This window comes from Micropterus salmoides, unplaced genomic scaffold, assembly GCF_014851395.1.
Source record: "Micropterus salmoides isolate LMB-PRFRI ecotype aquatic unplaced genomic scaffold, ASM1485139v1 Ms_hic_scaffold_17, whole genome shotgun sequence".
Lineage (NCBI taxonomy): Eukaryota > Metazoa > Chordata > Actinopteri > Centrarchiformes > Centrarchidae > Micropterus > Micropterus salmoides.
This window is the reverse complement of record NW_024040817.1, coordinates 9,957,896-10,022,905: the sequence shown is the minus strand read 5'-3', so window position 1 is coordinate 10,022,905 and position 65,010 is coordinate 9,957,896. Positions and strand designations below refer to the sequence as shown.

General features: G+C 38.9%; 3 protein-coding genes across 4 annotated transcripts in view; all 3 read left to right on the top strand.

The window, feature by feature from the left end:
• The first annotated feature begins 4,770 nt into the window (after positions 1–4,770).
• Positions 4,771–19,215, top strand: lypla2 (lysophospholipase 2). The gene is made up of 10 exons (XM_038724909.1): positions 4,771–4,804; positions 10,455–10,547; positions 12,280–12,311; positions 13,381–13,446; positions 13,762–13,809; positions 13,961–14,031; positions 15,941–16,014; positions 16,137–16,238; positions 16,396–16,566; positions 16,737–19,215. Exons 2-10 carry the CDS (start codon positions 10,470–10,472, stop codon positions 16,785–16,787), a joined length of 693 nt encoding a protein of 230 aa, XP_038580837.1. The 5' UTR covers positions 4,771–4,804; positions 10,455–10,469; the 3' UTR covers positions 16,788–19,215.
• Positions 19,216–22,125: 2,910 nt separating this feature from the next.
• Positions 22,126–41,934, top strand: sfpq (splicing factor proline/glutamine-rich). 2 transcript variants are annotated; one of them, XM_038724767.1, is made up of 12 exons: positions 22,126–22,930; positions 23,626–23,814; positions 23,905–24,206; positions 24,336–24,431; positions 25,002–25,198; positions 25,318–25,402; positions 25,594–25,705; positions 25,815–25,863; positions 26,579–26,685; positions 41,152–41,200; positions 41,521–41,599; positions 41,808–41,934. In XM_038724767.1, the coding sequence occupies exons 1-10, from the start codon at positions 22,232–22,234 to the stop codon at positions 41,176–41,178; spliced, it is 1,863 nt and encodes a 620-aa protein (XP_038580695.1). In that variant the 5' UTR covers positions 22,126–22,231; the 3' UTR covers positions 41,179–41,200; positions 41,521–41,599; positions 41,808–41,934. The 2 variants fall into 2 exon arrangements, with proteins under 2 accessions (XP_038580695.1, XP_038580694.1); XM_038724766.1 differs by having other exon boundaries at positions 22,127–22,930; positions 28,952–41,200; positions 41,808–41,933.
• A 14,093-nt stretch (positions 41,935–56,027) lies between these two features.
• zmym4.1 (zinc finger MYM-type containing 4, tandem duplicate 1) overlaps positions 56,028–65,010 on the top strand; it is an 18,446-nt gene continuing 9,463 nt past the window's right edge. Inside the window, 12 exon segments of the mRNA XM_038725437.1 lie at positions 56,028–56,328; positions 57,553–57,702; positions 58,148–58,212; positions 58,821–58,973; positions 59,710–59,845; positions 59,848–59,941; positions 60,669–60,777; positions 60,780–60,829; positions 61,355–61,556; positions 62,377–62,527; positions 62,627–62,742; positions 64,221–64,400. Coding sequence (XP_038581365.1) covers positions 56,115–56,328; positions 57,553–57,702; positions 58,148–58,212; positions 58,821–58,973; positions 59,710–59,845; positions 59,848–59,941; positions 60,669–60,777; positions 60,780–60,829; positions 61,355–61,556; positions 62,377–62,527; positions 62,627–62,742; positions 64,221–64,400 — 1,620 coding nt within the window. The 5' untranslated portion in view covers positions 56,028–56,114.

Genomic DNA, 65,010 nt, shown 5'->3' with positions numbered 1-65,010 from the left:
AAACTATTTTTACAATCTGTTAATAGTGTAAATTATTAAGCAAAATGCCAAATATTTTGTGGTCAATTGTGAGGATCTGCTTTTGTTTTTCTTCTTCTATGATAGTAAACTCCATATCTTTGTGTTTTGGACTGCTAGTCAGACAAAATAACCAATAGAAATAATAGCTCTATTTGTATAGAACTTTTCAATACAGGTAACAAGTGATTTACAGTAGTCAATGTAAAACAGACAAGTTGAATAAAAATCTGTAACAGCCACAGTGGTGTGCAACGAACAAAACATAAAACACTTCAATGTAACATTAAAAAAATAAAATTGCGCATCACATAGGGGTTTGTATTCAAACAATAAAACGTAAACAAGATTATATACATAAAAAAGTTAATATACAAATATTGGAGAACAGAAAGTTTTTTTTGTATAAATAGGATTCTGAGCCTGATCTGCTCTGGTAGACTTGTTCCAAGTGTAGGGGCCCTGACAACAAAGGTCCTGTCTCCTTTAGTTTTTAGCCTAGACCTCGGGATAGTTGGCAACGCCATCCCAGAGGAGATTTAAATTAATTCATGTGACACAATTTCAAAGACACAAAATGAAAATAAAATTCCATGGTCTTTTAGAAGTGTGTGTGAATTTAATAGCTTTAACCTGAAACACTGTATTTTTAAATGTGTTTTTCTTCTCTCTGTGGGCTTGTTTAGGCTCACAGACACGAAGTGACGATCTGTAACTACGAGGCAGCAGCAAACCCTGCAGATCACAAAGTGGAGAGCATCATCCCGCAAACTAACTTCATCTCCTGAACGCTTCAGAGAGGGAGAGAGAGGAGAAGGAGGAGGAGGAGAAGAGGTTTCAGTGGCATCTGCTTGACAGTGGTCAAAAAGTCGATGTTGAAGATGAGTTCAACGCTGCATACCGGCAGGTTGGTTGAGCTCAACCGGGACTGAGCACAGAAACCTGAAGAGCAGAGAGCTTCAGATGTGTCTGGAAGTGCCGAGTTGTTGCTCTGATTTCTATGGCAATAAAGAGTGAATGCTTAATGTGGGCAAAAAGCTTAATAATAAACGCATGAAACATTTGACACTCAGATAACTTCTGTTGTTAACCAGTTTAACTCCTATACTCTAAATCATGTCTAAAGATACACTTCACTAATGTGACAGCTACTCTTAAATAAAACACTGAAGGCTGGAATTAAACCAAGTCTATGTGCTTTTTGGGTTACCATGTTTACACTCTATTTTAATGCAATTAGTATTCGGTATGAAACCTGTAAAGAAACTTCATCTGCTCTTTAACATCTGCAGTAAAATATGCAAGTCAGATTATACACATTTTAAGCCACTCTGGATACATGAAAATTCATGTAACAACTATAAAATGACGTTATTTGCCATTTGTAAAGTGAACACATTGCCCACTAAGTGCTGGATAATTTCTGCCACCTAGTGGTTCATTATGTGACTGACTCTCCTTGTTAGCACAGTTTTCTATAGTGCTAAATGCTTTTTGCCTTTCCTCACTTTATCTCTGAGATAAATTCCCAACAGCTATGTGGTGTGTTGACACAGTTAATTAAGTTTGTGGTCATCTGAGAAGAGCGAGGCCAGTGGTGTTGAAGAACTGAACTGAAAACCCATATGAGGTGTTGAGACTCAGACTTGGACCAACGCTTCCCGCGGTAGAGATCTGTTCCCTCTTTTCAGTCACTGCAGACCTGAACAAGCTGAGTTGTGATTCCTCTACAATAAAATCTCAGTTCAAACATGTATCTCCCATGTTGCCATCTGAAAGAGGTGTTATACCAAACCTTACTGCCTTGAACTGCCTAAACAGTCTTATCTTCACACCTTCCATTTTCATTAGTTATTCATTTATTTAACCTTTATGTAACAAGAAAGTCCCTTGAGATTGAGGGAAACCTGGCCAAGACAGCCCACAAAATTAAAATAGAAATAAAAACAAGTGAAATAAAGTTCACATAAAAGAGTTTAAATCCAGCTCACATGAGGCAGCTAGATTTTTCAGTTATATGGAGTTTTAACATGACTTTAAATTCCTTTAATGGGACTAGATAATTTACAGTAGATGTAGTTAGTTTATTCCAAGTCCAGGGAGCAAAGTAAGAGTTTTTTCCCCCAAGATCAGTGAAAACTCTTGGAACCTGGTAAGAGAGCCACCCGGTGGAACAGGAGATGAAAGCTTACATTACGTTGGCCTATATGTCGGCAGTTTACCAAGCCTGGCTTTGTATACAGAAGTATACAAATGAAATTGTACTGACTGGCCAGTCTACCAGATCATAAAGTGTAAAATGGTGAAGACTGGGAAACAGAGTTGATTATAAAACATAGGGCACTATGGTAAACAGAATCTAAAAGGTGGCACGGATTAGAGGCAGCATGCATGTAGACAACATCACCATTGTCCAAAACCCCTAAAAAGGTACCCTGCACAAGTTTCTTTTTTACTGGCTATCATGTTAAAACAAGCCTTGTTTTGAAAATTAAAACCTACCCTCAGTTACAGGTTCTTCACAAGGTTTTCAACATGAACATGTTATCCGTCCACAAACTAAAACACTTATATGATGACACTTTTTCTAATGAGTCTCCATTTAGTGTGTTGATAGTTGTTACCTGGGGATTTGGAATGAGTCTTTGAAAATGTCATAAACTAACTTCAATTTATGTGGTAAGACTTGAAGCTGTTGAAAAGCTAACTGTAGCACATTAATAGTTTGTTTATTTATAGTTTATTCATTTATTTATTTATAGTTCACTTGGTTCAGTGAAGGAGCAACTGAATATATCACTTTGCCATCCGCATAAAGGTAGTTTGCAAATCATTTCCAATGTTATGTATAAATACAGAAAATAAAATAGGAGCTAAAATTGAACCTTGTGGGACACCCTTGGACATCTCTAAGAAGCCTGATGTCTGTTATGCCATTAATGACTTCATTGAGTTAGTAATGCAGGGCGTCACCATGCAGTCAGTGGCTGCCTGTGAGTGCATTTATGGGACTGTATGAGCTCAGTGAGGAGGCCCAGATTTCTCTCCAAGATTATTTCTGTTTTTAAAAAAAGGCAATTGGAAGAATAATTAGTTTTATGCTTGACAGTGCACTTCAGGCACATACAGTTTAATGTCTGCTCTGGTGTTTTTAGTTAGATGATGTAGTAAATATGTGTGTTAATCTTATTATCTCACATGGTACTTTTCAGAAGCAAATATTCATAAATACACGTTTAATTTTCTTCACACAATTCATCACTTAACTCTAGTGTTGTTTATCCATGCAGATCGTTTTGCTGCTCAAAGTACAAATTACATTTGGAAAACTCAGTAGCAGCGTGTCTCTTGATATGATCTACAGAAGTCATGAATATCATGTTTCAATGACATCAGCAACTCAAGCTAATGGAAATAAAGTGCTATGGACACAAAATGCAATATAATAAAAATACTCCATTACAAGTAAAAAGTATGAAAATCAAAAAGTAAAACTTCTTATTATACAGAATGATCCCTGTCAGTGTTATAGTATCTCATTGGATGTAGTGTTATGTATAACAATGTTTCATGTTTCATAAACAGATCATATGTTTTGAACGTAAAATCTTGATAAGAACAGTAACCAGTAACTATAAATAAACATATTGTGTACATACAAGTAGGCAGTGTTGGGGAGTAACTAGCTACATGTAAATTAGTTACGTAATTTAATTATAAAATAACTGTAACTGTTAGTTACTGGGAAAAAATGTGTAATTAAATAACAATTAATTTTATGAAAATGTTCATGATTACATTGGGGGTTACATCTGAATATGTGCTGTAAAAATTTAGGCTATATGTTGAATAATATTTATGTTGAATAATATTTATTTAGTTGCTTTGCATGTTTTTCACATGCACAATGTCTTCCTTTGCCATTTCCATCAACATCTGTGTAGTAACCACTTTTGGATTTGCAGCCAGTCTGCCAGCACCATACATTCGCCTCTCAAGCTGTCTTTTTAAAATGGTTAACAGTTAAAAAACAGTCATTAGAAATTTTGAAAAGTAATCAAAAATTAAATGTAATAAGGTACATTACTTTGATAAAGAACTTGAAATAGTTACACTACTATAACTTGTAATCAGTAACCTATTACATTTAGAAAGTAACCCTCCCAACACTGCGTGTAAGTGAATAAATAGGTGTATATATAACAATATATAAAAAGCAACAATGACTAACAACCTACAATGTGTATATACCAATCAAGTATTATGTAGATTGTAAACAAATACACACTGACTGGGTAATGTAATAGATTATTTTATAAACAGGAAGTGGGTGGTTATGTACAGTATGTGCATGCATACATGTCTATATGCAGTATAAAAAGCGTGCATTTATATATGGATGATACGTACATGTTAGAGCAATGTGTTTTTTGAAACTATAAATATATATTTTATAATTGTATAGGCAAGAAGATGTTTTATTGTATCATTCTGGAGCTATACTTGTTCAAAACGGTAGATAGGCTGAATAAAATGTATGTGTTTAAAGGAGATTTATTTTATTTTACTGGGGATCAAGTATTGATTAGGTAGAAACTATGCTTTCTTCTATACTATATCATCCACACATTGATCCCAGATTGAGACTGTTGTGAGATAATTAGTAGTATCCGAGTAGCCAATGGGCGTCTCCGTGTGATGACGTCTCCGCGTTCTGTCCCCGCCCCCTGCCTGTGTGCGGCCAGTAGCGGAAGTTCCGTTCCATCGAGAACTGGGACAGCAAGCGGTGAGTGTATGAATCTGTATCAGCTAGCGGGCCGCGGGGTTCATTTTCACCATTTTATCCGCGCACAAACTAGTTCTTAATGGAGCCCTTTTGTTGCTTAGGGGCTCTTCTATGAAACAAGCCATGTTAGATGTTCGAGTTTGAATCGCAGCGTTAGCCTGAGGCACACTAAGAGAGAGACACCGGCAGAACACAATGCAATTATGTGTGTGTGTGAGAGTCGTTAGCTAGCAGCTCCACCACTAGCCCCGGGTATTGTGTAGATGTGTGTGTGGCCAGCTAAACCGGGATTAAACCCGAGTGCTCTGCGCTGCTGGATGCCATCACAACTGAGGATGAAGGGTCGTATAATATAGCTAAGCTACAACCATTCATTGTCTCCTTCCTCTTCGACACCCCCCACCCCCGCCACCCGCTTCCTCTGCTTCAGCTACCGAAACTGAGTGTTTTTATTTGCCAACACTGGCCGGTTTAACCGCACTGTTTTCGCTTTGACTGCGGTGTGTGTCTGCGGTGTGTGTCTACTCCAGATATCTGGCCTCCAGCAGCGGGCGGAGAGCGGGGTTAGCTGCTGGTGTGTGTCGGGGAGGATGCCTGTCACTCAGTGCCGCATATTATCCTGTTGTTTGCCAGCCACCCGTAGCCACTGAGCAAAGAGCAGTTTGAATGCAGCAGCCTGGTCTTTGTGTGTGTGTGTGTGTGTGTGTGTGCGCGCACTCGGACTGCAGCACGCTTCTTTTTTTTTTTTTCTTTTTTTTTTTTTTGCGTTTGACATAAATGTAATTGGAGTCATGCAGGATGCAGACTCGTGATATGGTTTAAGTTGGCTTCAACAAAGGCAGCGTTTTTCTTTTATTTCCTTCCTCTGTTGTGTCACCTGAGAGTAACACTGAGAAATTGCTATTGACTCAAACATATGAAAGTACTTGGGGTATCAAACAGCATTTTTTTTTTTAATCAAACATTTACTCTAATAGTGCTGCAACTAACGGTTGTAATGAATCTGTTGATTAATCCATTAGTTGTTTAGTCTATAAAATAGCAGAAAATTGTAAATTAGTGTTTAACATTCACAGCATTTGACATCAGGAGAAGACTTAACGACAAACATTCAAACAGCAATATGTGTAATTTATGCCTATTTGTTTTTTTTTAAGGCTTCCCAGGAGTGTAGTTTAAATATTTATCATTACTGACAAAGGGTTGGAAAATGAAAGCAAACATTAATAACCAGGTTGTTGCTGCATCCGTTCAGTTGCTTAAGGAGTCATGAGATGTGTGCATGGAAACATAGATTATATAGAACATGTATACTGGAACAAGTCTTGTTTTCAGTAGTTTTTTTTTTTTTTTTTTAAGACCCAACTTGAATAGGACTAGATGCTTGTGCACAGTGTGACACTATTTTTAACCACCGGCCTCCTCCATAAGCATAGAGAGTGAGCTATTGTATCTTAGAGCGTGCATTGACAGCCCACGTGGTGCATTATGCTGGTAGTCTGCGTTACGGGTCATTGTTAATCTGCTGAACAAAAACAGGTGGAAAAAAGGGTATAAAAGTGATTAATCCTCTTTGCATATGCTATCTATTTTGGGAGGCTTGTCCTACTTGTCCGAACAGACTGTCCAGTGTTCCTGCACTCCTGTCTCTCACTCCTCAATTGCTTTTCTTATGACTTTCCTTCTGTCACTTCTCTTCTTTTGTGGTCTGCTCTTAGTTCTATTGTCTGTGTCTGTTCCCACGTTGAAGTACCAATACCACAGTCTTAAAATACTCCTTTACAAGTAAAAGGCCTGCGTTTAAATCCTACTTAAGTAACCGTACAGAGGTATGATCAGCAAAATGTACCTTTTATTGTTGTTGCGATTATGACAAAAATGATCACTGTTGCCAGTATTAGCGCAGTATTGTTAAAATGTTGAAAGTACTGATACACACACTGAAACCGTTTCACCAAGTTTAAAACCACAAACTAGCAGCATCTTTTTTTTTTTGCGTAACATTAAAATAACAGCCCACACCTTATGTCAACCTATGAAAAACATATGAAATGTGCATTAAAATTAAATTAAAGATGGTATAAAGTATATGCAGTAACCCCATGCACAATTTACAGAAATACAAATAAGTTTTAAGAAGGCCGTGATAGTAACTGCAATGAGCCCAACAAATTAAATAAATACAGAGGAGTCTTGTACAGGAGTCTATAGCGTCTCTCCTGTTGGAACACCTGTACAACCCAAAACACAAATTTGACAAAAATACACAGGGTCCATACAGCTACAGAACAACGCGTAGTGTTTTTTAGAGAAAGTAACACTGAGAGCTTCAGTTTATAAGTCAAACAAAAACTATGACATAATGCATTGTGCTAAAAGTTAACTTGCCCTGTATTCGTTTTAAAGTGATTTTCTTTGATCAAGTTTCCCTTACCACTCTTATAAAAAACAAAATACGACACCATTCAGACTTCAGACAGGCTGGAAAATCTTCGGAGCGCTGTCACTGCCTTCCGCCATGTTTTCATTGACCCAAAGTGCGGTCATCGAACATGGTTTTAATGATAATTAAAATTTGAAACGGTAATACTAATCATCGGGAATTTATCGTGGTTTATTGCTAAACCGGTTTCAGTTTCATCCCTAGGTCCAGTGGTTTCCACCCTAGGGGTCCGGCCCCCTCTAAAAGACCATAAAGTAAATCGGTGATTAATGGGAGTGGGGAAAAAAGAAGTTGTGTCATACAAATTTGTCTATTTGTTTTTTCACAGTATTTTTCATTTTGTAAAGTAATTTGACATCTTTGATCGTCAAATAGTTGTGTAAGAATGAATAAATGTAATATAAATGAAACCAGTCCAGAGGGGAAATCGCTCCTCGTGTAACTCCTGACAATCAGACAGTCTGACATGGTGCCAAAAAGAAGACACAAGTCAGAAAGGTCAGGAACAATTGGTTTAATCTTTAACTATACATTGTATTTTACAAGCTTATAAGATATATATTTTTAAATGTGGAATCTGAAAAAGTAGATATTATAGTTATTGGATAAATAGAGTAAAAAGTACAGCATTTCCCTCTGAAATGTAGTGAAGTCAAAGAAAAAAGTAGCATTAAATAGAAATACTCAAGTTAAATACCAGAAATTGTACTTGCAGTACATGAATGTACTTAGTACCATTACTGCCGCTAAAACATTAATGTGGAAAATATCCTCCTGATACTGTTTGATGATTCAAACCAGAACTTTGCACTGAAAGAGACTGTTTCCTGGAGCGTAACCCTGCCCAGTTATTATTCAACTACTCATTTATCAAGGGTCAGGATGTAGGGCAAAAACAACCTTCTTTTGTCGACACTTTGGACACTTAAATCACACATTTACCGTCCACTTCCACGAATTTCAGCTGTGAATTTGACCTTCAGAGGATAATTTGTCACCTGCCAAAGAGCAAACACACAGGAAAATCTGATCCGGCCATAACGGGTGGAGTTTTAACACCCGTAGAGTATAAACCCGCTCAGTGATTACACAGTAACCTTTGCGTTGCAGACATTTTCCTGTCTCCTCATCGCCTATTTACCAATCAGGCAGCACAACGTCTGACTCGCCTGTCCCGGCGTGCCTCATCCTGTCAGACATCATCAGAAAGTTAGAGGCATTAATGAGTGAAGGCTTTCAATGCTTAATGTTACTGTAAAACAACCCCCTGACCTCATGCTTGTTATCGGTGGCTGACTCACTGAGCAGAGGGATGTACGTCGGTGGCCGTTTTACAGAGTACAGCACAGAGAGGGAGTGTGTTTCGTTTAGTTAATGAGTCTCGTGACTTGCTGACTACAGAAACCTCCCCGACTCACACAAACACCTCATGACTGCTGTTTTAGGTACAGCAGCAGGTTCATTATGTGTTTGTGTGTGTAAGTGGTATGTTCAGCTTTGTTGTTGCTGTCTGCAGACTGAATGGCTGCGCTGATAATAATCACTGTGCTGTTCATTGTCAGACTTTGTGACAGACACCACTGTACACTGTCGTTCAACAGAAAATTATCAGCAGTAGAGCCTGAACTGGATTTTTGAGGTCTATATGGATTTGGATATTGCGAGTTAAAAAATCTGATGATATAGAGGCAGATAGATGTTTTTCTGTACATAAATGCATAAGATAAACAATAATCTTCACTATATATAGAGTTAGGTTTTTATCAATCTCGAAATCTAGATATTAGCTTTTGAATTTAGCTGCAATCAAATCCGGGATTACTAATCGGACCGTGAACGATGACCAGCGCACGGAAGAGGACGTCTTGTCCTGGATATCCCTTATATGTTTCGGAAGCCTCGAAACATTAGGTGTTGTACTTCAGAGTCTAAATAGTCTTCAGAAGATACCCGATGTGTTCGAGAATGTATCAAATTCAGTTTGACATATCTGTGCTGACATTTCTTGTTACTTTTTAGCCAACATGTACATCAACATGTCTGTAAAAAGCCAATATTGGTCAAGTAATCTGCAACTATGTTGATAATCGATTATTAATGGCCAAATATTGCCATTTTTACTCAGGATTTCCTGCTTTTTTTGTCGTATGACAGTAAATTGAAAATCTTTAGGTTTTGGACAGCTTGTCGGATAGGACATGCAAAATTGAAGACATCACTACTGGCTTGGAGAAATTGTAAACATTTTTACAGTCTTAACGATTGAATTGATAAAATAATCAGCAGATTATTCGATAATGAAAATAATTGTTAGTTGCAGTCCTGATGGTATTCCAACAAAAAGTTTGAAATTCTATGTAAATGGCTGTATTATAATTCACTAACTCTACACAACACACAATGTTTTACTTACATCTTTTCCTAAAATGAGCGCTGTCCTTTACTGATTACCTTGTCTCTTTAGGAGAATACTTACAGTGAATAAAAACTGATCCTAATGCACACATGCACCACAGGAAGTGGAAGTAATTGCCCTCTACCAATCTGAGGGCGTAGTAGCCTGTTTGAAACCTGAGAGGCAAAACCCAGGGCTAAAACGTCCACAGACCACTCACCCTTGCTTGTAAAGCTTATCGGAGTAATAATCGAAGGCTGCGTGCATTAAACATTGAACATTTTTAGAAATCCTTCTCGTTAATCATCATCATTACGTCCCTGTCAGCTTTATTGATCTTGCACTGTTCACTTGTCCTGCAGATCTAGAAATCGGGGAAAACAAGTTTCCCGATTTTTAATATGATGTAATCAAATGACTCCAGAGCCTAGGGCTGGTGCATTAGAAGCAAAGTAGATTGTTTGTGTAAACCGATATGTTTGTATAATTAAAAACATTTATCATCCAGAAAATCTTGACTTTCTTAAGAAAGTCTTGACTAATGGTTCTAAAACCACAGGAATAAAAGATGTAAAGATTAAACTTTGAGTAGGTGTTGTTGTTTCCTGTTGTATCTTGTCATGTGAACAGTTTCATGATAAATATGAGGGCTGAAAATAAATGAGAACACTTTGCAAATTGCTCAGAAGGTTCCTGAAATGTATGAGTTAAATAAAGCTTTTAATTCGGCCTCGATGTACATGTACGTAGATCCACACTGCGATCCGTACTCAGGTGACCTCTGACGTTTCTGTCCTTCCTTCTGCCTCCAGCACCTCTTACAGTGTATGTGTGGCAACAACATGTCTGTGCCGCTGCTCGCCGAGGCTGTGACGGTGTCCGGGATGGAAAAGGAGACCGCAGCGGTGAGTGAAACCACAAAACCTCAGATGTTTTAATTTTATTGATACTCATATTTAGATCAGATGAGGGGAATGGGTGAGGAAAGGGTGTCGACATCTAGCTCAAGGACACTTTCAGTTGCGGGAATCGAACAAGGCAATTTGATTCATGACTGAAGGTTTTCTGTGGCCTTGAAGCTGTCTGACAGGTCAGCCTGAACACTTGCTTTCTCAGCTGTCCGTCTTGCTTCTTTAAACTAGATCAGAGAGTTACTGAGATGTAGTGCTTGAAATTAAAGGGATATTAAAACCAAAATACCTTCCCATATACTGGGTCTTTACTTTGGCTGCTGACTTTCCAGGTAGAGAATTTAAGAGGCAGGACATATCCCTTTATTTGCCCTTCAACATAATGTTATTGATTGGATGGATTGTTTTTGATCATCTCACCTGAAACGATACACCTCCCCCAACACATCCCCTCGCATTTTTTTAAATCTTAGGTTTGAAGCTTGAAGTGGATGTAGCCACCATGATGTCACCCACTGATTTGTGGACTACTGTTTTAAAGCCTCGAGTTTGGCATTTTGGTTGTTGACATCTCGGTTTTTTGGAACCAGACGTGACCGGACTTGGATAAGAGGGTGCCTCTATCCTGATTGATAATGGTTGCAACTTCAATCACAAGATAGCCACGCGTCAAAGCATTCCTGCTTTATCGTCTATTTTCCTCTAAATGCGACCCTGATTTACTAAATGAACATCATGCTTTATTAAAGGAAGACTTGAAACTAGCAATTGAGACCATACACTCATTAGGAAAGGGGTTACTGAGGTAATAAATCAAGTAAGAAGTAGGGTTATTTCTGTCGTATATCTGACTTTTTTGCAATCAGTGGAGGCGCCCCCTGTTGGCCATTAGAAAGAATGCAGGTTTAAGGCACTTCAGTATTGGCTCCACTTTTCAGACCTGGAGGTTGCCTCTTGGTCTGGCCAAGAGTTTTGCTTAACTACTGCTACATTTTTAAGTATCGTGTGTAATAAAGTTTGGTTTACACAGAGTATTGCTTTTGCCTTTAAAAGCAATGTGCACCATCAAATCATTGTGTCATGGTTCTTAATAAACACCTTTCCTTTGTAATTAGAAGCAACGACTATAGCTGCACCTGTAGCAGTAGGTGTAACAAGTACAGTGAGCAGACACTTTGTGTTGATGCTCAGCTGGATCTGAGTGTAAAAATGAAAGGTGCTGTTGTCAGGTACAGTGCAGGGATTCGTTAAACACCAGGATCAAAGCTGAATGTCACAGGTTCCAGCTCTGAACCTCGTCTCAAACCCTACATGGAAGAAAAGTGTTTTGATCTCTGCAAAGACTGCAGAGTCACTGATTTCCAGCCAACGAGCAGTGTTGTTGGCCCCTTTCATGGTTTCTCAGCAGGGAGTAGCTTGTGTGGAAACTGGCACCGAGAGCTTATCTTGGAATAATGAACGATTGGCATACAAAATGCACGTTTACCAGTCATACATCGTGTACACAAGACCAGTACAGTCATACATTTGTGAAGTGTGAGATGGAACTGAAAATAATTCACCGGTTTCCTCCCTTCAGCAATTAATGTGTCCAATGTGATCAGTCACTGTCAGAAACAGGTCTTTGTACCTGCATTTAGAGGGAAATGCTAAGAAACCTTCACCGTTTCCCTGTATGAACATTTAAGAGAAAGTCCTAACCACTTTTTTTTAATCTGTACTACAGGTGATCTTTCTTCACGGGTTGGGAGACTCAGGGTGAGTGATGTTTTAATCTCCTCTTAATTCATGTGGAATATGTATGTGTTCAGCCCTCAGTGAGAGATTTAGTACACCTCATACTCTGTACTGGCAAGTTAATTTCCTGCCTCAGATATTTCAGATACTTTTAATTGGCTGGGTGTCGACCCTCAATTCTTTTTTTTGGTACAGACTGAAATGTGCTCCTGGTTTTGTTTAAAAATAAAAAGAATCTGATTCTGATATTTTAAGACTAAATAAATTTGGAGGATTAAAGTTTCCACATCACAAATTCCTGCTGGTACGTCCACGTGTTAAACTGAGATTCAAGGTGAGCTCAGAGAAACTCTCCCCCTTCAGAAGATGAATACCAAACTCCGATGCCAAACTAGCACATTCATCAATCTGCACAGTGAAGGTGAAAACATCTCAGTGAAGTACCGATAAGAAAAACACATTTTTAAGTGGAGGTGGACTTTAAATGTAAAAATGAACAAAGAAAACATGTAAAGTTGTTGTTTTTTAATACTGATTTCTTTAAATGTTACATAGTTTTGTTTTTGTGGTTGATCAAAACCTGTTGGGTGTGTGTGAACTCATGACACACCCAGTGATTTCAGGAATTACCTCAGTATTCCTGAAATCCGGGCTACAGGCTTCATTACATTTAGCTGTTCAAACTGCCAGAGATCCATTTAGTGGCTATGTGTTAATGCGGTAATTGATGCCCACATTCATGTAGTTTAATTTCATAATACACCACACACATTCACATCACAAATGACTCATTTGAAAAGCTCTCAAATCAGCACTTGATGTCGAGTGATTCACTTAATCAGATGTTAAATCGTGTCAGTGCTTCTCTACAATGGAGATCAAAAATATCTCCTGTGGTGGGTGTTTTTCCCATAAATGCCTAATTGTACCTCAAGTGCAAATTTTTACCGTGTGTAGAAGTGATGTTTATTTGTAGACTACATATGCTGCTACACGCTGTATTTCACATTGTACTAACTTGTAGTACATTTGGGTTTGATGTTCTGCATATTAAAAACTAACATTTGTTTTCTCTCTTGTTTTCTGTCAGGCATGGGTGGGCAGACACTTTGACGGGGATCCAGCTGCCTCACGTCAAGTTCATCTGCCCCCACGCGTAAGTCTTTTTACTCTCCAATCCTTCTGTCATATTTTATGCATTCAACACTGTCTCTTGTCAGCAGGAAGGAAAACTAACATCTTTTTATTCGTGTGGTTGTGTGGAGTGAAGTACAAAATGAACCTGTGAACAAATATCCAGTTTTTTTTCCCCGTCAAGAGGGCAAAATCATCTTCAAACCAATAGCTTATTGATCATTCTGTCTTGTTGAGTGAATTAATCAATCCACCAACATTTAGCTCCTGGCTGCTGGTGATCTCCCACGCAGACTGCCATGTTTTCATTTCTCTTCCTTCCTTTTCCCCCCTGCAGGCCCCCAATTCCCGTCACTCTCAACATGAAGTCGATGATGCCCGCGTGGTGAGTTGGCGTGATGAAAGAGACTGCCTTTTAGCCCAACACTGGGTGCTATTGTTTCCCTGGAAACCACAATAGGCTCCCGTATCGTCATTGACAATGCTGCGATTGTATCTATTGATTTCCTTAAATGCTCGCCTCTGCATGCTTGCAGGTTTGACCTCATGGGTCTCAGCCCCGAGTCCCCAGAGGATGAATCTGGAATCAAGAAGGCAGCAGACAACAGTGAGTTTAATGTTTTAATGCTGGTCTATGACGGCGGAGATGCATTACAAAAGTATAATATATAATACAAAAGTATTGGCATCAATACCAAAAGTCATTTATGTTTATTCTATATTTATTTATTTTTAAATCTATTTATGTCAACTGTATGTTTATGTTTATGTCTAACACCCAATCACCGTAGCAAATTCCTCGTACGTGTAAAATACTACTTGGCAGTAAAGCTCTTTCTGATTCTGTAGATACCAGTACCTATAAATTAGAGTATGTAAATACAGTAAATATGTTATATTCCACTACTGATTAATACACGTTTCACATGCTCCAGTGAGTATTTCCAGCAGCAGGATGGTGTATAAGGGAATGAGTCAAAATAAAGTACAATGCCCACGTTCATTGTCATGAAGGAACATGTCACCCAGGACAACATTGTTACTGGTTAATGTGTTTCGTAATAGTTTATCGACAACTAAATCCATGTCATTCTGGCTGAGAGCCTTTATCACATTTTATTCCACACTTCCTGTTTCCTGTCACTGTCTACTGTTGACCAGCTAATGAAGGCAAACATGCCAGAAAGATCATCTGAAAAACTGATTTCTGTCTTTTCTAGGCGTAAAAATGTGAGATAGATATTATTTTTATATATATATATATAATAAAATAAATAAATAAATTAAAATAAAATAATTGCACATACCTAGAAGCAAGGAAACTTAATAAGAAATGACAATTTGGTGTAAAAAAACAGAAAGAGGAGACAGTTTGTATGAAACAAGCAGAATAAAGTGAAAAAACCATAAAATATAATTTTATAAAATTAGGAAAAGACAAAGCAAACAAAGGGAGGTTAAGGTGCTTTTTAAAGGTGTGAAGAACAGCAAAGTAAAATCACCTTTCATCCATTTCTTTCAATCTTAAAAAATCCAGGAATACCTTTTCTGGAGCCCGTAAGGTGTCTGTATAACTCAAACGAAGTGCTTGTCTAATAATCAAACATGAACTGATTTGTTTCGGACATACCTTTAGTCAACAGCCAGAAACATAATGAAGACCCAAGTCTCCTCCCAGTGGTCAGACAGCACAACAACTCCCTTCAGTTAAAAATTTGAAATGAATCCTAAAAGTAACATGGAGCCAATGTATAGTAAATGTTTTGCAGTATTCAGAAAATCCTGGATTTAAAAAGTTACTTAAGTAAAATTATGTAAGTATTATTTGGAAAATGTACTTAAAAGTAAAAGTACTGAAGGCAATAAAATGACCCTGTGACTGTTGAAGTATTAAACGATATATCAGATTATTATTTCTCATGCATGCATGTAAAAGCAGGATTTTACTGTTGTAGTAGGTGGAGCTCATTTTGAAGTATTTTGTATCGGACTACAACTAATGATTGTTTTAATTATGGATTCATCTGCTGATACTTTTCTCCATTAACTGATTGATTGTTTGGTTTGTCTTTAAAATAGTGAGAAATTACAATTAACTTGTAGCCAAAGTGACACATTCACAATTTTGTCCAACCAGCAGTCCAAAACTCAGAATGACTAAAAAATAAAGTTAAAAGAAAAGAAGCAAATCTGCAATGTTTTACTTGAAAAACGCTAAAAATAGTTTGTCAAATTTCTGTCCCTTGAGTTATCGACTTATCGTTTCAGCTGTACTTGCACATATTCATATGTTTTGTGAGCAAAACTCTTCATTTGTAAAGTAACTAAAGCTGATAATAGTGAAGCAAGTAGGTACAACATAGCATGAGAAGAAAATACTCAAGTAATACAAGTACCTCAAATTGGTACTTGAAAAAACTTAAAGGAAATCACTCCTTACTCGTTTACATCTGAAGGGTTTGTTTGATAATCTGCATTATATGTTAACTCTTAATTGTTCTTCCTTTCCTCTCTAGTCAAGGCCATAATCGAACATGAGGCCAAAAATGGGATCCCCCCACACCGTATAATACTCGGTGGCTTCTCTCAGGTAGGGCTTTATATCTTAGCGTTGTTTTATATTCCACAAGAGTGATGTTTGTAGCAATATATTAAGAAATGTAAATTAATGCATATAATAAACTTCTCTCTCTGTGTCTGCTTCCTCCTCAGGGTGGGGCTTTGTCCTTGTATACCGCCTTGACCTGCCAGCATCAGCTGGCGGGCGTTGTGGCCCTCAGTTGTTGGCTACCACTTCACAGGAGTTTCCCATCGGTACAGTCACAGTTTTACTTTGTCCAAACCAAGAAAAAACACTTTTAACCAGAATTGCTTTGGATATCATTTAACACGAACAAGCGTCAGCAGTTAAGCTATGTGTCTCGTTGTATGTTAGGAAGCGGTGTCATTCTTTGTTGTGTTTGTCCTGCAGGCGTCAAGCGGCAACAAGAACATCCCGATCCTGCAGTGCCACGGCGAGATGGACGTCATGATCCCAGTGCAGTTTGGTGCTATGACGGCAGAAAAACTCAAATCCATAGTCAACCCTCAGATGATCACCTTCAAAACCTTCCCAGGGCTCCCTCACAGCTCCTGTCCTCAGGTATTCCTGCATGGGGGATTTATTGTTTGCAAAAATGTGTTTTCATTTTGACATTTAAGTTGTTGTTTTTAGTGTTGATTGAACATTTTGATGCCCTTTGTGTCGCTCCTGATGATTTAAGGAACTGTCCCATCCTATTTTAAATTTATTTTCCTTTTGTTCTTTTGTAGGAGATGGCGGCTGTAAAGGAATTTATCGAGAAGTACTTGCCCCGAATCTGACCTCACCTCATCCCCAATGTGACCCCCTGAGACACTGACCTCTCACTCCTGATCTGCCATTCTCCCACAGGAAACAGCCATGAGCACCCCCTCTTCCACACACACCGACATGATAACAAACACGCGCATGAAAAGACACACACATTTGATAATATTGATTTGATCCACACCGCTACACAAAACATGCTTCTCCATGTGGTCCAATCCAACAACACACTGATTTGGTTTTAACACAACCATGTGCTCGCACTCACAAGTCTTAGCCATTCGTAGGGAGAAACACTGACTGTCACAATACATTCCCTTTGGTTTTATTTAAACAACCTCAGTTTTTCTCCACTTTTACCTCATTTTGCTTCATTGCTTCAACTGCTACACCCTTCCCTCTTTCATTGCTGTGTCAGTTTGTGAGACATTAAGTGGAAAACCATCACTAAGATTGAGACCGGATACGTGGGTTAACACCTTCCTGATGCTGTCAGTGACCATACTAAGGCGCAGTCAGACCTGATTTCGCTTCCCGTTCGTGGAATGGGGCGAGATACATTTGCTTCTTGTCGCGAATTGACCTGCCTGAGTTTGAGGCTCTCCAATGTCCAGCCAGTTTTTAGAGAAAAGGTGGGATTTACTAATTCCAGGAAATGTCGGTTGTTTATAGTCTTGCTTTAACGCAGTCTTGCTTAAATATTACAAGCAGCAGAGAAGAAGGGATGCAGTGAGTGCAAGGACGGTGACAGAGGTTTCTTACAGTAAAGTTGTTATGATAAAACGTTGTATTGTTTACGACTTTGTGGACTGCTGTTGTTGGCCTGCTAGCCATGCTGGCTCTTGCAGTTTATGTTTACAACCCTTCCCAAGACTTTTCCTGGCCCCTCCTGCTTTCCCCCAAACACACACCACACGATTAAATTTCGCCAGGTGAAATTCTGTCTGGCTGCGGCTACACTCCAGTGTTGGAGTCTGACTCGGGTGCAGTGAGTGCTGGTTTTAGAGCTGGAGCAGCCATCTGTTCCACCGCCTACCACCCTATGAGCACTGCAGCCTGTCCGGGTCTTGCATCGCCAATGGTTGTCCCTTTTATTAAAGTACCAACATCCATGGGGGGCTTCACATTTCTTTTTCTTTTTTTAAATGAGTGTGATAAAATATCTTGAATTATATGAAGAAAATCCAATTGAAATAAAAGAAAACAAATCAATTGATGCTTTTGCCACCCTGTGCTGTTTATTTCAAAACTTCCACACCTGCATATCAGCAATCTCTTCCATCTTTGATGTGATTCTTCATGTAAAATTACCTCATTACATTTCTTTAAAAAAAAAAAAAGGGGGAATGACTGACCAGTGTGATAATGCATCACTGCAGATGGTTGCAGGCCCGCAAAGACTGCACACCATGAGTCGTTTCACTGTTCTTCCCACCCTTCTTTTACTCATTCCTCCCCATTTCAAGTGTTCCTGTTTCAGCATCAGCCTCCTCTCCATTACTCCCAGTTGATTAAATTAGTGAGTTTGTGTGTTTTAAACTCCTCCGTATTGTTTTCCACGACATCAAATCAGTCCTGAGTTTAAAACTGGCGTAGACTATTTATTTCCAAGAAAGTGTAAGAAAATATTCACTTCACAGCTCCCTCCTTTGGCAACTTACTGTAACCCACTAATAGAACATAAAAGGTCAGATTTAAACTTAAACCCAACACTATTATAGTTCACTTCTTTAAAAACAAAACAAACGGCTATACACTGGGAGGGCTTTGGCAAGAAGCTGTTCCAACATAACAGAAGGGTGATTTTACAAATTAAAAAAAGTTAATCTTGATGAACTTGTGATCCTTGGACATAGGAGTGTAACTCTGAGGAGTCGTGTGTGTGCTTAAAATATATATATATATATCAGGTGTTCTGCATTTTCCTTTGTGAATGTTAATTTTGTTCTCATGATTACCTGCTCTATATTACTGTTCTCAACCCTGATTTTAAAAAAACAAGTGGAAAAGGAGCAAAGACATCTGTTTTGATTGTTGTTCACTAATCACTAATGAATGTCTCTTATCTCCTGGAGTCCTTTTTATATTTTCCCCGTCACTTTGAATCTCTGATGCAGCCCTGCTTTTTTTCACTTCTCTTTATTTAGTTTCTTTTTTTCTCTTGACACCTTTTTTATAATTCCAACACTTCCCCTCGTGTGACGATTGTTGCACCGTTTTGTGTTTTTTCCTGGGTTGTATGTTGTTTTTGGTTAAACTTTCTACATGTGTTTTTTGGATGTATGTTCTGTTGTGTTTTGTCAACATTGTCATCTCATCCTTTTTTGTGTGTGTGTCTGTTTATAATGATGAGCATTAAGAAAACATGTTGAAGCGAGACTGGTGGTCTCTCAGCTTTTTTTTGTTTCCAAAATGTATGCGGAATAAATGACAAAAAAAGTCCATTTGAGTTGTGTCTTTTTCATAATTGTGTATATATAGCGTAAGATTGGTTAACTTGGTAAAAGACTGGCATGAAAATCTATAATTAAGGCTCAATGCCAAATATACCTTGAGACAGACATAGGAACAAGTCATTGTTTTCTAAATCACCAAAAAATACGTCTTTCGTTCTTTAGTGCCATTTCAACATAGCACCAAAAAGACTACTAGTGAAAGTGTGAATCGGGAAAATACAAATAAATGTGCATGTGCTAATTACTTTCAAATGTATTCCATGTTTGTAGGAGGGTTTAAGTCAAAGAGCTCATGTTGTCACATGTAATTTTTGCCTATGGTCAGTCTTTAGATTTCAGGCATGAATTCATCAAATTTGTGACTCGACTACAAAGCACTTTCTCATAGTGACCACAAATGGGAGGTCAAAGGTTCCCTACCTTATTTATTTACCAAACCATATCATTTTACTTCTGCATATACTATACTGGTCTGCAATCATCAGTTTTAACTATCAAAATTTATACAAAAGGTTGGTAAAAGTGGATAAGATACAGGTACATCCTTCATTAAAACCCTATGATCATGGACTATGATCACTGTGAGATATTTTGACCAATTTGGGTGTCTTTAAACAAAATTGTATTAAAACAAAAAGTGGTCAGGTTTACCTGTTTTGGGAGAGTGGTGGGACAAATAGCTTTTTGAACGAATGGTTCTTTTTGGCAATTTGATTTGTGATTTTTTGTTGTTGTTCAGACCAAGTATGCTGCAGACAATTGATTTGTACTCAAATAAAATCTATTATAATGCTAATTAAATAACCCCCCTTAAACTTGATAATAATACAACCTTTTTTTTCAGAGAATGTTCCATTTTGTTTGGCTGTCATTCATTTAAGGAATGGGAGTGTAAACAAATTTAAACATCTTCAAAGTCTTTTTGTTGAAGGAGAAACTAATCGTACTAAAATAAAGTTAAATTTATTTTTCAAGGATTATAAACAATTTTTTTTTCTTTGTAAATCTGCATTTGTGTATATGAAAATTAGCCAAAAGCAACAAAGTTAATTAGGAAATAATGGTCACAATGTTAAATATAAGACATTCTGCCAAAACAAGCTAAAACCTGAATATATACAATCATTCATGAATGTACAAACGTACCGCCAAAACTGTTTTTCATAAACACAAGCCTAAACATATGTATTGCAGTGTTTATATGAGTCTCAGAGAAAGTACAGTTAGAATCAATTTAAACCTCTTCATGTAATGCTTGATAGGGTAGACTCTACAAATAATTAGGGCTGGGCAATAAACAATAATGATAATTAACACTAATAAATGTTCAAATAAATGTTTGAGTTAATTCATCTAAATCATGAACAAATTAGCATTTAATTTCTATTCAGAAATGTGATTTGTTTAATAAAGGGACCAACAAAAACATTTTACTTAATTTTACTCATGCATATGTTTTGAAAAAGGATTTTATCACAATTGTTTTGAATGTTTTGAACCTCAGATTTGTTAAGTGATCCATTGTTTGGCATCAAGTGTTTGCTGTGTTCATCAGGTTTCTTTCAGCTTACACTCAGAAGGAAAAAAATTGGCCTTTAAACTAGAAAAATAATTGTCTATAAATATTGATAGTGATAGCTATCAATAGCATGATTTTGTTTTTTTATCGTGATAACATTTTTGGCCATTTTGGGGGTGGTGACAGTGCAGTGGATAAGACACATGCCTTTTGGTGTGAGAGACCCAGGTTCGAATCCACTATGAGACACCAATGTCCCTGAGCAAGACACTTTACCCCTAGTTGCTCCAGAGGCGTGCGACCTCTTACATATAAAGCAATTGTAAGTCGCTTTGGATAAAAGCATCAGCTAAATTTAATAAATGTATGTTAGTGTATGTATATCGCCCAACCCCACAAATAATCCTAAAGGATCTGTCCTTCACCTTGTTTATAAGTAGCCTAAGTATTTATGGGGCAACATCCAAACATTTCTAAAGCACAGATAATTGACAAACTGGTTCCAGTAAGAAGTGACATTTGGTATAGATGCTATATTTTGTTGGAACCTTGTTTTACACAGTCTATGGTTGGAACAAGGAACAAGGGACAAACAGCCCAGTTGTTAACCATATCACCAGGGAACTATGATCCCATACAAGCGCTGAGTAACTGCAATAAACAAATCAATGATTGGTGTGATGGAATTGCCTTAAATTAAACAAAGATAAAACTGAAGAGATTGTTTTTGGAGCCAAGAAAGAATTATTTAAAAGTCAGTGCTCCCCTTCAGTCAGTAATGTTAAAAATCACAAAACTCAAGCCTGAAATCTTGGTGTAGTCATGGAGTCAGACCTGAATTTCAGCAGCCACATTCAGACAATTAAAAAGTCAGCCTACAATCACCTAAAGACTATGATATTGTTCAAAGCAGGACCAGGAAAAACGTGTTCATGCATTTATCTTCATTTGACTCGACTACTGTAACGGTGTCTTTACGGGTCTCCCTAAAGAACTGATCAGACATCTGCAGCTAATTCAGAAGCTGCTGCTCCAGTCCCCACTAAGACCAACAAAGTGGATCACATCACTCCAGTTCTGAGGTCTTTACATGGCCTCCTATCTGACAAATAATTGATTTCAAAATACTGCTGTTGGTTTATAAAGCACTGATTGGTTATGGTACGTTATGAACCATCCATACCTCTCAGTTCGTCCCCAGAGTCAAAACTAAACATGGAGAAGCAGCGTTCAAACTCCCAAAACAAGAGCAAAATCAAAATCTCTGGGTGGCGACTAAACGTCGCGGTGGTTCCTCCTCCTGTCGAGCAGCGGACCAATGAGCAGAGCGGGGCGGCTCTCCGTGTGCTGGAGAAGAAAGACCACTGTAGGCTCAACCGTTAGTCGCCATTTTGAGGAGTGCGACCTGCAAACACCGGTAGGACGCGGTTGTTAAGCAGTAAGTCTAAAACGTATTTTTAAGTTTTTGCTGATATAAGGATCAATGTCTCGATTTAACAATAATCGTGGCGGCCTTGGGATGAATAATTTCCAGCAACGTAGAGGCGGTGGGCCCGGCGGCCCGATGCGCGGTGGGCTAATGGGAAACCCGAATTTCCGGAGCCATCCTTTTCAAAATCAAAACCAAAACCGGAGAGGAGCAAACAATAACTTCAACAGACCGGGAAATCAGGGTCCACAGCTGGCTCCCCAAAAACCACAACAGAACCAGTCGCTGCCAATAATCCCTCCGCCGAGCCCCGGCCCGGCTCTCACAATGAAAGGCCCGATGCAGCAGCAGCAGAAGCCGGCAGAACAACAGCCGGATCCGCAGCAGCAACGGACACCGACAACCCCTAACGTTACACCCCAGCCGAAGATTCAGTCACCTGCGCCCAAACCCATCATGACCTCCCCTCCACCTAACCAGGCAAACAAGAACCAGAACCCGCAGCTCAAGTCACCGGTGGGGAATGCTAACGGACAGCAGCAGAAGCAGCCTCCACACCCGAAGCCGTCGCCACAGCAAGGCCCTAAGCCGTCGCCACAGCAGGGCCCGAAACCAGGACCACAGCAAGGCCAGAGGACAGGCCCTCCTCAAGGCCAGAGAACAGGGCCACCGATGATGCCCCCCAGACAAGAGCGGGAGGTACCGGATAATATGGACATCGCTGAAGCGGAGTCCGGAGGGAGCCAGCCGAAGGTCTGTATTTATTTTAATTTTATTTATTTTTTTACATGTTCTGCTGCAAATGGCGTCGACAGCCATTGTTGTTAGCTAATGCTAGCTCATTCGGCACGACTGCCAATACGCTCGATATCTATTACTGTGCTGCCCGAGCGGGCGGTCTATTCTGGGTTCTCTCAACGGCTACCAGTCTGTATCATCGGTCTTAATCTGGTCTTAATTCGTCTGTTTGGTGCGGGTAATGGCGGTACCAGCCGAGACTGAAATCACGCACACTCTGGTTTAGTAGCCCCTGCTGTCCGCCATCTTGTTCAATGGCCGTGCAGTCACATTTGTTCTAACGTCAGTAAAACAAACAAATACAATATGAACGTACTAGTATACTGTTATACTACTCTTGAGAACCAATTTGTTTTCTTCACTCATCTCGCGTACGCAAGTTTTCCGAAGACTAACTTCAGAAAATGTGGGTTATTTCCCTTTGGACACTCGCAGTGTGTGGGGGATGGGCATTTGGTTGTCAATAGTGAATTGATGTTACGCGAGCACTTATATGAACAAGACTTTTTACAAACTAATAATTATATATTATAATGTATCCTTTTCAGCTCTGATTTTATTTTTTGTCGTTTGCGTATAATGGTATTATTTGGTTTAGCACATAGATCTGAGAGTTTAATTTAATTCACATTGTTATTGTCTATCAACAGCCTTTTATTGCAACACTGTCCATGTTGTTGAAACCTGGTGAGAAGTCATACACACAGCGGTGTCGTCTGTTCATTGGGAACCTGCCCAACGACATCACAGAGGAAGATTTCAAGAAGCTGTTTGCAAAATATGGGGAGCCCAGCGAGGTCTTCATCAACAAAAACAAAGGCTTTGGCTTCATCCGATTGGTAAGATATTCATTTCATACATTCACGGGAATATTGCTGCAATTAAGATGAACAAGTCGCTTTTTAAAAGTTGCATTTAATTTCTTGCAGGAGTCCCGTGCACTTGCAGAGATAGCAAAAGCAGAGTTGGATGACACACCTATGAAAGGCAGACCCCTGCGTGTCCGATTTGCTACACACTCTGCAGCTTTGTCTGTGAAGAATCTGTCACCATTTGTTTCCAATGAGCTCCTGGAAGAAGCTTTCTCACAGTTTGGAATGGTCGAGAGGGCCATTGTCATTGTGGATGACCGTGGGCGATCCACCGGCAAAGGCATTGTCGAATTTGCCTCCAAACCTGCTGCCAGAAAGGCCCTGGATCGGTGCAACGAGGGGGTATTCCTGCTCACCACGTAAGCGCAGCTAAATTTCCAAAAGCACATTGTTGCGCTCAATGAGTCAACATACGCTCAATGAGTCAACATACCCCGGAAAAGACGCGTGAAACCTTTTGCTTATTGTGTTTGTTTCATCGTTTTCAGGCAACCCCGGCCTGTTGTGGTTGAGCCTCTGGAGCAGTTTGATGATGAAGATGGTCTTCCAGAGAAATTGGCCCAGAAAAACCCCAGATATCAAGCGTAAGTGTATCACTATTTGTTGTGTTCACATCATACATTTGCCTTTGTGGGAATAAGTAAAGCTGTTTTTAAAATTTGAGTTGACAAAGGTGCACTTAAGTCTCGGGCACAATAATCTTTATTATGTAAATTATTTGCTTCAAGTCATTTGTGAGCAGCAGATGGTGTCATGTAGATGTAAGTGTTGGGGGTGGGGGATTGCAGCTGTTAAAATCAATCTTCTGTGTGGAGTGACAGATGTTAATCTGTAAATCAAGAGAAACAGCAGAAAGGGGGTTGTCTGCAGCCTTTAAAGTACCTATACTGCAAGCAATATAAGATTTAGTATTAATGAAAAGTTTAATTGGGATGAAAAATTGGGTTGTTTCTATAATATGGGTTAAAAAGAACTCTGCCTATGCTGTTTTTTCGTCAGACATTGTTTTTCCCACCAACTCAAAATATTTTTGCACCCATGTTTGCTATACAGCATTTAACATGGCTTTAGTGTTTCCATCCTACAGGGCAGAACTCAATGGGACAACCTGTTCAACTTAACATACCTGTATATTGTGTTTTTTGCATCTACAGAGAGCGTGAGGAACCTCCTCGTTTTGCTCGTCCAGGCACTTTCGAATTCGAATACTCCAAGCGATGGAAGTCCCTGGATGAAATGGAGAAGCAGCAGAGGCAACAGGTAGAGAAGAACATGCGTGAGGCTCGTGAGAAGTTGGAGAGTGAGATGGAGGACGCTTACCATGAGCACCAGGCCAACCTGCTCCGACAAGGCAAGTGATGTTAGGTTTAAAAATATTTTATTTATTACTACAAAAGATGTCACTCACATGATGTGGCGAACACTCACAGGTGCCATAATTAAATGTGTTTGCTTCATGCTTCCTTTCAGATCTTCTGAGGCGACAGGAGGAACTGCGACGCATGGAGGAGTTGCACAGTCAGGAGATGCAGAAGAGGAAAGAGATGCAGCTCAGGTATTTGTTAGTGATAATTCTGTTTGGTTGTAGATTGAGGCACATGTTAGTCATTTACCTTGTCCTATACTGTCTGGGATAGTATATTTCAGCGCCGTTAACAATGATGAGTAAATTTGTACACGTTTGCCCACTGTTCTCCTTTTTAAAAAGAAATTAATTTGATTTTCTATTTTCATCTTTGTAAACAGACAAGAAGAAGAGCGACGCAGGCGGGAGGAAGAGATGCTTCGCAAGAGGGAGATGGAAGAACAGATGCGCCGCCAGCGTGAGGAGAACTACAGGATGGGCAACTTCATGGATGTGAGTTAAACTTGCTCTTAGAATACAACACTATTACTTATGTGCAGTGGACCTTGCTAATTTATCAGCATTTCAAGTTTTAATGTTTCTTCTCATGTCTTTATTACAGAGGGACAGGGATATAAGGATGACTCCTGGTGGAGCTTTGGGCATGGGTGGTAAGTTGTTTTTCAGTAATTCCATTGATGGTTTAGAACTAATTTAATTAATTTACAAAGGTCTTAAAAAGTTTGTTCTTTCATTGGATTAAATAAATACCATTACGTTATAAATAACTGTCAAATGTATAACATGTTTTACTACTTGCACATCAGCTGACTACCTGTTAGCTCTATAGAACTACAGTTCACGGTTTGCTTAGCCAATCAGCTAGCCTTGCTGGCTACTGAAATTAAGAAAAGCAGTGTCAAGCTTATGAGGAGTTTTGCTCAGTTCCTCTTTGTGGGCTCCTAATGCAGCAAATACACATCTTTTTCTCACAAAGCTATTATGTATTAAATATGAATGTGAGTAGTAGTATTATACATTTTATTAAATTCAAGTACTTATCAAAAAATACATTTCTTGGGCTTTATTATGTCCTTTACTTTTGCCAGTATAGCCGTGAAGTTAGCTTTAAATTTCATTCTAAATGGTATTGAAAAGGTCTTAAATTTAACTGAGAACCCCGGGGGTACCTTGTTTCTATGTTCTTCTTTTTCAAGGTTGTGTGATTACCTTTCAAATGACTCACTGATGTCTATGTAAATATTTATCCCTAAAATATGTCTAATTTTACTAAATCATCTTTGATCAACAGGCTCCGTTTATCTGATGATTTTATTTGTAAGTGCAGTATGTGTACTTGACTTGTTTGCATGTTGTTTCTATTAGATATGCCCTTTGGTGGATCCAACCAGAAGTTCCCCATGGGTGGACTGGGCTTTGAGGGAAAGCAGGGAATGGGACCATCATCAGGAGGCTTGATGGGCAACGAAATGGTAACGTATCTCACTTTTTGGAAGATCAGTAGTTAATGTAGTTTGTGTTTGGCTTTCATCTCTGTTTGAAAGACTCCCAGCTGATTTTAAACATGGCCAGCTGGCCAAGCAAGATGAGAAAATCGGAATGATTTGTGTTCCCAGCCATCTTCATGTGGCTTGCTGGTTGGTGAATGTGACAGATGCTGCCTGCCTGATAGGGTTTCTTTCATTGGCAAGCCAAGCCCCCTCAGTTACCTTCACCTGAATCTTGCTGCATTCCAGCTACAAAACCGTCAACCTGCACTAAATCATAATAAATTGCTCTCCGGGGTGCTTTCTGACAGCTGTAGACAGACTTCAGTGGCTCTGCTCACCTTTATCACAGCGTTTGTGTAGTGGACTGCTATTGCAAGCCCTGTCTCATGTGAGCGGGACAGGCACTTTTTCTTGACCGGGGGCAGAATGGCATCTACCAGTGTTTTTTCTCTTAATAGTTGACTGTGTTTTTAGTTTTTAATCCCTTTTTCATACTGTGCTAGCAGTTTCATGTATCGCCTGTCATGAGAAGAAATGAAGTTGTATGAACATGCTACGTGTTGGGGGTGTAGTTCATCTTCTGGACCAGCAACCTGTACCTTCCTATCGTCATCTTTTTTTGTAACTGAGCAGTTAAAATGCTTTTAGTGCAGGCTGACGGTATAAGGTATTCAATCTTGAAAGAAGATAATTAAAAATTTTATATTACAGCAGGATTAATTGATGGGGGCAGGCAGCCTTGTTACCATATTTGTGTAGGATGTTATTGGTGAATACTGGACTGCTTCTGGCGGAATTATAGTATCAGTACTAAGTTTGTTTCTTGATTACCGTTGACGGTAAGAACGGCTAAATGTGTGTTAACATTGTAGGTGAATGAAACTCATTTCCAGAAACTACTTTATCAAGCTTTGACATTCTATATAAAAAGCTTTCATTTGTTGTACAATATGTCCTTCAACTTACTTTCATATTTGAAGAATGGTGCGCTTCACATTTGTAATTTGTCAAACTTTACTCATGCTAATAAAACGCTAGCCTACGTATTTAGTCTTGCTTTGAATTTAAAGCACCATTTACCCTAAATGTGAATTTGAAAAAGCTTAAGCAGTAAAAAATAATTTTAGGTTAAAGCTTGTTGGCAATATAGTTGGCAATCCATCAAGTGAGTACCTTGACACTGTAAAGCTCAGTTAAAGTTATTATAATTTAGTAGGCTGAGCAGATTGATGCTGGGTATATTCTGGTCAAGATATATTCATATTCTACTTTACATATATGTTCTGTTGTTACTATATTGTTCCATTCTGGCCTTGTGCTGTAAATCAAAGCCATCCCCTCTGTTGGGTTTTTGGCTTTTGAGACGTTCACTCGTTACCACACAGTTTCACAAAATCTGTCATAAATGGCATGTAAAGTGTGTATATTGATAAACAGATTACTTTGTTGTTGGAGGAAAAAGTTGGTGGTGAATGTCTTGTGCAATGTTTACATTTTACTGTAACCCCCCCCTCAGTGCCAAAATTCTGCAGATGAATTTCTGGTACAGTTCCTGTCACATTGGACGCCATTAGTTAAGTTTTTTTTCCATTTTATCAATGCAGTGCCCTAAGAGGTGCTGTGATCGCTGGATAGATGATTAATACACAATCATTTCTTTTCAGGAAACTGTGGAACTTAGTTCAGTCAGAATTTGTTATACTAGCTCTCTCATATTTTCCCCACAATTTTAAGGAAACTTGAATTCTACTTGCATCTAAAGGACTAAAAAGTTTGTCTCTTTTTAACTTTATATATTTTATAAAGATGTCTTTTTTTTTGTTAAGACCTCATTCAAGAGGTTTTGGTATTTAACTGTTCATATATGCAATTCTCATGAAGAGACAAATATGGTCAGCATTTACAAAACGCTTGACCTAAAAACTAGTAAAGAAGACTATAGGCTAGTCTTGGCATGCACTGGAGAGACCATACTAGGTAGGCACTCACTAACAAAAGCATTACCCTCTCTTCCTTTTCCGTATGTAACCTGTGGCACCTGTGGACCTTCATATTGGAACGAACGGTTTCTTCGGATGTGTCTCCTGCTGGTTGTTTTGTAAATCTGCTCATGATATAAAAATCACCCCTATTGCCATACCTTCTTTTATACATTTCCATATGGACATGAACTGTGTGCTTGCGCACTGAACACATCCCATACCTTATTCCCCAACTTCCTATCTGCCTGGCAAATTGACCCCCACAGCGCAATGAGCGCTTCGCCCAGGGTGGTCCTAGGGGAATGGGTCCTGGTAACCCGGGGTTCGGCAGGGTCCGTGAGGAGTTTGATGGTCCGTCTAAGAAACCCCGTTTTTAAACGCTGCTCTTTGACACTCCCAGCAGCACCATTTGTATAGATTATCCAAAACAAACGTGCATTCATTTCTTGTATTTAAGTTTAAATTGTTGCTACATTTTAGCTTGACAATTGACAATTTTATGACTAAGTCAATATTTTCATTTTTTACTTTGTGTTGTCAGTAGTATGGAAAGAGGTCAATCACATGTGGTCCGTTAGTTCTTTCTGACCCATGTATAATTTTCTTTTCTAGATGTATTATGCTCTGTGAGTCGCCGTGAAGTGATAATTGTAACATTTTTCTCAACTTTCTATGGCTGTGTTTTGTGCCATACATTTGGAGTCAAAGCATGTATTATAATAAAGAGACATTGGTTCTATCAGGACAAACCTTTAACATTTATTCTTAAAAGTTGAAAAGAACAATTCGTTAGCAAAAAGCAACCAAATCCTAACAGTTGGTTGTTTGCAAAAAATGAAATGTGGATAAAACTGCCACATTAGGTCTTAATGGCTCTATGTGTTATATCTGCCACAGTCCTGACCTCTTTTATTCAGTGATGCATATAACATAATCTAAATTTGTGTGGCCTGTCTGAAGCATATGCTCGCTGCAAATGTCCCACCTTGTTTTCTTTATTTTCTTCCCAGCAAATTCAGATAACAAGCTGACATCCTGTATACGTACTATTGTCGGTTTATTAACAAATAAGTAAGCTGGGACACGGCTAGTGCAAATGGCACAGACAAAGACTAGTTGGCACTTAATATTGTAATGTAAAGGAAACTTAGTTTATTGTGTATTTTTAAAACAATTTCACTCCACAAGCACTCAGTGGAAATGGAGTGCTCAACTCTTTGAAACATAAAACTTTGGCATCCAGTAATTTTACAGTCTTGCTTCAGGAGAGCAGAAATATTACACATAGAACCATTAAGAAAGTGTGTGTGTGTGTGTGTGTGTGTGTGCGCGCTCATCACCTACTCGCCTGTCACTCATACTGTGCACATTAGTGTGTGTCTTGTGTGCATGTTTGGAACCAGGGGTTAATGGCTGTGTTTACATGCAGGCTAATAATATAATAGGATCACCTTGGTCACGCTTATTAAACTTGTAGCAAAATCATCAATTGTCATAGAAAAGGTGACCAAAAAAAACTGCACTTCTAGTTAGTGTTGCCTTCGTCGTAGCATCTGGATTATGTTTGAAATTGTTATGAAATTTATTTATTACGAAAGCAACAACCTTTTGACTGTTTTGTATTTCTCTTAATGATGACTTTTTGGACATCATTAAGCTTTTAGCCTCAGTTATGCTTCTAGCATTGAGATCAGGATACAAGGGCCCTTTCACACCTGCCTCATTTGATCTAAACCACAATTGCAGGTGTGAACCTTTTTTGACAAAACGATGTGGTCTCAGTTCGGGTCCAACCAACCACTGTTCCGTTCTAGTGCAAACATTCTTTTTGTATGGGTTCTGTTAAGTTCTGGCAGTCTATTGCCAGAACCATAAAGTGCATTGCAGCAAAACTACGCCTGGTAGCACATGGCGAGAAGAGACAAAGTTATTAATTATGGTTATTATAGCTGCAGAGAAATTAATGTTAATTTTTCTCCATTCAAGCTGCGATAGAAGGCTACATGCTGGATTGACAACATGTCTGTCAGACGTATGCCCCTCTACAAACCAATCAAAAGTATAGGGAGATGCAGCTCACTTATGTGATGACGACAGGATGTAGCTATGTCATCTATATTTTAATTCATTTGAATAATAGCAATGGGAAACCAAAACTAACTGGATCAACTGTACAGTGTAACAAAAAGGCAGACCTTTTAAGGTGTGAAAATGCCCTAAAAAGCCCCAATGCAAAATTACTAGATGTTGGCATTGTTTTAGCAGTGTTATTAAGCAAATACAAGGCCTATAACCACAGTCCCCTAAGTGATAAAAGTGAAAACAGTTTAAACATGGTAACAGCTTCTTAGTTAGTTGGCACCAAGTTACTATCTAAGTTTGACTGATCCTTTACAAACCTTTTTTGGGTACAATAGAGGTCAACAGAGTCTTGAAGTATTGACATGACATTTTAGGTGTTGACTGTAATTGTTACACTATTTCTTGGCATGAGTAAATCTGCCTTTAGTGGCAAGAGGCTCAGCTGACAACATGCATAGTGGTCAGTTTTGAAAGCAGGATAACCACCAGAAACTAAAGCTCAAATATAGTTAAGTTCCATCTATGGATAAAAATATAATCCCTAGTCTATTCATGTGTATTAATGATTTTCATAGAGCTATGTTAAACTAGTATAACACAAGTCAGAAAACATAGCCAGTGTTGCTATTAGATATACATCCTAAACTTGCACTACTTGTAATTGTGTGCTGTGACGATGCATTCATTTTTCTGGACCTGTAAGAAGACAAGAAATCCAGAGATTCAGTTCTGGCTTTCAGAATATCAAGTAAGGTAAACTTCATCGTTGGCTGTTATTGGATTGGAAAATGGACACACTCTGTTACACCTTTTCGACTTTGTTACTCACAAGACATGCTGACATTTCACTGTCGACAGCTTGTATATTCCCTTTTAAATTTTGTCACTACACAGAGGGAAGACTGTTTTAATTGGCTTCATAATCTAATACCATTTAACACTGAATTTCAATGTGAATTGGGTTGCACAGATCCATTTTCATGTGGCTGAAACAAGTTTCCCCGCATGCTCTGCAGTTTAACTGTGGGTAATGGACTAGCCTTACTGTTTTACCTCGGTACAGCTAGAAACTGCAGTATTTATATACTTTACCAAAGTTCTGGTTTCGGTCTGTTTTGAGGCTTGACTTCTCACACTGCCTCTTATTATTGAGATTCAACATTGCCCAATGACCAGTCCCTTTCTGTATTTGAGGGGTTGTAGTTGCATTAATGTGTGTTGTGACAATATTACAAGGCGCAGGAGCCCACAAATCGTCTCAAAAGAAAACGGAACACTTAACAACCTTATTTATACAGATGTAGTTAGCTGCCTTCTACGCAGGATGCAAAGCCTTAAAATTGGGTACAATGAATGTATAATGCTTGGTATTAATTACCATGCGATAATTTACCAAATCTCTTGAATTGTGATGGCATGCTACCCCTTGTTATCATCTAAACCCATAAACAACAGATTGTACCTAAACTCTGCAAGTTTATCAATTGCTAGTCAAGTTGTATCATAATTACCTTATGAAAGACACCCCCGTTATTAAGTTGTCCTTGCAAATGAAATTAAATATTTTTGTTCTGCTGCCCACTTTGGCTGCTCCCCATGAATCCTGTCAGTACCTCTTTTGAGCTATTGTAAAATCACTTGGCATCAAATAGACGCTGGCTTGCCTCAGCAAGCATTTGAGTTTTGTGGTAGGAGATGTGCTGTGTAAGTATGCTTGCATTAATTACAACTTCAATCTTGACAAGTATAATTGTTACCGTGACTGCATTTTTGTTATGAAAATGGAGAATATTCTGAGATGAAGCATGTGTTTGAAATCTCATACTAACGTACCGTACTACTTGCTCAGTCACAATGTACTGCATACTGCCTAATAAATGAACGATTAAGTATGCCATTATCTCGTAAGGTTACCTAAAGCAGCACTTAACTATTCGGAATCAATACGACACAGTAAATGTAAATGTTGCGGAAGTTGTCAGCTGCGTTGGCTCCAGTGGTCTCTGGGGCAAGAGGAGACTAAGTTTGACTGACCGGCTGGCTTACTACCTACCTCCACAGGTGCTTCTGGAGTTCTCCACTCTAAAAACATTGGAGCTTATTTTCAATTTACTCAGTTTTTGTAAAGCTGCCAATTTTCAAAAATCCTATTACCCAATTTAGTGATGAAATAGTATAGACAAGCAAGCAAGACAATTGTAAACAAATTAGTGTGATCCAAGAACCGTCTGCTATCACTTCACTATTGGACAGAGACGCAATACATTTTGGGGCAATTATGAGCAGAAAGCTCATTCTTCCTGCTGCCGATCTAGTACCTTGCGTACCCAAAATCCACATACCATGCAGTTTAAACACACAACATCCTAAGCTTGACGTCATACTTGGTTGGATTAACACATTAGTATGTGATTTCAAACACAGCGTTTTTGTTTATTTTTCCCTGGCACTAGCTTGACTGACATTCTGCAGACTGTTGAAAGTGTATTCACATTACGTGTAGTTGAGTGTCATTACAACAGTGCAGCTTCTGATACATTTTTATAATGCTTTAATTTTTAAGATAAGTGGCTTCCAGCCTTACCTTTTTAGAGTCACTTGCGTAGTGCTCTTTTGTTGTAACAGTGTTTGTCCGCTGGCTGACTTTGGACAACATTTGGACCTGTAACTGGATGACTTCAATGCGTCCTATGGGCCTTCTAATTTGTCAGATAGCCAAAGACAAATCACTGGAGTATGAAAGAGACCAAGAAATTTATAAATTACTTGTATCATTCATTTTGTGCACTGCACTGTAGGGTAATGCACACTGCACTAGACTTAAAAATAAAAGAATTGTTGCTTGGTTATAAAGTATCAAGAAAATCATCTTTGTGTGGCATCTGAGAGGACTACAGATACTTGGAGGATTTTGGTAACAGAACTGGATGTCATGGAGTGTTCACCTGCAATGTTACGTGTGTTTGTGTTATGTACATTTTTTCTTTAACAGGTTTGACCAGCTTTAAAGGTTTTGGACTGTGGAGGAGTATGTGGCTGTATAGCGTGGACTCAGGAATGCTTTAGCAAAGAAACCAAAACTCTGGACTTGTGCAAATAGCCTCCATAAGATTCACACCTGAAAAACAGAGGATTAAAACAAGGATGCCAGCATTAGCAAACACATTTGGCTTGACTCTGTATAGTATGGATACAGTTAAGCAATGACGCTGATCTAGCCTTGTGGCTTTTCTCTTGCATTAAAAACCCTGTAGATAAAACAACTATATGCATAAAACCCCAAGATGTTTGACTGACTTGTAAAGGTGCAACTTAAAGGATCTTGAAAACATTTTCAAAATGTATGGTGTACTCTTAACGTTTAAAATGCAGATCCCGAAATGTCAACAGAAATTCTCTCTAGAAAGTACTTTTTTTAAAAAGGGATTGGCATTATAGAGTTACAATAATGTTTAAGTATATTGTCATTAATTTGACAATTTATTTAATATCTTAGACATGATGTAGTTGCATAACTCCTTGCACTTCTGTTGTGGGAATGGAAGTATATGGGAAGGGTAGGTCTAGTCCACAAGACCAGATTGGGGTTGGTTGGTTAAATCCTATGTGTATAGGTCTCGTTAGAAAATCTAACTTCAGTCTCCAATTTACAACCATTGTGTGTGTGGACCAATGTTAGTGTGTGTTAATCTTTCAGATCACATCCTTAAACTAAATATGAATGCAACATTAAACCAGCTTTATTTACCTCACCCAATTTCAGCCTTTGGGATTATTCCAGATGTTATACTTTTTAGATGGCTTCTACACTGAGTTGTTTTTCTAGATGAAATCATAATTACAATAATTTCAAGAGTAAAAAAATACCTTTTTTGATGCTTTATTCCTTCAGTTTTTTTCTCACTTTATCAAGATTAACACAGAATTTAATGCAACAACAAACCCCCTTTTGGATTCACTTATGTAAATGAGACTGTCCATTGACAGATGTTTAAATGAATTTCCTTACTAAATGTAACCTAATAGGAATTTCACACACAGAGAAAAGGTCAAAGTCAAATAACCTGTTCTTTGGAATTGGTACAAGTTGGACAATTGGATATTAAAACATGGGGATAAATGAAAGATGAAAACGCGGCTTACAAAATTTGCTAATGTTCTTAGGAAGTAAGTATTAAATAAAATATTAGATGTTTTTATTAAAACATGGCTAATTTAGAGTTTTGCTAGACATTATCCTATACACACTATCTGAACATCCTTCAAAACAGAATTACAAGTTCTGATTGACTTGACCGAAGTGTACATTTTAAAGCTTGTAATGTAATGTCTGTGTGTTGGTGTTGTGTACAATTTGTTTTTCTTTAACAGGTTTGACCATCTTTAAAGGTGTTGGACTATGAGAAGGAACTTTCCCTACCAAGAAATTCAAAGTCTGTAGCTTCGGTTGGAGTGGTTTTGTTAATGAAAAGTTATCGTTCTCGAGGACCAAATAGCACCTAATTTTAAGGAATGTACATTTATTGCCGATCATGATAGGTGGTAGCTCTATAACTTGGACTATAGCTTGTTACGCTGTAGGATAGTTTTCAATATTTGACCATTCTTCTTCCAAGTACACAAGGTTGAACTACCAAGAAACACTAGACTGCCCCTACCGCAGAACACTTGCGTCAAAGCTTTGACACTTAGCGAATTTAGAGAAAATCACCAAAGAAAGTGTGAATTAATGTTTTCTTCCACTACCGTTATGCACATAATGGTTGCTGGTTTGTCGACAAATGATGATGGAAATATATGGCATTTGTTTTCATGCATTATTTATTTTGTTATATAATATGTATTTATATTTAATGTTACATAGTGATTTATTTGCTATGTTTCCATTGGATTGACCCATTTAGCTTTTATTGATAGACTTCGCTTCAGCCAAGCATTTCTCCAGTTGCACTTAAACTTGAGAGGAAATGCAAAAATTTTAAATTGATGGATGGTGGAGTGGATAAGACACATGTGAGATACGCGGGTTTGATTCCCACTGCGACACATCCATTAATGTGTCCCTGAACAAGACACTTAACCCCTGGTTGCTCCAGAGGTGTGTGAACTCTATAGAGTCTTGTAAGGCGGTTTGGATAAAAGTGTCAGCTAAATAAGTTAAAGTAATGGAAACTCACCTACAGACCTATTTGAGGAGCAGTTTACAGTCAAGATTTCTTATAGTCAGTCCCCAACAGCCAACACATTTTGCATTAGAGCAAACTATTTAATCAACATTCTTAAAGATAAGTTCTTTGTAAGGAATTGTGTAACGGTGGTGCCAAAGCACACTTAAAAGACTATTAAGCAACTAAAAGAGTAAAAACAGGGATGTCCCTTATTGCAACATATTTGGACTTTGAGTAAAAGTAGTAAAAAAAATCTTTGACGTTTTCAGAAGAGGGATATCCCTCATCCCTTTGACACAATATTTTTAATAGGAGTCAAGAGACTCTAAAGTAACTATATTACAGGGTAGGCTTGGACTGTATTATGTATACCCGGGTATTCAGAAATCCCAATCGCATGAATTGAAGTATAATCAAAAATACAGACTTTACTTTTTCTGTTAAGCTGATACGGAGATACTCTATTGGACCGATGTATTGTAGTGTAAACCCTCAGCGTAGGTGCTGGAAACTGCTTGACATCTACAATGCTCAACACCCTTAAATTTTCCAGCAGCTGGTAAACAACACGGGTATTTTATCTGCAGCCTTTTATTTGCTGACAAATAAACCTACACTGTACATTTACTGCTAAACTTCACTGGTCACCTGCCGCTCCCCCTCTCTTGCTCAACCACACACTCTCTACGCACACAAAAAGGAGCGACTCTTCTGCGACTACACCTGGTTGGATAACGCTAATAAAACCTCTGCCACTGTTTTGGGAGTAGTTTGAGTTTTGTCAAATCTATGGGAGAAGGTGCTTACCCCATCTGTTTTTTATGTATCTACAAGCCCTAAGTATTTAAAACCATCAAGACTTGTCTAAGTAGGCTACATGTTACAATGATTTCTATCACCCATATACATGCCAACCCTCCTGATTTTCACAGGAGACTCTTGCTTTTTTTTTTTATCGCCCTCTCCAGGTGTTGTAATTCTCCCGATTTTCCTTTTAAATTTTAGACTCTATACAACTCTCCACCCGGACAACTAGCAGGAACCTGACGCAGAAGAGAACCCCCCCCCACAACACATTTTGACTTTGCATTATTGGAGTAAAAATAGAAACCAAAACTTTGACACTGATTTCAAAAGAGAAGTTCTTCGTCAAGATTTTATTTAATCAAAAAAATTGCTCTCCTCCCATATTCATTTTCCTTTTTTGTGAAAATTCCTGACTGTAAAGGAAACTGCACTAGTAGACGTGACCAACCTCCTATTCACCAACCTACCTGAGGCAGGAAGTCCCGTGCACCTTACGGTTGAAGAGAGGATGGCGTGTTGTGCCTGTGTGGTTGTGTGTATGTTTCATGTCTTTGGGTAAATGAGAAGTGCGTTAGCTGCTGTCAGCCAGCTTGTCAAAGACAGGCTGCCCCAGTCCACAGTAGAGGCTCTTCTCTGCAGTTGGGTTACATTGACGATGAGTAGTTCTGCAGAAGTCAGTGGACAGTAAAGCCTGGACTTGTTTGCACTGCAGCCAGAGGTATGCTTACACAGATCAGCTGAACAAGTAAAGGTAAGTGTCCCATCCATGTTTATAATACAAGATGCAGAGTTGTCCCATAACTTGACTCTTCTCTCTGTCCTCTCTCATACCATGTCGCTGCTCACAGTGACGTTTACAGGGCTTCTGGCATCACACTTACAAAGAATGGCATCACAGTGCAGATCTGTTGTTCAAACTTTTTTGTGTGTGGATGTGGTAAAGCATTATAGCCCGTGCAGTGTGTGTGTGTATGTGGTACTTTGGCTTCTCTGTATGTATGCATGAAAGGAAATATGTATGGACGGCTGAGTCACTGGTTCAACACTAGAGTTTCTAAACACAGTGCTGAAACTCAACACACCTGACATTTTGGGAACACTGGAAGTCAAGAGAGGAGTATCCTGATATGTATTTTTTTTGGCACTGCTTGAAGTATTTAGCAAAATGAAGTATGAACCTAAAGCATTAGTCTTGTACAACTGTACAAGATATTTCAGTTGTATACTTGTCATTCAGCTTGTGCTGACTTTGGTGATTCTTGCTCTTTCTACACACTTTTTGGCATATTTAAAAAGTAATTAGCAATGGTAATAGGCAGGTTGTGTGCAACAATGTACAAAGTTTAACACAAAGCCCAACTCATGGCGTTTACTACTGTAATGCTTTAAGAAGGCTTTTTGGTTAGTTTTAGGGGGAGGGGGGGTTGTGCTGTGCTTCTTTTACATTTTACAGTCAAATAATGTAGTGTCTGATCAAAAAACTAAAAACAATTATTTCTGGTTTTGTACCTTTTTCAATATATTTGTCGCCATTTCAGAAGAGCGACAGACAATCTTTGTTTCACATGAATTAGTAGTCCTAGTGTGGATCACAAATCATTAGTGATTCAAACTATTTAAATGTTATAGCACTTTTGTTTATCAATGAATTTTGTAGACATTGCATTGACCTTGGTAACAGACAGAGCTGCTCCATCTGTCATCACTACTCCTGACTCCCTCTGTCTCTGGTTTTGTCTCTAAAGCTATAAACATTAATCTTTGTGGGACGGGGTTGGGATGTCTTTGCAGTTGCGAAGTGAAACATGTCTCATGCTGTTTGGGTTGCTCTGGGTGGGATTGTAGAAAATGAAAATCCCCTTGTCAGACATCCTGTTTGTTAATCAAGTGCAGATTTCCTGTACTTTGATCCTTAAAACACAACCATTGTAACGTTGTTTGTGTAGATGGAGTTTGGTGTGGATTATTTTCTTTCTCTTGAAAATGCAAATGTTAAAATTCAAACTAATTATTTTAGATCATTTTGAGCAATTTCTCGTTGCTTTCAAATAAACTCTGTATTGAGTAAAGGACTATAAACTTGGGATTTAGTTTGGGCCCTATGAAATCTGAATTTTTCCCAGATTATTTTTTCACAAATTTCCTATTACATGATTTAAGCACATTTTGTCATCAGTGTGTAATCATGTGTTGGATGAATAAAATGTCAATAATTCTATAGGAAAATGCTATATAGGATCAATGAATTTGATGTATGATGCAAGTACGCCTATAGAAATGTATGTGCAATGTTATTCATTTATTTCACCCGTACATACCTGTAAATTTTCTGTTCTTTTGGCTTACGAGTTGTGAGAAACGCTATAATAATGATAGGGAAAAGCCTGATTGGCAAATTCAACGATTGTCCTGTATTACAGATTACTAAATTATTAAATTCCGTCCATATTTTCTGTATTGCGGAGTATATCTCATTAAGTGTCTCCACTCTGACCACACCCATTGCTAATTACAACAGACAACTGCCATGGTTGCATGCCGGTGTTCTGAAAAGAACGTACAGTTAGTTATTGTTTGTCCGCAGACTTTTTTCCAACAATGTCAGCAGCTGTGACACACAGATTATGAATTAAGGTACTTTCAAATGCCAGATTATCGTAATTAAAAAGTCTCACTTTCTTGGAGTCATAAAATTGAACAGACATTTTTAGATTGTGTGATTTGCACTAACCCAAGAATATCATGTCTTCAATGTCCATCACGATTAAACATCTAAAAATCAAAGAAATAGACACTCCTTAAGACTTCAGAACAAGACTGAGTCACCACGTTAAGTTTTCATCATTATCCAAGTAATCCCGTGATAATTGTCTGTACATCCATGGGTATATTAGGACCTGCTAAAAGCAAATTCGGCATACTTTCATGGCAACATTGTGCTTCCTGTTTACATCCCCCAAAGCATCAAGGTAACTGTAGTTCTAAAAAATCATTCTGGTAAAGGGGGGGGGGGGGACCACTTATTTCTTTAAACCAGTCACTAAGCCCAGGATGCAGCGACCTTGCAATATGGTGTGAGAAGATAGCGGTCTTATACCTACGGCTGACTTCCTCTGAGCCAGGCTGTTTTTCCCCTCAACAGGGGGCCACAATAAAAATGCTGTGATTTATACTTTTGAACAGTGACTGCTACTTCACAATAATATACTGCCTGAAAGATATAAAAAAATAACCAAAGGGGCCTGTTTGTGATGTGACACATAATCGCTTAATGAATAATCAGTGAAAATAAATTAAACTTAAAACTTTGAAGATTGATCTTAAATGATGGTTGGGTTTGGGTGTAAAACAGCAAATAATATATTAACTTTTAGTTGTTGGGTATTTGTTATCAATGAGTTGTTTTTGAGAAGGAAAAGTGAATCGTTCTTCTGAGTGAAATTTTGCGGTAGTGCCGGACTGCTGCTTTCCTCTCCTGTTGTTACTACTTAATACTCATGGTTTGTCCTTCTTCCTGTTAACTTGTCATGTCAGTGACCAGCCAGCCATTTCGATACAGTACATCACGACTGGCATTTTCCTTTTGTTGCTTGTACGCAGGAGTTGTCTTGTAGCTGTAAAAGGGCCGTGGTCCTACCTGGAGTCTATGGTTCTCACAAGCTCTGATCAGCCAATGCCATGAATCAAGCCCTGGAGGCTGTCAAAGTATTTCTCTGCACTGTGATCCATTTTCTAACTAAGTACTCAATCCTGATTGGCCAAAATCTTTAGTCTGTCCTGTTTTTAGAGTGTGATGCCAGAATAACCCTTTTGGCCTCTAATGGCCTCTTATAAAAGGGCACTGCCCAAAATCTGCAAGACTGACACTGAAAATGAGCAAGTCTACTTCTGTACAAGGTTATGGTGCAGCTCCCAGCTCTGTTTGGGGTTCTGCAATAACACTCCTGATGTATCAGTACGAAGTCCAGCTTTGTAACAGTATTACCTTCCCCCGAGGTTTGCAACATATTTGAACGTCGTTGTCATGAGTTTGTCTCGTCCCCCTCTGCAGTTTGCAAACAAATGAATGTACATTAGGGTGCTGAGATGCCTCTAACTGTATATTAGATTCATTACACTTCATACTTTTCCTCACATTGACATACACACTGAGTTATTTACATGTAATGCATGTTCACATTCTAAGATAACCTGAATTTACATTGACAACACATGTTTGGTTTTCTGTTCTCCACAGCCACTGCCCAAACACACACACACTACACATACATAGAGAACCACAGGATGTGTTTTTTGTCGTTAGGAGTGGCAACCTTACAACAGTAGGGGTATATAAAACAATCAAAGTAATGGTAGGAACCTGCTGACCAGTTCACTGCCAGGCTCTCATTGTTTGTCTCTCATCACAGGAGCCTCGACCAGTGGAAGGAGGCTGAGAATCTACACCATTAAACCATGGTAAGATCCACAATACCAAATAGTTCCCATAAGTACTATTAATGCTATACATTTCATTAGAGTGTGGTATGTTTCGAGAAGAACCCAGTATTTTTATAGATCTTACAGAGAAGAGTACGCCACTGACTTAGCATTCACCCCTGTAACACTCAAAATGGACGGAATAAATGATCAAAATCGATGCAGTAGAACCAGCCCCCCCCCCCCCATTTTAAAAGTGGTAAATGTTGTTGACTGTTTTCAGAGTAACTTGCTTCATTCACTGTAGGTTCACTGTGGAAGTTAAATAACAGTTGGTCTTTTTTCTTCCTGTTTTGTAGGTATGAAGACTGATGATAAAATGCCAGAGCTGCAGGAGAACGAGCAACCGCACTGTGGTGACCCCAGGATGACTTCCATGTTAGTTCCCCAGCAGTTTATCATTCAGACATGAATGTGAAACGTGTGCCATATATAAAATCTAGAAAACTAATACTGGAAAACAATGATTTGAACTGCATAAATTGTGATGTATGCTGTATTTACACTGGTAGATTTACCATAGAAACAGCATTTCTGTTTAATTATCTCTACTAAATGCAGTTCTCCCCCGGCTCCTCCCTTGCAGAGCTGCAGGTGGTGATGCAGTACCAGGAGGTATCCAGCAGAGGACAAGCAGCCTGCAGTCCAGAGAAGGAGATGCACTGTTTTGGATTTTTGCCTTAAACTTTTAATAATAAATAATATAAACCTGTTTTTTGTCATCTGTGTTTATTACAGTGCAGATGATCACCCATTTTATTCATGAGTTAGGAGTCATTTTAAACTTACTATATTGAAGTTTACACTAGTTATTATTGCATATATTCTGTCTAACTTAATTTAATTACAGCAGAATGTAGAACCATAACAAAAAACAGGCAATTTCACTAGATTCTAACAAATTAATGTGTTTTATACACACTTGTGAAATGCTCCAGCTGAGCACTGACCAGTTGATTAACTACCACCTCAGCCTAGTATGGGGTCAATGGAAGGTAAATATGTGTGATGCTTTAACATATGTCCAGAGGGGTCAGGACTTTAAGAGTTTCACCACATGTACCTTGGAAATGGGTGTCTTTCTATAGATGAATGTCCCCTAGGGAACACTGAAAGGACACCATGTTCCTCTGAGATAGGTATCCGACCCTGAAACTAAGATAAAAGCTTCATGAGCTGTTATTCTGCAGCTCACTCGGATGATACACTCTGATGTGTCCCTGTGAGTTCCTTCTGCTGAAGACTTGAATAAAATTCACAGAAAGACAAGTGTTTGCCTGAGCTGTTTATTCAAACACACCTTTCCCACCACACCTCACTGCCCAGGCTCTGAAGCTCCTTGAAGCTAGTTACAATTAAGGTTAAAGGTGCAATGTTTCCGCTGTTGTATCTCGAGGGTTGGCTGTCAACCCTGGAGGAGGTCCAGCCCAGGTGGAGCAAGATGATACGAAGGAGCCTGACTGCACTAGACGATTGTAGGAGGTCGAATGTGGGTCAGTTCGGCGCTGTCTGACCCAAGCTGCACCCTGGCACTTGTAACACGCTCTGTTAGCAGCCAAATACGCAGATGGGTGACTGATTAAAGGGAAAAACCTGCGTGGAGGAGCCAAACCAACCCTGCTTCCATGCAGGATACGAGGGTTCGCTGCGAATGAAAATCATACACTGACCTTCACGGCCTCTAGATCTCAACCCAACTGAAAGCCACATGAGGGATTTAGAACTACTATGTGGTGGAGAAATTAGAAGACGGACAACTTTATTGATTCCTCTAAGGAAATAAAATGTTTTCACTCTGCTGTTATTATACACAAAGGCACAAAACCTGTGCACAAACATGACCTATATACATGCATTAATGCCTGGGCAGACGTCAAAATGAGGGGCCCGCCACGTAGTCTGGGCCCCAAGCAATTATTGGTTCAGGGCCTTGCTCATGGGCAGCTTTGGCAGTGCCCATGAGGTGAACTGGCACCTAACCAGCTACCAGTATAAACTCCATATGACTGCTCTGTGCTGGACTCAAACCGTCGACCCTCCGATTCCCAAGACAAGTCCCCCATTGCTACTGCCACACAGATATTTTACGTAAGCAAAAATACTTCCTTTCAATTGAAAGTGCTACTTTAAGCTTGTGTGTGGGAACCATTGGAGAAACTAGCAAGAGACAGCTAGATTTTTAAAGTATCCCAACTGAAACAATCCCTCCCCCTCCTCTCAGGCCTCCTTCCAAAGCCACTCCACCAAAACACACATTCATGCGTCAGTGAGTGCACACGGGCCAGTGGTTGACAGTCAACAGCCCCAGGTATTGGATATGTTTTGTTTTTGTGTAGAGCATTTGATTTATTGATTGTTATCGGGATGTAAAGACAATTTCAACAAGAATGCTTGAAATAAATGTTACACCTTTGAGTAAAAGTACTCAATGCAGAAACATGGCTCCTTTGAGTTTATATAGTAAATGTCATTATGTACTACTGTTATTACTCATGCATTAATGTTCAAGCACGAGCTAATTTTTGACTGTTTTATATAATTTTTTGCATTATGGTTGAATGTACAGTTTACTGTAATTTAATACAAAGAAAAGCAGCAAATTGACACAATGGCTAAAAGCTGAAAACAAATGTTGGTTTTTCATGAATAATGGTAATATTGATTACACAATAAAAATGTGTTACAAGGTTATGACTAATCCTCAATTTGCATTTTTTTTTTTTACAATGCATAATTTTAAAATGTCTTTATATGTTCAATTTTAATTTGTAAAGTAACTATAGTACTCAGGAATATGTACATTAAATTTAAAGACATGGTGTCAAGTAAAGTACACATATGTCAGATTTAGTGCTTGAGTACATAGTTACATTCCACCACTGGTGAAGACCATACTCGCCATCATCATCATCATCATCATCAACATCATCATCAACAGCCAGTAAGGGAATAATATCTTCTGGAAGATTGGTGTTTTATTGTTCCAGAGACTTTGGGGTATCTATGACCACTGAAGATGTTCATGTAAATAAAACTCAATACCAGCGTGCTCAAGTAACATAATGACAGCATGTTGGAAATTCAAAACTCATCTGACTCTGACCTTAAACCCAGAATACAAACAAGTAAAAGCTAGTTAACAGCTTATTCCCCAGGACTGTATATCCCTAAAGTAATTAGTCACTAATTATGGGTCACATATAAACAGTGTTCAGTTACTGTAGTGGTTCTTAATCATTTCTGATTAATGCACCCCAAAAGCCAAATCAGATGAGCTCAACCTTTTACGCCACCTGTCATGTTCCAAATGTGCTCATCTTAATTTATTTTACATAATTAATTAAATAAAGGTGGTTATTTTTTATTGACAGGGTGATACTTGAATTGTTGTTGTCTCTTTTTCTTTTGTCCTGACACTTTTGGAGTGGCAGAAACTGGACATTTCAACCATTTATCCATTACTTTTTAGCTTTCTGTTTCATCTTATCTGCTCTGTCTTCACACACTCTTAGTCTAACATGTTGCTTTAAAGTGTAACAACTGCCTCTGGTTGGTCAGGTGTGTCTCCTGTGCTGTCGGCCTGTGAAAGATCAGCCTCTCGTCCATCTATTAGTTTATTTTTCTCTTAAACATATGTATGTGGCTCTAAATATGTGGATGCGAGCTACTCCACAGTGTTTAACTATCTCTTGGAAACAGCAGAAGTAGTCCACAGTAAGTACACATGGTTGGGAATCACTAAATTTTGTACACTTTTAATTTCTCATGTACTTTAACCTTGGAGTCTTTTAGTTTCATGACTGAGCATGCTCTTTCCAGGAAATTATTCTAGAAATCAACTTAAAAACTCTTCACAGTAAACTAAAATAGCAGTTTCAGAAGTTTGTCTCAGTTTCCTCTATGAGTACCAAATTACACACACAGTAGTCATTTTCAGGAAACTTTCAAGAACAGACCTGTGAAATGTAGTGTTGCCAAATACCATGTTAATAAAACAGTAACAGTGTATGGGTTCAGGAGATGACAGTGCCAAGAAGAAAATGAAAAAACACTTGGATTTTTCTGGTATAAATGTTTTAGATATCTTAGATATAAGATGTCTTTAAAAGAAACAAGTAAGAAACCATTAAATAACTGAAGTGTCGTTCAACATTAGTGATGCAAAATCCAGCATTTTCAAGTCCACTATCAGAGTGAGGGTGCATTTTATTTGAATCTACATTTCCTGGACGTTCAATGAAATACTTTCTTTGCCCTGTGTTTACCACCTGTTCCCTCCGTCTGTAAGCTGACCTGGGTGAGAGGGAGAGGGAGAGGAGGTGGTGTCCACATGATCAGCTCCAGCCATCCATCATTAATGAACATGCATCATTGATGGCGTCCGCTGCCCACAGGCGGAGCGGTACAATCCCCTCTCCATTTGCCCCCCACGGCCTGCAGCTGTAGACATACACAGATCCAGGACTTTGCAGCAGGAAACACTTTATATCTGTCCATCATATATATTATATATATGTTATTTGTAGGCCCCTCCATGTGTTGCAGGATTTAACTATTAGAAGGAGTTTTTAAATTCTCCTCCAGGTGTGACACAAACTCAGAGACCAATGAGTGGCACCACTGGAGCTGCACCCCCGACAGCCGTGCTTGGCTTGGGTTTGGACATTGGTGGACCGTGGCATCAGAAAGCTGTCCAGAAGAGTAGAGCTCTGGTTCAGACGTACTTACTCACCAGCTCTGTTCACCCTCCACCCGCAGCAGGAGGAAGCATTGGGACCAAGACCCCTGTGAGGCTGCCGTCACTGGTAGCAACAGCCAAAGGGGCTCGCAGGCGACGCAGCATGACTCGTCTCAGGTGAGCTGCACATCTGACTTTAGTTGAAAGGATTTCACAGAATTTTCTGGACGGTTCAGGTGCATTCAGTTTGCTGCAGAGATTAGTGTGTGTCTATATGTAGCCCCAGTTTGTTCTCTCCTGTAGGCTACTGCCATCACTGTACAGAGCATCTGTTTCTTTGAAAAAGTCCTTTCTCCTGTGTTTTTCAACATTACTTACTGATGTTGTTAAGTTATTTCCAGAATCTTCAAATACTCCTCTAAACATCTGCTACACAACAAAAAGAAAGAATTTTAACCTGTTTACTGTAAGCCTATTTCCATTTCAGGTAGCCAGAAAAGACAGATCTACTATCTCATTTTGAATGACAAATATAAAATAATACAAATCAGCATAAGCACAGACACATATGACTGATATAATATATCATATATATATATATGATACGCCATCTCTGGCTACCATCTTTGTTTGGATTAGGAGAAAAGGCGGCACTTGGATTAAATCATGAATTTCTTTTCATCCACATGGTTCATACAGTCTTTGAGGATTTTGGAAATACCTTCAGAACAGCAGTACATTTTGTTAACCAAAACTTTTTTAGTTTTTGTTTTTTTAATCAATGGTTATTTATTTTGAGGGAAACCAATGGTTTAGCTCTGTCCCTCGAATGTAATGGTAATACCAGAGAGGAACACATTCACATCAAATTGGAAAGAGACATTAAGAAAGATGTAGGTTTTAATCTGAATAATAAGCCTGAAAACTTGTTGATTAATTAGATGAAAGAAAATTAATTATTCATACTATTTTGGTAATCAATTAATCATTTCAAGCGAAAATGCGAAACCTGTCCTGATAACATCTTCTTAAATGAGAGGATTTTCTGCTTTTCTTTTCCATATGTGATAGAATAGATATGTTTGAATTTTAGACCATTGGTCTGACTAAAAGACATGTAGAAGACATCATCTTGGACTCTGAAACTTTCTTCGCTATATTTTGACCTTTTGTAGACTTAGATCTAGTATTGATTAATCAATGAAAATCATCATTACTTGCCGTCTGCCCTTGTGGCAAATCTTTCCAAGTATTTCTTGTGAATAATTTAAGCTTCACATAGAGCTAATAATTCTTCACTCCACAAGATTTATTTACAGTTATTGTTTGATCTTGGCCTCTGTGCTTCTTCAAAAATAAAAGAAGTCTTTAGGTAGGCTACTGAAACCGTTTCAGTGTTTACAGATTAAATGGTGGTTCCTGAGTCTGATTGAGGCTCTTGTCTCATAACATCAAATGTAAACACCATTTAGGGAAATATGCTTATTAGCTTTCTTGCTGACAGTTACATGAGACGATCGATACCACCACCACATCAGTACACTAATTATAATGTTCCAGCAAGCAGCTGGTTAGCTTAGCGTAGCATAAAGACTGGAAAGAGGGGGCAACAGCTAGCCTAGCTCTGGCCAACAGTCAAAGATAATTCACTTACCAGCACCTGTAAAGGTCACTAATTAACGCATCAAATCCCATTTGTTTGTGTAAAAACTTTTCAGGTGCTGGCAGGTGGATTTTGTTACTGTTGGACAGCCAGGCTATCTTTTTACTCTGTATCCAGTCTTTATGCTAAGCTAAGCTAAATGGTTGCTGGCTTTAGCTTCATATTTAAAAAAACAGATACGAGAGTGATATCATCTTGTCTAACTCTCGACAAGAAAGTGAACATGCTTATTTCCCAAAACATAGAACCATCCCTTTAATGTAAATGAAACCAGATTTGCAGTTTTATACTCACATGTTGTATATGTTACATTTGATTTATTAATTTGCGTGTGTGTAGCTTCTCCTCTTCCATACTGAGAGTGTAAGGAAAAAGGTGGTTATTGTACAAACTGTAAGGCTCTCTGAGACAAACTTTGGGTTATATAAATAAAACTGACTTGACTTTACTCAGCACATTTACATGTCTATGTCCACTGTGTACTAAATGACATACACACGTACACTGCCTTGACTCCAAACATCTTGCCAAACAAGACAAACAAAGGTCTGAGTCACCAGGACATCATGGTGTTCTTGATAAAAAGGACACAGAGTGCAGAGTCCCTGTGGGTTTGAATGTGATTAATCACCTGTCCGTCAGCTCCTCTCTCCCATCTCCAGTCACTCTACTATTCATTTCAGCAAAAGTACCTGTCAAAGCTCAGGTTCAACACATGACTGGAATTACAGTGTAACTGTTTCCTCTCCAGTCTTTCACATTGTGATAGCATAATGTAGGCCACTCCTTCGCTCCCCCCTAGTTTGCTTTTGAATACAGAAGGCCAGTGTGTCATAAATCTCAGGTGTGGAAGCTGATCTGTTGCAGCACACACACTGACTTCACCCAGGGGAAGGAGATACCTGAGTGAGGCCCGCACACACTTTAGGCTCTTAAACAAACACATGCAAACACACCTCCCTCACTGTCCAAAAGAGTATTTGTTTGCCTCCAGTCACCCAAGTAGAGTAGGTTTTGAATAACCACCAAATAAATGAGGAAGAGGAATGACGCATGAATGTTTATATTTGTCTTGTTAGCCATGTTACCTCCAGGGATGTCGGCCTATCTGTCAGTGAGTTCACCACTTTGGTCCATCACCTATTGAATTAAACCTGTAATTTCCCAATATTTTGGTTTATGACCTAATACACTGTCCTCTGCTGAACTTGTTTAGTGCTTTTTATCAAATGTTAGCATGCTAAACTTAGGTGGTGACCATGTTAAACATTATTCCTGCTAAACATTAGCATGTTAGCATTGTCGTTGTGGGCATGTTAGCACCATGATATTAGCATTTAGCACAAAACACAACCGCCCTTGGATGTATTACAAGATCTTGTAGAAGGTCTTATTATATATCCCAGCACTCTCCGTCTCAGAGAGATCCTGTACACTTATCTTGTTTTTAGCAATACGCAGTTCTCTTTGGTCCATACCAAAAAATATCTCAACCGCTGGGCTATTGGATGGATTGTCATTAAATAAATTTAAACATATAAAGATATTCATGGTTCTTACTGATGTTTCCTCTTGTGCCACCATAAGGTTGACTTTTGTGGTTTTGAGTTGTCTTGACAACTATCAGGTATACTGTCCCCTCAGGATGAATTGTAATAGCGCCATTAACAGGTCAAAATATCAATTTGTCAAGTACTTAGGTATATCACCAAATTTCTGCAAAACTGATGCAATTTTAATCTACTTTAGCTGTAATTAGTGTTTTGTGCTAATAAGCAATGTCAGCATGGTAAACTGCCAAGCTAAGACAATGAATATAGAAAACATTACACCTGCTAAACAACAGGAAGTTAGTATTGTAACAGAGCATGTTAGTTTGTTGACACATTTAGCTTAAAGCGCTGCATTGTCTACCTACAGCCTTGCAGAGCTGCTACTGCTATGGTTTGTTATCCCAATTTTTACTAGTAAACGCTCTATTACTGTGTTGTGTTTTTTTTGCCCTGCCTGTCTTCACAGCCTCAGTGAGCCGTCCCTCCTCACCCCAAACGTCCTATTCGAGGGATTCTCCGGTGTTTTACAAAAACGACCCCCACCTCCTCCTCCCCCATATTCCAAGTCATCAGTACATCTCCCCTGCAAGACCTGCCACCCATCCGTGACCAGCCAGCCCCATCAGCAGCAGAACTACCAGCAAGTCCAAAACTGCAGCAGACCAACTTTTATTCACTTCACTCAGGCCATACAGCCCGGCTCCAAGCCAAGCAGAATGAGGCGTCATTCGCACAACCCCGTCCTGAGTGCAGAGATGGTACACCTCCGACCTTTAGTGATGCAATATAGCAAATCCTCCTCTCAGGGAGAGCCTTTGTCTGTGGTTGGGAAGCCTTGTCTTCCGAGCTGCAGTAAGCGCCCCTCTCTGGCTTCTGCTGCCGGTCCAGCACGCACTCAGCTTCATGTGTTTCTGCCCACAGAGGCGGAAGGAGAGGAGGTGGACAGAGAATCTGTGGATGAGGGCTTCATGGATGAGTTGGACAGTAAAATAACGTCTCTGAAGCTCCAGCAGTGAGAGCCAAAGACAGTTACACACCACTAATACAACAATGTTTACCGACACATACATTTTGTGTATTTTGGGTCAGGGCTATTATTTTTTTTTGGACTAAATTCCTTCGTTCAAATTTGCTGCAGCAAACAGTGATATTTTAGACAATAATATGTCTCTAGCTGTGTGGTAGCAGTTGGAGACCCTTCCCTGCTTCAGCATGACACTGGCCCCATGCACAAAGACAGCAATTTAGTTTGGTGTGGAAGAACTTGAACTCATCCTCATCAATCACCTTTGGGATGAACTGAATCTGTGAGCCAGACCTGATCATCCTATAAACATCAGTGTTGGACTTTATTAATGCTCTTGTAGCTGAATAGGAGCAAGACCCTGAAGCCAGGTTCTAAAATCTGTACTGTTTGGGTTTCCACATACTTTTGGTCATATAGTGTACTCAGATGAATAAGCTACTTATATAATTATTATGTGTAAATTTGCCTTTATATGTGAATTGTTTCTTATAAATGACAAAACTTGGTCACCCTCTCCTGCACTGAGACAGTTTATAATAAGAAACTCAGAAATACATTTTCTCAGAGTTTCCAAACAAAAAAAAAATGCATTTATGTTACAGTCCAGTCAGAAATGTAATTTTCTATATATTTGGTAGACAATGAATGTATTATTTTCATGTATTATTCACATGAATGTATCATTGCTACCCTGTTCCTGTTGAAGTAAGGAGCTTGCAGACAGCTCTGCAAATTACAAGTAGAGTTTGGGTATTAAAGCATTTAAATAAAGTATATTTTATTAACTTAATGGAGGAAATATGGCAGAAATATTGATGGTGAGCAATGAATGTAATAAGCCGAGTAATAAATCTACCTTTCTGAAACAGTTCCAGAGTATGCAGTCAGTTCTTACAGTTTTATACATTATTTAATGTTTGCACTTTATTTACAGTATATTTAAAGAATTGTTTTTAACACAAAGTCAGTTTGACTTAACTGGTTTTCTCCTAAATCTCCTAACTGACAAATGTGTGCAAATGTATGCCCTCACCAGTAATAGATAGGTGTGCTGAATGGGACTATGACCTGTTACACAGCCAGGAGGATTTCCGAACACAAGGTATACTTTGAAACAATTTTCAGATTTGTGTCTATACTTTGTCATAGTACGTGCATTATAAGACCATCACGCCTGTCATGACTCTCATTGTCCCCTTTGATTGTCAAAACACCATGGTGCTGCAAGAAAGATTAATCTCAGCTCCCAAAATCTCTACTCAATAAAACAGTGAGACCATAACCATAGAAAGATTTAATATTTCAGACATCAAACTTACTATTTGCAATAATACTAGTTAACAAATTTCACTGCTCAAAAGTAAACCGCTATCTCCTGCAGGTAATACACTGACAAAGGATGACTACCTCATAATCCTGAACTATCTCTTTAGGGGTTTTCTCACTCATGTGTTTGTAATAACTATATGACAAGAACACCACATAACGCCGTCTCTACACCTACATTGGCAGTGCTGGAGTGTAACTAAGAATATTTACTCAAGTACTGTACTTATGTACAAATTAGAGGTATTTGTACTTTACTTGAGTATTTTCTTTTCATGCCACGTTCTACTTCTACTCTACGATATCTCAGAGGGAGATATTTTACTTTTTACTTCACTGCATTTATTTAACAGCTTCAGTTACTAGTTACATTACAAATTACAAACAAAACATATGAAGAGTTAAAAAAGTTTGTAGTTTATTTTCTTCCAGTTCTTTGTGTTAAGGTGACCATTGTTGGATAGGGGTTGGGTTGAAGTTTTGGGCAGCGGGTGGAGTGGAAAGTGTTCAGTATCCTTGCCTGATGAAGAAACTGTTCCTCAGTCTGGTGGAGCAATCACAGAGGCTCCAGTACCTTCTCCTGGATGGTAAGAGACTGCAGTGCCATATATGTCCTGGAGGAAATTCATTGACCAGGAGAGATCCTCTCCACAGTAGAGCCATTGATGTTCAGCTGGGGGGTGTTGGGGTGTTCTCCTGAAGTCAAAGACAATCTCTTTGTTTTCCCCACATTTAAGAAGAGATCTTGACATTAAAGTATTTCTGATTCTGAAAGCAGTTCACACGTTACATCAGCGGGGCGGTAGCGAGCTGCTGAAGTTTAATAGCTGCCAAAAAGTAAACAAAAGAAGAAGACACACGCTCTCTGCAACAAGGTAGACTGGACTTTGTGCAAAGGATGTAATGAAGAACCGTTCAGAAAGGATTGCACGGCTGTAGAGTGTATTTTACAAGTCGTCTTTTATTTGTCACATCCAAGGATTGCGGGATTTTGGAGTAAACATGGCGGCTACGGAAACTGGCGACGGACACCAACTGGCCACCAATCAAGTCTCGTCTGTCCAAGTTGCTGGCGCGGTAATTTTTTGCACGTTGTTACGACTCTAACTTATGCATTCCTTACAGCGTTGCTATGTGCTCATGTTTGTATATATAACAGTTAGCATAACCCAAAGTAGTGAGTTAATTAGCAGAGTGGTTAGTTATTGTGGTGTGTGAGTATATTTAAAGATACAGGCTAGCTAACCTTAGCGTGCTAATGGTCAGGCACAGAGGTGTGCGGATATGTAAGCAAGCTAACGTTAGCCTTAGCTTAGCAAGCGGTGAGCTAAATCTCTTGTTTACAGGTCATGCAGTTAGCTAGCACATCATCATACCATGGTTGATCAAAACGACGAGGCTCGGACAAGACAACTTAGGTTGTAGCTGATGCCTAAACAGCTGTGCAGCTGTAGCGCTCGTTGTTTACATGTGAAGAGCAGTACTGCTGTATCAGCAACAAGCTAACGTAAGTTGTTATGTCGTGCTGGTTTCATGGGATTAAAACGCGGAGAAATAACGCGTATGCTAATGTCAGTTTTTCATGCTAATGTCAGTTTTAGTTTTATTATGACTTTAGCTCTTTTTATGCATGCACGACGCTCACATGTAATATAACGTAGCTTCATTGTAAAGTTAAGTAGCCTAGATGTTCTGCACGGGCACACTGCAGGATTTGGTTTTGCGATGGAGTCCATATTGGAATGCAAAATGAGCCTTAAACCAGCCCATTCAGTAAAAACAAAAACTTTATTGCCTCAAAGATAACTTTCTTTCACTATCAGTGGTAATATTGCGGCACCGGCTGTTTTATCAGTTAATTATTCGATATCTATTCCAGCTTTATTCAGTTGGTATTCTTTACTGTCCGCGAAACAGACACAGAGGTGGCATCTATTCTTACTAAAATGGAAAGAGTCTGTTTACACCAGGCATTAAAGGGATCCGGGCTTCTGAAAGGGTCAGCAGCAAGGCCTGGTTCTTCCAATGTCTCTCAATATTCTCTCTTGCCTCGCTGAGATAAAAGCCTGGACGTCTAATAACTTTCTTCAGTTAAACAACACAAAATCAGAAATAATTGTTTTTACTCCCATCGGAACCAGCACTAGCTACCTCAAAAACCTCACCACTAGACTGGGTGTCTTCTCAGATAAAATTCAGAAAGAAGCTTGTAACTCGCACTAAGAGGAGTGACCTCATCACACCAATTCTCAACCGCCCTTCACTGGTTACTTGAGTTTTTGAATTGATTTTAAGATTTTACTACTTGTTTTTAAGGCCCTGAATGGCCAGGCTCCTGGCTGCATGTGTGATTTGTTAACTCCCTACAAGCCAGACCGATGCCTGAGATCCTCTGGCAAGGCTCAACTAATGGTTCCAAAGTCTCGCCTTGTCACTAAAGGTGACTGAGCCTTTGCTTTCGGGCCCCTCAGTTGTGAAACTCACTGCCCAGAGATCTCAGGCAGGCAAACTCAGTGGCCTCTTTAAATCTCTTCTCAAGTCTCACTTTTATCGTTTGGAGATTTGGTTAACATTATATTATTACTGTTATTGTATTGTCTAATGCTGATTTTATTGTTGATTTTTAATTTATTTTAATTCATTTATATTTTTGCATCTGGATCATGTTTGTTTTACTGTACAGCACTTTGTAACTTGGTTTTGAAAAGTGCTATACAAATAAAGTTATTATAAGAAAGAGACTGGGCAAAAATGGCCTGCATGGCAGAGTTCCAAGATGAAAACCACTGCTGAGCAAAAAGAACATAAAGTTCTTCATCTTAGTTTCGCCAGAAAACATCTTCATGATCCCCAAGACTTTTGGGAAAATATTCTCTGGACTGACAAGACAAAAGTTGAACTTTTTGGAAGATTGTGTCCCAGTTACATCTGGAGTAAAAGTAACAGCATTTCAGAAAAGGAACATCATACCAACAGTAAAATATAGTGGTGGCAGTGTGATGGTCTGGGGCTGTTTTGCTGCTTCAGGACCTGGACCTGCTGTGGTAAATGGAACTGTATATTCTGCTGTCTGCCAAAAAATCCTGAAGGACAATGTCCGGCCATCTGTTCATGACCTCAAGCTGAAGCGCACCTGGGTTCTGCAGCAGGACAATAATCCAAAACACACCAGCAAATCCACCTCTGAATGTCTTAAGAACAAAATGAAGACTTTGGAGTCTGAGACTTTGGAAAGTCCTGACCTGAATCTGATTGAGATGCTGTGGCATGAAAAAAGAGGTTGAGGCTTGAAAACCATCCACTGTGGCTGAATTACAACAATTCTGCAAAGATGAGTGGCCAGAAATCCTCCACAGCGCTGTAAAAGACTCATTGCCAGTTATTGCAAACATTTCATTGCAGTTGTTGCTGCTAAGAGTGACCCCACCAGTTATTAGGTTTAGGGGGAAATCACTTTTTCACACAGGGCCATGTAGGTTTGGATTTTCCCCCTTAATAATTAAAACCTTCATTTAAAAACAAAATTTTGTGTTTACTTGTTATCTTTGTCTAATCTTTCAATTTGTTTGATCTGAAACATTTCAGTGTGACAGAAAAACAAGAAATCAGGAAGGGGAAAAACACTTTTTCACACCACTGTATATCTAAGGGAGAAGAAGAAACTCAGCACAGTGGAACACAGAACCCCCCTCTCCAATCTAGCGTTTGGCGGTGTGATTGTGGGGGAAAAAAAATCTAAGTTGTGGATAGTGTCTCTGCAGTGGACAGATGTAGTTTAGCGAGAGCCTGGAGGTCAACGTACCAATATTTGCTCCCTCTAGCCGCCGCTTCTTGTGATCAACACGCTCTCCTTGTTCTGTTTTACTAGTTATTGTCATAAATATGGTTTATTGTTTAACTTTGTTCAAGTTGAGAAATACACAATTCAGAATGTCAGTATTTTGTGCATTTTCCTTGATAATCAAGCAGAGAGACCATTTGTTCTGTTACGACTGTATCACAATATTGTCCACAATAATCACAATATGACTTTTTCTCCAAATCACGCAGCCCTATTTTGCAACATAGCTGTCATGTTCAACATATGGTTGTATTAAATTGCACTTTATGCTGGACTACCTTGCAAAATTAAAAACTTAAAATAATTTACAGAATGTTAATTAATATTGTCTTACACAGGTAACGGAGGGGACGGACGGAGAGTCCATGGAAGCTGTTTCAGAGCCAGGATCATCAGGGGATGTTGGAGACCCAATTCTTGTTAGCGGGGCTTCTCCTAGACTCTCTGAAAATGGAGGGGAGAATAACTTTGTTGCTGAAAAAGATGGTGAAAGTCAAGAAACGGAGGCAGCTGTGGTCCCTAGTCCTGTATCTGCATCCCCTCTAAATCTATCCCCGTCACAGATGTCTTTGTCGACAGAAGAGACAGTCAGCACAGTTTTGGTTCAAGGTGGTGAGACAGGTAGCACCTCAGAGTCTGAAAAGAGTGTACTGAGGTAAAACTGAGGAAGAGTTTGAGGTAAAGAAGAAAATGTGGGAGCAAAGGACAACAGCGTAGAGGAAAGTCCCACAGGACCTGATGTCAGTGAGAACTCAAACATAGATGAGACTCTGATTGCAAGAATGAGATAAACACAGATGAAAAGATGGACCCAGACATTGATGCTAAGGAGGACATTGACACTGAACGGGAGTCTCTTGGCTGTAAATTGAGGGTTTCTACAGCGGACGACCTCGATGAGATGATGGACATTGGGACAGTGGATCAGGTGGAACAGGAAGCTCAGATGAAAGAGGAGGAGGAGCAGAATAGTTTGATGGAAGAGGACAGCAGCCCGTCACCTGTCATTTCAAATACAGGTAAAGTAAAACAGGAGTTTTTCTTCTCAATGAGTTAATCACTCAGTTTTTGGGTTAAAGATTCAGAGAAACGATCTCAACCAACGGGTGTAAAAAGGGCTGCTTGATATGGTCTCATGCCACGGGATCTCCCAAGATTAGGAAGTGACTCTTGCAATCGACACTTTTAACATGCTCACACACCTATTTGTGAATCTTCTCCATCCAGCTAACGTATATGCCGTGATAGTAATCAGGTGAACCGTCCTCTCGGGCTGTGAGTCGCAGCAAGTTTGTGATGGAGTGGTAATGTAACTGGTAGAGTTTTGCAATATAAACGTCTTCTGTTTGGGACGTGAACTATACTTTACTGGAGATGCTTGTGTGTGAATTTTTGGTGAGATTTCAGCCTGATCATAATTGTTTTCACTTAGTTCACCTCATTGTGTCATCCAGTGCAGTCCCAAACGGAGTTTTGTTTCTGTCAGATGGCCTGAAGAGGATGCTACCGTATCGGCAGAGCAATTATGTAATGCACAGCAGAGTATAGGACTTTTAAAACATAATGAATTCTCCTTAAATGGTGATGTTAGTTGATTAATTAAATAGATTTTGAATGTTGAACGTTTTGAACAGGAGCAGAAAACCTGCTGAAACAAAGGAACTTTTATTAAAGTCGAAGTATTTATAGCTCCATCAAATTAATTAATTTATCATTGAGGGTGAAAATCTGGCATAATCAAAAAGAGGTTACTTTGCCAAACAGAGGAGGGAACTAAATCAAGCCTGCGAGTGTGCTGACTCTGCAGGACGATATTACATGAGAAAAGATGATCTACAGGAAAAACATATCTTAAAGCCTGAGAGCTGCACTGTATTATATTCTGTTATATTTTTATATTTTGAATTGTCACCTGCCACCTGAATTTTGTGTTTTCCTTTGTATCAATTAAAACATTTCCAACATAAATTGAGGCACAAAAGGCAGAAATTGCATCAAACACGCCAAAGTTTGGCTTAGCTTCACTAAAAAACACCTGCAGTAAGGATATTTTGTGCAATGGAGGAAGCACCACCAATATGACGAGATTGTGGTGAAGGGGTTGGAATAGATCAAATTAAAACAATATCCGCCCCTATCGCCTACACAGTCACCAAATCCTGCTTTTCCTGTTGAGATATTTTCTTGAAAGCACTGCTCTATGGAGTCACACTATTTTTTTTTTTTTCTTATTTCCCGAACAGCCTCAGAGGCAGAGCACAGTAACTCTGTTAAGGAGGAAACTGATGTGAAACCCACTGTGTCACCACCACCCGCAGAGGAGGACGTCAAAGTGGCTGTAGAGTCGATGCAGTCCAGCTCATCTCCATCGTCTGAAGCCACGACTAGTGCAGGTGAGTGACTTCAGAGCAATGTTGCGTGGTGTGAAGTAAAAATGAAAAGCCAACAGTGTGTAATTAACATGAAATTCTGATCTCACTTGCACAATTTTACCCACCAGACAAGTTTTTCAGCTCCCTTAAGGAGTCTTATAAGCTCTTGAAATGGCTTAGACAAACCTACCAGCATTGGCACTTTTGACAAGTACACGTCTCATCATTAAATGCTGGGATGTATACTTCCGTACTATATAAAGTATTATCTAATCCAGGACACTAGAAATCAGAAATCAAACTGTCTGGTTATGATTAAATTTTGATTTTGCTCAAATTTCTGGCTGTGATCTTATCTAGTTATTTGTACGCCACTGCTGCAATGGGTGATTTGTTTTCTGCATATATGTATTTTCTTTATTACCTGCTTTGCACCCGTATTCACATGTTGCTCATGTTGCTGTAGGAAGGAACAGCTCATCTCCTGCCACCATGATGAACGGGTTGAAAGTAGTTAAGCTATCGGACAATGTAAGTATAAGAAAGATCTACTTTAGTGTGGAAATTAAAACAGGCTAGAGTCAAATGGGCAGGACAATTAAAAACAATAACAATAATTATCACAATATATTTTTTCAATAACAATATAACAGATGTTCAATAAATATTAAAGAAATGTTTGTTTATTTTGTTGAGGAAAAGGATTGAAAAAGCTTTTACTTAATTTTACTCGTGTATATTTGTTGACAAGATTTTATTATAATTGTTTTGAATGTTCTGCCTCAGATTTGTTAAGTTGGCCACTGTTTGGCCTCAAGTGTTGACCATAAAGGAGAGTTTAAACCACAATTAACCATCAGGTCTCTTCAGCTTTCACTCAGGGAAAAAAATCAGCCTTTAAACTCGAAAGAAATAACGATTGTATACTTATTGTGATGATTATCGATATTGAAAGATATGAAACTTTTATTGTGATAACATTTATGGCCATATCGTCCAACCTTAGCGTTAAAGCCGTTTGTACATTTCTGCGCTACTTTCAAATATTTCTAGCTTTAATGTCCTTTAGGGCTTTTAAGTTTTGGATTCTAATCTAAACAACAACAATTTTGTTTTCTTTCTGTTTGTTACTGTTGTAGAAAAGTTTACATTCTGCCAATCAGCCTGTCAAGTCATCTCCTTCACCACCTTTGGTCAAGGTGAAGGATGAACCTGTAGACGAAGAGTACGAGCATGCTCTAATATCCTCGACATCTACAGCTAGCGTGAAAGATGAGCCCAACACTGCAAAGGTAGGACAAACACATCTTTTCAGAAGGATTTTAAAAGTTAAGCCCCTTTCAGAAATCCAACGGCAATTTAACATCTTGGTCACATCTCTAAATAAGTACCATGGTGACTTTTACATCAAAGTCACAACTGCAATCTCACTCAACCTGATCTAGTAACATTTATTATAAATGGGCATGACGTTACTTCCTTATAAGATCACTGTAATAAATGATCTCCAAATTATCTCATTTGTCAACTCTTATGCATGAAGAAATTAAGGTTTGTGTTTTTTTTTTTTTTTTTTTTTTTTTTTTTAAAAACACTTTTAACAACCATCGTAATAATCTGACCAAATGTATTTTTAATTTTCATTGATGTCATTTGATCTGTCAGGTTTTGGAGAGGAGCATTAAGTATTACAGACAGCTTTATAAAGGACATTTCTCATCATTCAATTTGTTTGACATGGTGCCACAAGATGACCAGTGCTCACTTTATCAGCATCTTTATCTTATAACATCCTTGACATTTTTAATTTCCAGGTATTCATTTATTCTAACTCAGTGAACGGTACTCACTCAATTCAACAAGAACATCTGTTGTTGCTAATATGTGAACGCCTAGTCCTTGAATATATTATGACCCCCTCCCATATATCCAGATTAAATATTCCCTACTATACCAGATCTTCAGGCAAGATTTGGTGGATCAGGAATCACTGCATCATCGCTGACCTCATTGTTCTGTTATTGATAGGAGGACTTAAGGATCGGCTCGGTCTTCTCTGTGACCCCAGCTGCTGAAACACTGCCCGTCGTCAGCCCCTCGGCGTTGCACATGTCCTGTTCCAATTGCAAGAAGAGCCTGATGAAAGGACAGACAGCGTTCCAGAGGAAGGCTCCCCAGCACTCTTCTGCTCCACTGCCTGCCTCACCACATCTCTCACTACAGTCAAAGGAGTCACAAAGACCTGCCACAACTGCCAAAAGTGAGTTAACAAAAAACAAAGTCACCTTTCCATACCAGTGACTGTTGAGAGAGTTAATATGGAATTTTCTGTGAAGAGGAAAAATACTATATACTGGTAAATGAACCATAACGTGGACGACTGTTTTAAAGCCTCAAATTTTGCAATTTTAGATGTCGCCAGCTTAGGTTTTTTGGAAGCAGAAGTGACCGTATTTGGACAAGAGTGGCGCTAGCTAGCTTGGCTGCTAATGTGCATCAGCAATTCAAATTAACTGTGATAATAATTGGGATGCTTATTTTGGTTCGCTTAAAACAAAATGTACCTAAGGGAAAGTTAAATGTGGATACAATTCGCCTCTGTCTTGATTGACAGCCTGCCACTTGTCAATCACAAGGTAGCCACGCCCCCCAAAATCCCTGCTTTATCATCTATTTTACTCTTAATGGGACCATAATTTACTAAATGCTGTATTGAAGAAGGCTTGAAACTAGCAACTGAGACCACAAATCCATAAGGATTTACTGAGGTAATAAATCTGGTGAGAAGTAGGGCAATTTTCGCATTGACTACAATGGAGAGAAATTGACCTCTGCTGTCATTAGAAAGAATGCTGCTCAAGCACTTTTCAGACCCAGAGGTTCCTGCTTGAGATTAATTTTAGAATCTTAATTGTGGTCATGTCCCAAACTGACAATTACTCTGGGAATTGGATCTTGTATTGATCTTATCTCTTCTGATCTTCCAGGTTGATATTCCGGCCTCAGGACGTCATTCTGGCTCCAGATGCTAAAGGAGCCATGAAGGAATTCTGCAGCCAGACCTGCCTGACCTCTTTCAACTACAAGAAAAACATCAATGTCAAAAAACCACCGCAACCAATAGCACCACAGTCACTCTGCAGCATGTGTACCAGATACTGCTTGTAAGTCAAAACAGAATAAGGCTGCAACTAATGATGATAATCATTGTCTATTAACCTGACAGTTACTTTCTTGGTGACTTTTTAATAATTTTGTCTATAAAATGTGAAAGAATAGTGAAAAATCCCCCATTATTTTAATTATATTTCAAAAGGTGATGTCTTCAGTCTCTAGATTTGTCTGACCAACATGCCCAAAACCTGAAGATGTTCAGTTGAGATGCATATTAATTTTTCTCGATCGACAAATGAATAATAGTAAATCCAGCCATAAACAAATAAAGAAAAAATGTTTTTCAATAAAAGTATTCGCATCAGAATACATTTTTTTCTGGGCTGATAGCCAGTTTATCAGGACATATAGGCCTGTTTTGGTTTTGGGATTTTCCTGTGAAATTATTCAGCATATAACAGTAAGAACCTTTTACCTCGATTCCCCTATAAACTACACTTTCGTAAATGAAAGGATAATCTCTGAAATAACCACTGTTCTTTTGTCGTCTCTTCTGCAGAGCAAACATGAGTGGTCCTGAGCGGTGCTGTCCACAGATCTGCAGTGACGCCTGCTTTAACCGTTTCCGCACAGTGAACAACCTGTCCTTGGCCGGCTGCGTGAACTGCGGCTCCTACTGCCACAGCAAACCGCTCATGCTGAAGGTGGAAGACGGCAACAAAACTCTGTGCAATGCAGAGTGTCTGGCCAAGTACAAAGAGGTATGAAAATTGGCAGTAAAAAGAAAACAAAACGCACTAATTTGAGTCAGACTGGTGCAGATGGCACCCAGCTGATGGCTCGGGTGTCATAAAACGTGACCTGCTCCTTTTGAAGAATGTCAGCTAAAACTGTAAAATATATAAGGGAGAGATGTCCTTTTGTTATGTGCCTTAAGCCAAGCAGACACTGTACTGATTAAAGCCTGATACATTTTAGAGTCGAGACAAATTTCTGCCAAATCAGATGTCATTTAAGTGATGACTCTGAATGTAATGATCTGGCTCTCGAATGATCAGATGGATCAAACATTTTGGTCAGCTATCTTACAGTTTGAACAGCTGCGCGGTCCGATTTCCCTCATGGCTACCGTCTATAGTTCCATTTTAAAGTAGTGGCTTAATTTAATATTACTGGAGTCGTATTTAGATGCTGTAGCTACAGTTCTAGTCTTGACTGTGCTGTGAACTTGACACCATGTTGTCTTGGTCTTCTTTCTTATTTTCTTCTTACTTTCTGTTCATAGTTGAGATGCACAAAGTAAGGCTGCCTTTCTTTTTGTCAACACTGTTGAGGATGCAGTCTGTCTGTTTGAATAATCTTTATTGCAATTGACAACGAACATAACCTGAGTGTGAACTCAAGGTCAGTTATTATAATTATTCAGTTTAAAAGTTGCATATTCTGGCCGTGCACAAAGGCTGATTAGAAAATGTGTAGCGTGAGTTAACACAATGTACAAGAGTATTAAACATCTCTAGTGTCTGTCAATTTCTTACTTTACATTCTGTCTTTTTTAAAAATTTTTTTATCTCATAATAGAAAACCAAGACAACCGTGCCTTGTCTGATGTGTCGCACTACCCGGTTGCTGGCAGAAATGGTTGAAATCAAAAACAGCGATGATTCTGTGAACCTCTTCTGTAGCAGCAGTTGTGTGATGGCATTCAAGGTCCAGACTGTCAGTGCGTCAGGTACTGGACGAGATTCCTTCATTTTAGCATTTAATACTGCAGTCTTAAAAAAAAACAAAAACAAAAAAAAACGACTAAAAATTAAAAACTTTTCCACAGGTACACGTTTGAATTGTGATAATTGTGGGAAAAACACCGTACCGGCCTACCACCTGGCCATGTCTGATACCTCCATCAGGAACTTCTGCACTCTACCTTGTGTCATGGCTTTTCAGGTAATGAGGTTTACTGACTGTAAGGGTCAGGTTATGCTCAATTTGAACTAGTTACATAAGACGTCTTGTCCTCAAAGACATTTGTAGTTTCTCCACCTGGTTGTTCAAATAAAAAGTGAAATTTGTGGTGTGAAGAATGGTAAAGAGAGAGCTCACACCGTGGCCCCTTTCTCGCCTCCACATAACTGACCAATCAAGGTGTGAAGTAGGTTCGAAGATTGGTTTATTAAATTATGTCATGTGCTTGTGCTTTTTCTCAATTTATAGATAGTTTTTGTTTGACTAAAGACATTATTACTGATGGTATTTCTCCAATACACCTTATCTACAAATGAGTCATTCACTCTCTGCTCAGTTGGTGTCAGTTCAGCAGAGTTCAACTCCTAAATCAGCCTATATATGTAAATGAAAAGTGAAAACATCAGATTTCCACACAGTCAGAGAAATTGAAAGTGTGCCTCCTGCTCATATTTCAGTTATAAAATCCTAGTGCACTGAGGCACGTCTCTCCTGCTGTCAGTCACACTGTACCAGGTACTGGTTCAGAAGTAGTTTAATTGACAGTCAGCAACGGAGCTGAGAGCAGTGTTTCCCTTAACATTGATTTATTAGTACAGACCCGCATAAGTATCAGGACTGACTGTCACATAGTGATTGTCTATTTTTTTTTTTTTCTTTACTTTTTAAATGGGTGATATCTTTTTTTCATTGATTCGCTCAGCCCCTCCCTGCCTCTCTCATACACACACACACACACACACACACACACACACACTCACTTACAACAGATTTGATCAACGCTATCGACGTTAGCATGCTGTATGTAGCTGCTAGTCAATATCGACTGCTTGTACAATTGGATACTGTTGATGTTAATAGTTCTCTGACGCTGATTGATAAAATGTGAGTCGACTCTGCGTCTTATGACAACTTGAGTCATCGACCTTTAGGGGGCTGACCTTACAAATGCAGCTCAAATCAAAGTGGTTGTTAAGTCACCCTGTGTGGTTCGATAGTCGACACTGTGGAGTCCTTCCTCTTCTTTGGCACCATCATCTCCCAGGAACTCAAGTGGTAGCTGAGGAAGTTTTGTCATTTAAATAACAACCATATTGTACAAATATGGTTGTTATATTATATGTATATTATTCATTTATTTTTTATATTGTCAGTTTTATATTTAAGATTCTTCACCTGCAGTACTTACTGTCTCATATTTTCTACCAACTATGTTTATTGTTATGCACAAAGATACCAAAGCTAATTTCTTGTGTGTGTGTAAACCTACTTGGCAATAAAGCTGATTCAGATTCTGAAGTATTCATTTGTGGAGGACACACACTTTGTGTTTTGCTGTTTTAATTTAATTTATTTTTAATTTTAATAATCTCAGTATTGTTGTTTACTCTACAGTAGAAATGAACCTTTCTCGTACTGGTTTCACTCAAGATTCTTGTATTGTTTTTTGTGTGTCATAGGACAAGTTCAAGAAGTCCCAGAAACAGGTGAACGTTTTTACCAAGTTGCCAGCTGGATCTGAGGTTCAGGCTGTTACTCCTACCCAACCTCAGCAAGACGCACCCAAAGGACCCCAGAAACTAAACTGCTCCCAGTGTGCCCGCAGCATAACTTTTAAACCCGAGCTCATCCAGATCAAGGTAAGTTGTGTGTGGGTTTAAAACAAGATTTTTGTCTCTCAGCCTAAACTGTGGGTTATATTCCCAAGACAGGCAGTTGGAGTTAAACCTTCAGTGTTGCATAAATAACTGGTCAGAGTGATTGGAGACACTTCAGACTGATGGCTACAGATTTAGGTCTTTGATCTTTGGTTTAATTTATCCAAAACATTTTGATATGACTCTAAAATACATAAAAAAGGATAAAGTCCTGGACTACACTCAGTTGCCAGTTTATTAGGTACACCTAGTCTAATGTAACAGTCCTGCAATAAAGTCTACCTTCATAACGGTCTTTGTGCAAAAGCCTTGTTGCCCATGCTCAGATGAGGAGAAGTGTGAATGTTGGGGAGCGCACTGACCCGTGCAGTTGCCAGCACTTTCTTCAGAACAGCGACAGACAGTTCAGTTAAGCTCAGCAGGGACAATTTACCCCTTTTAACTTCTACCTTGTGATTTGTGTGTGTGAATGAATTAGGCAAGAATCTACCTTATGTTTACATGTAACCTTCATGAACATAGGATTTATTACAGGACTCTTGTATATTAGACTGCATTAGATCAGAAGTTCTTAAAGTGGGGTCCGGGATCC

What these genes read in the sequence shown, in the direction of transcription:
- lypla2 (XM_038724909.1), top strand. Translation starts at nt 10,470, where the DNA reads ATGTGTGGCAACAACATGTCTGTGCCGCTGCTCGCCGAGGCTGTGACG. An exon ending in AAGTTCATCTGCCCCCACGC is followed by an intron (nt 13,447 to 13,761) that starts GTAAGTCTTTTT and finishes TCCCCCCTGCAG; the next exon opens with GCCCCCAATTCCCGTCACTC. An exon ending in TACTCGGTGGCTTCTCTCAG is followed by an intron (nt 16,015 to 16,136) that starts GTAGGGCTTTAT and finishes CTTCCTCCTCAG; the next exon opens with GGTGGGGCTTTGTCCTTGTA.
- sfpq (XM_038724766.1), top strand. Translation starts at nt 22,232, where the DNA reads ATGTCTCGATTTAACAATAATCGTGGCGGCCTTGGGATGAATAATTTC. An exon ending in GGCCAACCTGCTCCGACAAG is followed by an intron (nt 25,199 to 25,317) that starts GCAAGTGATGTT and finishes GCTTCCTTTCAG; the next exon opens with ATCTTCTGAGGCGACAGGAG. An exon ending in GCTTGATGGGCAACGAAATG is followed by an intron (nt 26,686 to 28,951) that starts GTAACGTATCTC and finishes TGACCCCCACAG; the next exon opens with CGCAATGAGCGCTTCGCCCA.